The sequence below is a fragment of the Oreochromis niloticus genome, linkage group LG18 (assembly GCF_001858045.2).
Source record: "Oreochromis niloticus isolate F11D_XX linkage group LG18, O_niloticus_UMD_NMBU, whole genome shotgun sequence".
Lineage (NCBI taxonomy): Eukaryota > Metazoa > Chordata > Actinopteri > Cichliformes > Cichlidae > Oreochromis > Oreochromis niloticus.
Window position 1 is genome coordinate 30,176,290 of NC_031982.2, and position 60,948 is coordinate 30,237,237.

The window sequence follows — 60,948 nt, forward strand, 5'->3', positions numbered from 1 at the left end:
GTGTCTTTTGTTTTAGAAGAAATTGCAATTGTGTCTGTTTGTTAGGCACTCCTCTTCACATCCCTCCCGAGTGGTACATTAGGAGCTGCTACAGGTGTGGACCCACCACGGTGTGGCAAATGGGAGTGGTGTTGTATGAAGCGCTTCATGCACGATACTTTAGTACCGCGAGGTTCCTCACAAAGAAACTGAGCATCAAAAAGCGTCTGTCCACAGGTAAGAAAACTTCACACTTCCAGATTCACTGATGCCTTGGATCACTAGAACTATCATCTTCATCTTTTTGATCTTTTCTTTCTTTCAAGAATGCCGGAATTTCTTGGACGCATGTTTAGCTATAGTCCCGGAGAAGCGCCCAACACTGGAGGAGCTCCAGCTTCACCCCTGGCTAAGATAACACACACAAACACACAATTCACACCTTATCATATAAGTATGATACATTGTAGTAACTTCCTTTCTTTTTCTGTTGGACAGGAATAGATAGAATGGGTCAATCTTAAAAAATAAATAAATAAAAATTTAGCTTTTTTGGAGTTCTTGTAACCCCCCCAGCCATCCCAGGAAAGGGGATCTCTCTTTGAATGGGCTTTCCCGAGGTTTCTTCCCATCGATCTGGCCCCTGGGAGTTTTTCCTCGTCTTCATAGAGAGCTTGGGCTGGGTCAGGAGCTCCATCAAAACTGTCTTTATTTGATGACTTTAAAATAAAGATGTGTTTTACTTAAAGTAAAATTTGATCAAAATAAAACTTGTTTAATTCATCTTTGCTGAGGATTCTCCTTCATTACTATTTTGTTTTGTTTTTTGTTTTGTTTTGTTTTACCCATGGTGCATTTTGACAAATAAGAAAACTGAATCAGGTTAAAGTGTGCACAAAGACAGTCACACTGCAAATGATCTGAAGACTTGCATCTGTTGCTCTAACCCCCAACTAGTTTAGACAGATTTCCTGGTTCTACCAGAGGTTTTTTCCTTCAAGAAGGGAGTTTTTCCTTCCCACTGTTGCTGAGTGTTTGCTCATAGTGGGTTGTAAAAGCATAAAAGTTAATAAGAGGCATTCATAGCAGAGTTATCACAGCGGGAACTATATAGCTTAAATGTACAATTTCTACAGGACGAATTATAACTTCATTATGTATAAAAGCTCCTGTGGATAATTACTCCTATTTGTAACTTTACACAAGAGAAAGTTTGCTGTCACACTATTTATAACAGGTTGGATTTGTCCTCTGAGTTGAGCCTTTGGTTGCAGTTTATTGAAGAATTTCCTCTAAAGTAGCTGTTGATAAAGATTTAAAGTCCTGTTTATATACAGAAATATGCTTTAGTTCATGTTTTTTTACATGTCTGCCTCAGTGGATCAGTAGAAGATCTGGCACAGGAAACTAGATGATGAAAAAAGGGTACGAATACACATATATATCTATATAGATACAGATATATATACACACACACACAGGTTGCAATGTAGTATTTTCATTTTTTCTTAGCATTTCTTTACCGTCTTGGTGCAAAAGAATACCTGCATTTGTGTGTAAAGAAATGTTACATATATACTAAAAACAGCTGGAAAAAAGAACTACAAATTTGGAAAGGAATTTATTCATGTTCTTACTCATAGATGGAGTACATGGTTTAAAAAACACTGAGGAAACAGATATGAGGCGGCTGTATCAACATAAAAACATTAATACAGTTAAAAATGAATAAAAAGTTGCACGCTTAAACTTATTTCTCTACAGTTTGTACAATTAATCCATGTAACAATAGGTTCGCTCTTAATATAGTAGTTAATTAAAATATCTTTACATAAAAATACATTTTTAAGTACTCTCCGGTGGAAGTCTGTTGTGGCTTATGTTTCTAAATGACACAACCATAAAGCAGCCCACAGAATATACAAATATGTCCTTGATAAGTGAATGTTGGCTCCCACAATGGCCTGTTAAGTTATTGCAAAAATAATTTACTGCATAATATGTCAGATTAGAACATGTTATAAGCACAAAACTGAAGGGGAAACAATAAAAACAAAAATTAAAAAACAAATACTAAATTAAGTTAAAGGATATTTCTTACTATACTATATAATTGTATAATGTTGCGTTTGATTGCAAATGAAAACCCACCAAGAAAAAAAGAAAGAAAGAAAAAGAGAGAATAGAGTTTAATTTATTCAAAACACATTTTCTTTTATTTAAGCTGTAGCGAGATTCAAATGGACAAAAGAGAAAGAAAAATATTACAGATTTGTTTTATTAATCATGAATAAACTTTATTATACACAACTCTAAATTTCAGTTGGTCTTAGTCAGATGTGTTTTTAATTAAATCCTGCAACACTGTGCTCGCTGCCATCACTTTATATCTTAGTGTGCAATTCAAATATATACTTATTACAATATTTTTCCCCCTTAACTCTCAACTCGCGTTTTTAAAATGTCTGTGATCATATTTGTCCGTTGACTTCTGTCTGGGCCTCGAACGATTCATCAGACAGGTTGGCAGCCTCCAACTGATGCTCCAGACTTTCATCATCGCCTCTATTCTGATCAACTCTTATCTTAAACTTAGTGATGAACTCATTACTGGCCAGCGCGCCCTCCTTTTTAGGGCATGTGGGCTTTGATAACAGCCGGCTTTCCAGTCGCTCTGCAAAGAAAATTCACAAAACATTTCTTATTTGGTAAGCTTGTTAACAAATTTTAGTTCAGTTTTGCTGAAAGTTATAGCATGCATCAGGTAAGAAGCAATTGGTTTTTAAAAAGCATATACATTCCCCAAAACATTTTTATTATGTGCATTTTGGAGAATAAAAGATTGTACACAATTTCCCTTTTTAAAGTAAAAAGATTATTAAGTCTAATTCTTACTTATTCAGTAGATTAAAGTATTGAAACATCATTATTCATAAAATATGCACATTACAAAATTAAAGTTATTCAAAAATTACTCAAGTACTTACTCCAATACTCACATTATTCAAGTAAATTTAATTTTTGCCAATGTAATGTCACATAAAATCTTAATCTGAATAAGGGATTTGAACCCCACTGTCACGGCCAGGGGATCAGCAGGCCGCTGACTAGTAGTGTTGTGTGTCTCTCTCTCTCTCTCTCTCTCTACTCATGGTGGGTTCACGCCCTCGGCCCACGCCCCTCTGAAGAGGAAACACCTGGGCCTCATCAGTGCAGCCAGCATTTAAGCCAGGGAGTGGCTTCTACTCATCGCTGGATCGTTGTGTGTGACTCGCGTCAGTGCTCTGAGCAAGTTCTCTTTTGCTTCCCTGTGCAAAACCTCTAACGTGTGTTTCCTTCTGTACATAGATCCCCTGGACCCGACTCTGCATTCCCCGAGCGGATTCCCTTTTTGTGTGAGTGTTTGGAGAGAGAGTCAGAAGAGGAGCAAGTGTCTTTCCCCTACCTGGATTCCCCGGAGCCTTTTCCCTGTCACCGCTTTGTATATAGCACTATCCCCTGCACTGTTTGTATATACACCTGGTGGAACTGTAATAAATACTGACTGTGCCTCTGAGTCCTGCGTGTGAGTCCTCAAGCGAACCGTGACACCCACACAGATGAGAGCTTAGCAGTGAAGCTCTCTTAAAATTTGAGTTAGAGTTGAAAATATTTGCTGAAATTGACATTAATCCAAGCCCTTAAAAACGCCATTTTGGATTAAGCATTTCCTTTTAGAAAAGTCTTCAATGAGCAGGAAGCTCCAGTACTGAAAAAGAAGCCAACATCAACTGCTAAACGTGCTAAAAGTAAGTAAGTCCCCGTAGACTCCTATGATCAAAACACATACAGTATAAAAGTTATAGGTTACAGATCTGAAAAGTAAAACACATGTCAAAGTGCAAAAAGACTTATGGTCCCATAGAAGTCTATTCCATTTGCCTGGAATTAGGTGAACACCTTTGTGACAAATTTAATGGCTCAGTCATTTGTTTCATGTCATATTTAATAAAAGACTGACATGGTGGCATGTTGAATTGTCCATTTTGCACATATTTGGTCATTCTAAGCGTCAGAAGGGGAAAGATCATTCTGGGAATGCCTACTGGCGAAGGATGTGTGACTGACAAGTCCAGTGTGTGAAGTTTAACTACAGTCTAAGGAGCTTGGAAAGAAAAGCATCTGGACTTCTTTAAGTTTCTTGAAGATGTTTCACCTCTCATCTGAGAAGCTTCTTCAGTTCAGAATTTCTTCAGAGAACTGAAGAAGCTTCTTGAATGAGAGGTGAAACGCTCTTCAAGAAACTTAAAGTCCAGATGCTTTTCTTTCCAAGCTCCTTAGACTACGATGACCTGAACGACTGAGAACCTTAACAGACAGTTCTTCCCTTCATTCATCATGCCTGATTTCAAAACACCAAGATGGCAGTCGTGAAAACACTCAGTCTTCATGGGACTACGGTGAGATCAGTTATGTCTCTTATGATGCTGTCCCAGACTTCAAAGCAGTATAAAACATGTTTGCAGCCTGTAACAACTGTGCATGTGGTTATTTTTCGTTTTAAGATTTCCGTGTTTAAATCATAATAAGATTTAGTTTTAATTTTAATTAACTTGAGGTGAGTCAGATTCTTTCATTCAAGTCACTGAATGAATCTCTTGACATGTTTGGGGGTAGGTGCCTTTTGTAGCATTTTAATGCAATTATCTGACAGATTATATGGTCTACACTGTTATTAACTATACTAACACTCTGTTCCAGAAGTCTGTGCTGCAAAGAGGCAAAGTGAATACGGCACCTGCAGGAGTAATGGGGGTCATCAGTCGGTTCAGCTGGATGTTCCAGTGCCGTACATGTTGACTGGCATTCCTCAGCCTCTCCTGAACCTCCTGGAAACAAAAATCATGCAGGCATCCTCATCAGTGTTGTTTTAGAAGAGCACTAAATAAGATGCTGCTCACAAAGCCAGTCAAAACAAACTTGTTCACCTCCAGACGCTGGTGGCTTCTTTGGCGAGATGCCTGCAGATCCTGGAGCTCCTGAGAGGCAGAGTTGAGGGCTGAGGGGGTGTCCTCATCGGGACTGCCATCTGACAGCTCCTGTATGGGGCTGAGGTTTTGCATTGTACGTTGCTGCTCCTGGAGGAGCTGGAAATGTTTCCTCTTTTCATCTTCAGCCTGCAGCAACCTGAAGGAGGGGAAAAAGGGAAGAAGCAACTGAAAATGTTAATACTTCTCATGGATATATCAGATCTCCATCACAAATAAAATAATAAAGGGCCATAATAAGAGTTAGAAATCCATTTTTACCGCTCAAGCTCCAGTCTGGCCCTCTCCTCCTCCAGCCGAGCCTGGATCTCCATATTAAGGGCAACTTCCAGCTGCTGCTGTGTCACCTCCAGCTCCCTGATCCTCTTCTTTTGTTCAGCCTCCTTTTCCTTCACCTGCATCTCAGCCTGGTGCGAGCGGAGACTATGCAGAAGGCCTCAGAACTGGTTCCCAGAGAGTGACGGAGGAGGACGGTAAGTGACGGAAGTGACGGACAAGGTAAGGGACATGTTGTAACTGACGTCAGACGCCGGAGATTTTGGCGGAAAATTAAAGCGAATGGTAGTTTAGATTTGAACAAATTCCTTTAAGCTTCAATCTTACCAAATACATTTATCAATTGTCTTACAACTAACGTTATTTGTCTAAATAATCTCCAACACCCTGGAGAACAACGGGGAGAGTTTAGAGGCTCTCCAAGATTATATTGATCAGTGCTTTCAGGATCTAGTAATGAAGAAGGCCCAGTGTGCAGCTTCCCCGGCTAAACCTGAGACGCCGTCGTCGAAAAGACTTCGCCCGGCAGATTCCCCCGGCACAACATCGCCAGCCGGCAAAGATATTGCCGACATACTGGAGTCAATCGACAAGCGATTGTCCACTTTCGACGCAAGGCTGTCCTTGGTGGAGCTTCTTCACCGGGAATTTAAATGCTTACGAGAATCACTGGAGTTCAGCCAGCAGCAGGTGGAAACGCTCGCTGCTGAAAATGCCACGCTAAGGGAGTCGGTGAAATGTCTCACAGACAATGTTACTGAGCTAAATAGAGAAAATAAAAAAATAAAAGAAACAGTTATTGATCTACAAGCTCGTAGCATGCGTGATAATCTGGTATTTTCTGGTATTCCAGAAGCCGCTGGAGAGGACGCGGAGACCACGGTAAAAAGCTTTATCAAAACCCACCTAAAGCTGCCGGAGGACACGGTGAAGAACATCGTCTTCGATAGGGTGCATCGCCTCGGCCCTATTCGGGCTGCAGCCGGGAGACCACGTATACCCTATCGTGGCCAAATTCGGCCACTTCAAACAAAAGGAACATGTGAAAAGCCGCGGCAGGGAATTAAAAGGAACGGACTTCAGCGTGAACGATCAGTTCCCCAAAGAGATCCTGGAACGACGCAGGGTCCTCTTCCCAATCCGACGCGGCTTCATCCAGAAGGGCTCCCGCGCTGTCATCGCTGTGGACCGGCTGTACGTGGACGGACAGCTCCACCGCGACCCCGACACCACTCCGTGGCTGTATTAACTTCACACCAGATAAGAATCCGCTACACCCTTTCCCCATCCACTCACACTAACTTGCATTAACATCTGTCTAACTTAGTAGTATTAAATCGCATCTTAAGTGTGATATCATAGCAGAATTAACACCGTCACTCTCCGTCAGTGGTTTAATTGGAATGTTTCCGTTTTTTTTTTCTTTTTTTTTTTTCCCCTCTCGTTTTTTCTTCTCTCCTTTCCCCCTCTTGTTTTTATGCTGCTCACCCTTGTCCTTGGTTTCTTTCTTTCTTTATTTCTTTCACTGCTTCGATCACCTGCTTCCACACTCATCCACAAACAACATCCTTTATTTCGACACATGCACAGCATGATCACGCACAGTCATGCGCGCAACGGCAGCACATTTACATCAGTCAGACAGCGCACACAGTCGTATAGGATACACACACTTAAGCCAAGCGTACTCATATTAGTAAATATGCAAACACATAGTCAGACTCAGGGAGCATCTCGCCACATATTCCTTCTCTCTCTCCGTCTCTTTATTTATGAACAAGTGATGCACTCTCTCCACCTGTCTAAGCGACACACACAGCATACACCCCTAGTTATACACAGACATCTATGGGTGCACTAAGATTCGTCTCATGGAATGTAAATGGAGCTGGCTCCAGAGAAAAGAGGCTAAAAATATTTAACCAACTCAAAAAACTACAGGCAGATGTTGTCCTTTTACAAGAGACCCACAGACCTCTTAGAGGTTCGAATGAACTTAAAACACCTGAATTTCCTAATGTGTTCTCAGCTTGTTATAACTCTAGACAAAGGGGAGTAGCGATTTTAATCCATAAAAAAATTAATTTCACAGTACTCGATACAGTTATAGATCCAGAGGGCAGATTCTTAATCATTAAACTATCTATACTTGATAAAAAGCTATGTATTGTAAGTGTATATGGTCCAAATGTTGATGATCCCTCATTCTTTCACGGTTTTTTCAGTGCACTCTCTGAACACTTAGATGGCACACTTGTTCTTGGAGGCGACCTCAACCTTGGACTAAATGAAGAAATGGATAGGCTCAATACAGCAGGAACTCAGCGTAATTGGCAGTCCACAAATATAATCAAACAGTATATGAGCGACTTTGGTCTTTGCGATGCATGGCGCTCCCTTCACCCCACCAGTAAGGAATATACTTTCTTCTCACATGTTCATCGCTCCTACTCTCGTCTGGATTATTTTTTGGTCAGCAGCTCACTGCTGAGTGACATTTCAGACACTGAGATTCACCCTATAGCTGTCAGCGATCATGCTCCTGTATCTTTAACACTAATGCAGAAGAATAATACCACACTAAGTAAAAACTGGAGATTTAATACATCACTGCTTAAAGATGAAGACTTTATTAAATATTTTAAAAAAGAGTGGACTTCATATTTAGACTTTAATGACATTCCCGGAACATCAGCTTCTGTTTTATGGGAAGCAGGGAAAGCTGTGATGAGAGGTAAAATAATTTCTTTCTCATCACATAAAAAGAAAAAAGAAAACAAAAATATTCAGGAATTAGAAAGAACCATCAAATCACTAGAAGAAGCCTACGCGTCCCACCAAGATCAGGAAACATTGAACAAAATACGCAAAACAAAACTAGAATTAAATGAGATAATTGATAAAAAAACCAAATTCTTAGTACAAAGACTACGCTTACAAAATTATGAACATAGTAATAAATCCGGTCAATTTCTAGCAAACCAGCTAAAAATAAATAAAGAAAAAACAACTATATGTGCTGTTCAAGATTCATCTGGGAACACAGTATATGACCCGAAACAAATAAACAACATCTTCAGGGATTTCTATAAATCGTTGTATTCACCACAAATAAACCCATCTAAAAAGGAAATTGATCAGTTTTTAGACAACATAACTCTCCCAAAATTATCAGACTCTCAAGCAATTGCACTGGATTCGCCACTGACATTAGGTGAACTCCAGGAAGCCCTGATAAGTATGCCCAATAATAAGGCTCCAGGTCCAGACGGCTTTCCTGCAGAATTCTACAAAGAATTCTGGACGATTCTAGCACCAGTTTTTTACAGAACGTTGTTGGAAATCAAAGAAAAGGGCAGACTTCCATCAAATATGAATTCTGCAAACATTAATCTCCTGCTAAAACCAGGCAAAGACCCTGTATATCCCTCAAGCTATCGTCCAATATCCCTTATAAATGTAGACCTCAAAATTATCTGCAAAGCTCTCTCGAAGAGACTAGAGAAAATAACCCCCCTCTTAATTCATCCTGACCAAACTGGTTTCATAAAAGGTAGGCACTCATCAACTAACGCACGTAGATTACTTAATTTGATAGACTACTCATACAGTAAAAACCTTGAAACTACAATATTTTCTTTAGATGCAGAAAAAGCGTTTGACAGAGTTAACTGGAAATTTCTATTTACAACTTTAAACAAATTTGGTGTTGGATCTTCTTTCATCAGCTGGTTAAAAATATTATATAATTCCCCAACAGCTTGTGTCAGAACAAATGACCAGACATCCTCCAGCTTCTGTCTCCTGAGGGGCACCAGGCAGGGATGCCCACTCTCCCCTTCACTGTTTGCAATTTTTATCGAACCACTAGCAGCAGCAATTAGACAGAATTCAGTAATTAAGGGCATAAAATGCAAGAACATGGAACATAAAATCAGCCTTTATGCGGATGATGTGTTACTCTTTCTCCAAAATTCACAAACCAATATCTCTGGGGTGATTGAACTGATAAACTCTTTTGCAAGAATATCAGATTACTCAATTAACTGGTCAAAATCTACAGTCCTTCCGATTAATTGCTCCTTCCATAATTCCTCTTCTACTCCACTGCAATCGGGAAATATAAAATATTTAGGTATTAATGTTTCTCCCAAGCTTGCAGATCTAACTAAATTAAACCATATCCCACTTTTAAAGAAAGTAGAAGGTGATCTGGCTAGGTGGAAATGTCTACCCATATCACTCTTGGGAAGGGTTGCCGCTATAAAAATGATGGTATTACCAAAAATAAATTATTTATTCTCAATGATCCCAACTAAACCGCCGCAAGATTGGTTCAGATCTCTAGATTCATATATGTCCAAATTCCTTTGGAAAAATAAGCCCCACGTATAAGCTTAAAAACATTACAAAAGACCAAGGATAAAGGAGGATTAGAACTACCTAACTTTCAGCACTACTTCTTAGCCAACAGGCTTCAGTTTATCTCAGGATGGCAAAAACATACCCTCTTAGATGAACCTTGGCTAGATGTAGAACAAGCACTTTGCAATAATCTAGAGATTTCAAATCTACCATTTATCAGCTCAAACATCCAACGACATCAATGCTTCAAAAGCATCAACATCAGCTCTTCTCTGACAGCATGGTGGGAGTTTCTGAAGTTGACAGAGTCTTCATTAATCCCATGCAAATGTACACCTATCTGGAACAACCCTGACATATTACAAAACAATAATATGATAAACTTTTCAGATTGGAGTGGTAAAGGAATCAAATATTTAGAACATATACTAGAAGGAACAGAATTTATTTCATTTGACAGACTAGTTACACAATATGGGATCAGCAAGAAAAGATTTTTAGAATATCAGCAAATTAAATCCATAGTAAAAAAGAGATTTAAACCAGGTCAAGATGAACTACAAACACCACCAAGTGTGGTTCAATTTCTTACTCTTAAAACCCCCAAATTACTGTCCAAAATATACAGGATGCTTTCTAAAATAGATGAATCAATATCACTTCCTATTGCAAAATGGGAAGCGGATTTATCAGTTAACTTAGACCAAAACTTCTGGTCTCAGATTTGCTCAAAAACCTTTCATCTAATTAGAAATCCCAGTCTTCAATTAATTCAATACAAAATACTACATAGAGTGCACTATACAGGTCATCGGATGTTCAAGATGGGCTTTACATCTACCAACAACTGCTCACACTGCCAAACCAATTCACCGGACAATTATATCCACGCTCTTTGGTTCTGTCCACCAGTTCAGAAGTTTTGGCGCGAGATATGTGAAGACTTATCAAAGTGTCTGAAATGTAACATTCCAACTTCGCCTTTAGTGTGCTTGTTGGGCAGCTTAGATAATGTCACTACGGAAAAGAATATAGCCCATATGGTTTTCACTGCACTATGCATAGCCAAGAAAACAGTCCTCATGAACTGGAAAAATAAAAATAATCTTAATTTTAACCAATATAGAAATTATCTATTAGATCACATTAGTCTTGATACAGCCTCTGCCACCACATCAGATCAATTGCTCTGGGCTCCTTTGATCAGCTCCATCACCTAGTGGGGGTGGGGGGTCATAGTTTGGTCCCACCTTCACTGTTGTGATAGGTGTGGGGGTAGGGACAGGCTTAGGGCATCGGGGGGTTCCCCAGGAGCATCTTCCTTGGGGGGCTCAACCCGGGGTAGCGGTCATGGCCAATTAAGGGCTCTGTCGGCTCTTGGGTGACGGTTTCCTCGTGGCTGCGTGCAGCGGGGCTAGGGGAGGGTCTGTGCTGACGGACGTGGGTTACTGACCTGGTAGCCTGGCTGCCCCTGGGTGGGTCCGGGATGGGCGTGAGGTTCTGGGGCGTTCCGTCTCTGGGCTGGGGCCCTGGCCGGGCCTCAGGGGCCTGGGTCCTGGTTGGTGTGTCGCCGGGGTTGTGGGCGGGTGGGTGTATGGGGGCCCGGCCCTGGCGCAGGGTGCCGCCGGTGCATCGAGCCACCTGGGGGGCTCTTCAACTGGTGGGGGAGGTTGTCACATCTTGCAGGAGCTTTCCTCTCTTCGGGAACTCTCTCTGCAGGAGGGGGAGATATAGGAGAGGTGGAGGAAGCTCTCAGCCTGGGCTTCTATTGTCTTGTGTAGTCTGGAAGATGAGTGGATGATGGGGTGGGTGTAGTTTTCTCTGTGGTGGGGTCGGGTGGACTGTCCCGGGCTCTGTGGGGCTGGGCGGCGCTGCTGCACTGGGCCCTGGTCCGGATGGGCCTGGGCCCCCCTTTCCCTGGCAGGTTGCAGAGTATGGGGGTGCCTACTGGGGTCAGCGGGGGAGCTGGCCCCAGGGAGGGGTCACTTGCCCCTCCCTTCCTTCCCTCCCCATCTCCAGCTGCCTCCCTCTTCTCGCTCCACCACAGTCACCCACACATGCAGGGCCTTGGGGTAGGGGTGTGTCACCAGGGTGCAGGGGAGGCATCCCCCCCTCTGTCCCCTTCTGGCTGCCTCTGCCTCAATTTTATCCCACAACTTAGACATTCACATTACTCACACTCTCATTACACATACATATAGGATCTTGGGGGTGGGCACGCCACACAGAATCCAAATTACCATCAGGGTGTACACCTCACCCCTGGCGTCGTTGCCCACCTCTCAATTTTAAATACACGTAGACATTGAGGGCTAGCAGGAGGGGCTATGCGCCTACCTGCTGCTCTGGCAGGTAGCTCCATGCCCTCCTGGGTTTTAAATGCACCTTAGAACACACATACATCAACACTACATATGAGCGGGTGGAGGGAGGTTTGGAGTCTTCACACACCCCCGTCCTCTGCGGCCTGCTGGAGCGGGGGGGCTAGGAGGAGGAGTTGGCCGTCCGACTGGGGTCTGGAATGTGGGGCCTCCCTGCTGCTGCGGAGTCGGGGCGGTCTGCTTCTCCCCACCGCAGGGAAAAGGGTAACACCACCTGGGTCTGGGTGCAGTTTCCCCCTCCAGGGGCAAGGGTACCCGGACCCGGTTCTTAGAGTACGCTTGGGGAGAGTGATTGTGTGTACAGCGTCTCTTTATGTCTGTCTCCGCGTTGGTTGAGTGTGGAATAATTGCCTATGAGAGCATGAGGGTGGGAATGGATGTTTGTATCTGTGTGTGCCTGTATGTCTGTGTCTATATGTCAGGTTGGGTATCAGACGCCACCTCTCTGGGGACATCTCAGGCCCTCCAAGGTTTGGAGGCCTATCTCCCCCACCACTTCCCCTGCCGGTGGTGGACGCCCTCAGACATCGGTGCGTTGGTGGTTCTCTGTGTCCGGGGGTGGGCGCCCAGGTACACACCGGCTCACTCCTTGGCGGCTGCTTATCGGGGCCTGGAGCCTGGGGCTCGCTCGGGCCACTTCGGAGGCGGGGTGCCCTCGGCCTCTCGGCCCGGGGCTCGGTCACTCAGGCACAGCTGGCTGCCGGCGGAGCTCACGGGCACGTCACTGCAACCCCCCCTGGCTTCTGCTCCGCGGCTGCTGAGTGACCCCTCATCTGGGACTCTCCTCAGCTCTTTCTGGGATAATGACGCGGCTGCCCCTCTGTTGGTCTTCCTTGGTCTCTTGTGTTCTGGGGGCCTCTGGATGTCTGGAGTTTTGATCTCCTCCATACCTGCTTCATGCCCTGGAGGACGGGGCAGTGGCCCCCCACACCCTCTAGCAGATCATTACATGAAGGAACCTTTTAAAAACAAGCGCGTTCATGCTCACAGGTGTACACACAGGTGATCACACACAAACTACACCCTTTTTGGCTCTTACTTCAAAGCACACTGTGCGCTGTCGATCTTACGTGCTGCACAATAATGTTTAATATTTAGTATTTACTGTCATATTCCCATAGATCATTGTGATATTGTTTATTACTCTCGTTTTCTTCTGCTTGCTTTCTCTTTCTTTCTCAACAGGTGATCCAGATGATCGATATATGTATTTTTTTGTCTTTGTCTGCTTATTCTGTTGGTTTTTTGCCCTTTTTCCCCGTCCCTCTTCCCCGCTGTTTTTCTTTCCCTCTTTCTTTCTCCCCTTTCTTTCCCCCAGTTAAGTCTGTCCCGTATTCAGCAAGTGAAAATAAAATAAACAATAAAAGGTGAATCAAATGGACCATTACGGCAAGGCTGGGATGGTCAATTTGGTAAAGTAAATCCGTTGGGCATCTTTCTTCGCCTTTAGACAATAATTCTGATGGCAAAAGAACCAAACGGGACAGGTTTAAAAAAAAAAAAAAAAAAAAAAAAAAAAAAAAAAAAAAGAACTGGTTCCCAGTGGGATGCTGTCAGTCATTGGTAGACCTCAGGATCAGTATAATTATGCCTGTCTGCAGGCAAAAGAGCACTGCAAGAGTCTGGGGATGGAGAATCCTGTGTGCTCTGTGGCCAACTACCTGTTTCCAGATGGCAGGGTTATTGCAGGGCACCAGCAGGTAATGCATTCATATATTCTTGCTGCTTTAATATACCGTGAATCTATTGTGTTCTCTTTTCTGTTTTCTCTCAACCATCAAAAAAGTTGTTAGAGCTGCTCTTGTCATTTCTGCTGTCTTCTTTGACTTCTCAGGCTCTGGATTTCCTCCAGGAAAACTCTCGGCGCCTAAAGTTCATGCGGACCAAAACTCTCCCAGTCAGTGGTGCGTTCCATACTGAGCTGATGGCATCGGCTACTGAACCCCTCAGAGAGGTGCTCCGGCAGGTGGAGGTCAGTCAGCCACTTTATCCAAAAGGGATTAACATATTTTCTGAAACATGCATTCAATTACTCTGTAAAGCTACACCAGTCCTCATTTTTTTAAGATAACCCATCCTATTCAGTCTGACTCGGAAAGTTAAATGGAAAGTACACCCAAGATTTTACATCTGGTATTCAGCCATTCAAACTGCCCTCCGTCTTCAGAGTGAGGGAAAGTCTTCCCTTCACCATGAACTCAAACTGAAGAGACGGATCCAGCGGGAAAACAGTCAGCGGGAACGCAGCGGGAGCGTCCGCAGCAGCTGCAGCAGCAGGGGCAGCCAATCTGATGACTTGACTATCCATGAGACGGAGAAGACAGAAAAAGAGAAAGACAAACAGGACTTAGAGATTGAAAACATTATCAAGGTAAGTGAGGGCTATAAGAATCTTTTTTTGTAATATTTATTTAATTACATCATGCACCAAACTATCCATGGTAGTGATTATTTAACTAATTCATAGTGGCACTGGGCAGCTGCCAGTGCAGTTCATTTTGTCCATTTAAAAGTACCATGTACACTCACTGGCCACATTTTTGTTAGATACACCTGTTGTGCATCCTCAACCCGAAAAGGCCCCACAAGCTCATCTTTGATGATACCAGCCCAAACCAGTACTCCACCTCCACCTTGCTGGCGTCTGAGTCAGACTGGAGCTCTCTGCCCTTTACCAATCCAGCCACGGGCCCATCCATCTGGCCCATCAAGACTCACTCTCATTTCATCAGTCCATAAAACCTTAGAAAAATCAGTCTTGAGATATTTCTTGGCCCAGTCTTGACGTTTCAGCTTGTGTGTCTTGTTCAGTGGTGGTCGTCTTTCAGCCTTTCTTACCTTGGCCATGTCTCTGAGTATTGCACACCTTGTGCTTTTGGGCACTCCAGTGATGTTGCAGCTCTGAAATATGGCCAAACTGGTGGCAAGTGGCATCTTGGCAGCTGCACGCTTGACTTTTCTCAGTTCATGGGCAGTTATTTTGCGCCTTGGTTTTTCCACACGCTTCTTGCGACCCTGTTGACTATTTTGAATGAAACGCTTGATTGTTCGATGATCACGCTTCAGAAGCTTTGCAATTTTAAGACTGCTGCATCCCTCTGCAAGATATCTCACTATTTTTGACTTTTCTGAGCCTGTCAAGTCCTTCTTTTGACCCATTTTGCCAAAGGAAAGGGAGTTGCCTAATAATTATGCACACCTGATATAGGGTGTTGATGTCATTAGACCACACCCCTTCTCATTACAGAGATGCACATCACCTAATATGCTTAATTGGTAGTAGGCTTTCGAGCCTATACAGCTTGGAGTAAGACAACATGCATGAAGAGGATGATGTGGACAAAATACTCATTTGCCTAATAATTCTGCACTCCCTGTATTAACAGAACATGGTTCATAAAACTGCTCCTACAACTGTTTTTGAATCATTTTTAATGACACTTTATTGTTCTGTTTTTGTCTTTTGGCATTTCTGTGCTAATTTCTTGTTTTAATGGTACTCTAATTTAAACTGATTTTTCCTATTTTAATACCTAAATAAATAATCATTTATTTTTTGTTCATTTGTCTAAATTCTGGGAAAAGAAAGAAGTTTGTATTTGTTTAAGATACAATGAAATCATATTTTTACATATTGGAAGATGCTGAAAAAACACTACAGGTATAAATGGAAACTACAGTTTATTTCTGTTATTTCCTGTGATAGTGTTTGTACACTCGCTCATGATAACTGTTCATTCAGCTGCTGTTTTTGTCTGCTGGACATCTTTAGCTTTCAGTAAGGATGCATTCATAGATCATCACATCTTTTTGAACCACATTTCTTATGAGACTCAGAGTTTACATTTTGGAAATGTGGTGAGACCTGGGGTAGAAAGAGACTGAAGCCAGCTTCAACCTCGGCAGTTTTGTGTGTGTGTGAAGCAGAAAGATAAGAACTGTGTGGCCAACTCATCACACACATAATCCTGAATCAGAAAAACAGCATCAAGTGTTGTAATTGTTAAACACAGAAGTTTGATTTATATCAAAGTCAAAGTCAGCTTTATGGTCAAGGATCATATATGTACAGTCATACACAAGAATTTGAAATTGCAATCCTCCCATGGCCCCCAGTGTACACTAAAACAATATAAAGATAAAAGGATAAAAATAAAATCAAAGTCGTATGTACAACACAATACAATACTATACAATTATTTAAACAGCAGTGTTCAACACAATCATAGTGATTGTGGACAAGTTTGTGTGCAAGTGGCTGTGAGGCGGTCAGTGAAAGGGGAATGGTGGTTGGTCAGGGTTCATATGTTTGGGGGGTGGGGGCTTCAGAGGGAAGACGTTAATGCAGGTCTGGAGTTCGTGTGTGAGAGCAGGGAGTGAATTCAGCATCCTGACAGCCTGATGGACAAAGCTGTCTCTCAGTCTGCTGGTTATGGCCCGAAGGCTCTTCAGTCTCCTTCCTGATGGCAGCAAACTGAAGAAGGTGTTGGACGGATGAGTGGAGTCACCTGTGATGCAGAGGGCTTTCCAGGTTAGGCGGGTGCAGTAGATGTCCTGGAGGGAGGGAAGAGAAGTACCCACAATTCTCTCCGCTGCTCTCGCTACCCGTTGTAATGTTTTCCAGCAGGACCCAGTGCAGGAGCCATACCACACAGTGATGCAGCTGGTGAGGATACTCTCAACAGTGCCTCTGTGCTCATAATGAGGGTTGAGGCTCTTGCTCTCCTCAGTTTGTGGAGGAAGTAGAGTCGCTGTTGGGCTTTAGTGAGCAGTGATGCTGTGTTTTTTGACCAGGAGAGATCTTCTGAGATGTGCACACCCAGGAACATGGTGCTGCTGCTTACCCTGTCCATGGCAGCACCACTGATGGTTAGTGGGGTGTGCAGGGTTTGAGTTCTCCTGAAGTCTATGAAGATCTCCTTAGTCTTCTCCACATTCAGGGACAGGTTGTTGTTGCTGCACCACTCGGCCAGTCAGTAAACTTCACACCTGTAGTAGGGCTCATAGTTGTTGCTGATGTAACCTACCACAGTTGTGTCGTCTGCAAACTTGATGAAAAGGTTGGAGCTGTGTGATGGTGTGCAGTCGTGGTTCAGCAGAGTGAAGAGAAGGGGGCTCAACACACATCCTTGGGGAGCGCCGTACTCAGTGTTCTTGTGCTGGTCTTCTGTGCGGGGTTGAAGGTCTGTGCCTCAAAGCGAGCGAAGAATTTGTTTAGCTCATCTGGTAAAGACGTGGAACCAACAACTGTCTGAGGAGTGGGCTTGTTGTCTGTGATGGTCTGTATTCCTCGTCACAGCCTCAGAGTGACTGAAGCTTTGTGAAATCCTCCTGGAGTACTGCCTTCGGCGAGACCTCTGTCTGCTCGAAAACATGTTAGCCGGTTGAGTTGAATGGCACTGTCAGGAATGTTATTGTTATGCCAAGTTTCCACAAAGATGAAGACACAACACTCTCTCACTGACTTCAAGGTGGACAAAAGTAAGCATACATGATCCAGCTTGTTGTCCAGGGAGTGCACGTTGGACAGTACGATGGTGGGAATAGCAGGTTTGTGTGGATTAACCACTAGCCTGCTCCGGATGCCTCCATGCTTACCCCTCTTTTGTCTCCTCTTGTGCCACCTGAGACGTTTCCAGATCTAATAGCGGGGGTCCCTGATGGTAGATGCCACCGAAGCAGTCCACAGTTCCTCAGTGTGATTCGTAACTCTTCCGTGATCGACAAGTTCATGGATTTGCTTCTCTTGATTTTAAGGAGCTCACGACTGTATGAGCGTTGTAAAAAGAAATCAAGAGAAAGAGCAAAACAAAGACGTGAACACTGTTTTGTTGGGAGAGGAAGCAGTCGTTGCCTGTGTCCGAGCCGCCATCTTGAAAAAAAAAATGTTTAAAACCGTTGCACAAACACCTAAAACTGATCAAAACAACATATTAAACATAAATATGTGCCAGTTACAAGAACTTATATGCGTTTCATTGAGGTTTATTATGCTCAGTTTCTCAATACTGGCATGTTGAAAACAAATTAAATAAATAAAAATAAATATGTTTAAGTTAACCAGTATAATGAATCAGAAAATAGAATTACAGTGATTCTAATAACAGACCTTACCAAGAGTCTGACCATGGTATGTGTTTGGTGCAGGATGGGGGTGTAATGAAGGTTGTCTTTATTACCTATTATTGAGAATAGAAATATTTTACTGCTATTATTTGCTGCTATTTTTATAATCATCATTACCATTTCATGTTAATAGTGATGTTGCATTCAGATGCATTCAGATGTTCAAATATATGGGTATTATATTAGTCTTTATTACAAGTCCAAGAAGAACCATTTTAAATTGTTGAGTTGAATCTATAATTTTAAATGCTTTTCTAATGCTTCGATAATCTTAAAGGTTTCTGTGTAGACTGCAGGGACAGGAAGTTACATGTGTTTGAAGTTGCAGGCTTTTGCAGAAGTGAAACTGAAACCAGAGTTTAACTGCAAGTTAAGAGCAGGGTGTTATTATGCATGTATCGTTGATTAACACACACACTTAGTTAGAGGGATCACTGATAGGGGAAAGTTCAAATTGTTTTGTTTGGGGTTGCTTTTAGACTATATTAGGAGGAGCAAACATATTGGCAGATCTGAGAAGGAAAACCTGTGTTATGAAAATGATTTTAATCTTTTATACATGATTGCATTTGAGCTTATTAAAGAGCTGTGGCTCCTGGTCAAGTGAAGGTCAGAAACTCTTGGCGGGCGTTAATGATCAGCCAATACAAGGTGAGGAGAACAGGAGCTCTGAAAGGAATTGCCACACACCTGCTTACATGACATATGCCTGGAGTTATATCCTTATATCCTTATAAGAGTAAGTTTGTGTCATTTATCACGTATATCCTTTTAAGTAAGTTTAAGGTTCACTTATGTTCAGTTTAGGTAAGTTTCCCTTCATGGTTGGAGTATCATCATTTGAGTGTGACCTTTAGTCTAGGAGTTACTCATAGTATGAGCTCAGGCCTTATGTCTGGCTATGACAGAGGTGTGAGGTGAGCCAGGGTGCAGGAGAGGTCATGACACAGACATAGCCTGCACACCAGGCACACACACACTCACGCACACACGTACACACCATAGTAGATTCACTTTAGTAGGTAAAAAGTTAAGATGTGTTTTTGCTGCAAGTGCAGAATTGGGCTGGCGTACTGTCAGACGCTTACAGGAAGCGTACTGATGTTCTGGGAGATAAGAGGGCATACGTGGTGCGACACCGGGATGGAGATGAGACGTAATGTTCTTTAAACTATGTTAGAAAAGTTAACGGAACATTTTGTGGTTTGGATTGACGTAAGCTGTACTTTGTCTATGTTTTTGCAAAAGAGGGGGCTTTGTTGTCCTACTCCTATAAAACCTTGTCTAATTGTTGTAAGTTCAGTTCGAGTGCTGACTTTGCCCAGCTTGAACTCCACGCGTGTAATCAATAAATCTTCGCTTTGATCACATCCTCTGGACCAGAGTTGTTATTTTGCTTGTGAGCCCTCCGTACTCCTTTCTCCAATTTTTGAATCTTAACACTATCCATATAATGGTTAAGTAATGAAGACATAACATGGATTATTTTAATATTTATTTTAATGGAAAGGGCACTCATACATAGGTTTTTTTATGTTTTATTGATTATTTGGCTTTAAGTTTTCCTTGCGGGCAGTTTTCCAGCTGCTACTGTCTGTCTAAGTAAAGAAATTTCAGTTAGTATGGGAAGCTGGTGGAAAACAATACTTTTACACTTACCTTTTCGATAAGATTGTCATAGCTGTGGTTTATCTTGATGGTTCTGCCAGCCAAAAGAGTCCCCAGGGAGCTGGAGTGCCCTTTTAAAAGTTCCTGGTGGTACCAAGTGATTGAAGAGAGGATTGAATAAACATATTAGTTTATGGTAGATTGTAGTCAGGTGGCTACGGAAGCGTAGAGCTGCCACCCAGGCAAAAGAAAAATAGAACTACATCACATTATAACGTGAAAACATTATACTTCTAACAATATACTTTTCACATTTGAACAACATAACTATCACGTTATAACAAAATCTCCCCTTGCCTCAATCCAAGGATAAAACAGAACTTAACTAATTCCGATAAACGAGCCATTTCCTCGAACTCTGATCTGCACTGTCATCCACTTCACTATGTTTTAAGGCAAACATATATATCATGTTCAAAAAATAAAAGATATGTTATAATGTGAAAACTTTATTGTTCAAACAATATAATTATGACATTCGTACAAAATAATATTATGTTTTTGTTACAATGTGATAGTTATGTATATTGTAATAACGTGATTTTATATTGTACAAACATGAAAAGTATATTGTTAGAACAATAAAGTTCACATTATAACGTGATATGGCTCTATTTTTCTTTTGCCTGGGTGGCAGCTCTGCGCTTCCGTAGTTGGCAAAGTGGGAAATATTTTGTTTACTAATTCTAATTATAGTTTTTATCTCTACAGCATTGATTTGATATTAATAAAGGTTATTAGATAAGAATTGTGTGTGGTAGGGTATTATGTTATGTCTATTTAAATAATAAATCATTGTTTAAACATGGTGTGTTCTCCTGTTGCTTGTGACTTCTTGATGTTTTTTACTAATAAAAAAAATGGAATAGTATGTGTGTATATATATATATATATATATATATATATATATATATATATATATATATATACATATATATATATATATATATATATATATATACATATATATATATATAACAATGTGAAACACAATGTTATAATAGGTTGTGAGTATGTTTGTGCTGTGAGGTCCCTGCTTCCACCTGATTAAGTAATTAACCAGCAGTCAGGTACGTTTATATCCTCCTGAGAGCCAGCCTATTCATTTATTTCCTCTATAATAAACATTTGTTTTTGGTCTCTATTTTGACTTATTTGAGCTATCATAATAAGTCTCGATCTACTAAATAGAGGAAATCCTGTCTTTCTATTGATAGCCCATGTGTTTGGGTGGCCTCTTTTAGCTCCAAAGGGAAAGGAAATTAAAAAAAACATTCGATGGGAAGATGCAGTTATAAGTATGTTTATATCATATTCTTATGTACATATTAGACCCGTAGAATTGCTGATAAACTGGTTTTTATTTAGGAACAGGCAGAGCGTCCTCTCTTCCTGGCTCCATGTCTATAATTATGTCACACACTGATTCGCTCTCACAAAATCACCAAAACACAGCACAAATCCCACCAATGATTCAATTCCTTATAAATAATTGAATCAGATACTGAAGCAGTGACGTGCTGAATGAAGCTTCAGACGTCATTGATCACGTGACTCTGATCAGACAAACCAAGCCTCAGCACAGTGTTTCTGAAGCAGTGTGTTGATTTTTTTTTTTTTGACACACGTGCCGGAGCTTCAGCTTCAAACGGGCCGTCACCATCAGAGTTGCTGGAACCATGTCCCACTACTGGGCTACTCTGTTTTATTCTGTGTTAAGTTTTTGAATGTGAATTTTGAGTGATTTTAAAGTTTAAACTTTGTGTTAAATCTTGTACGTCAGATAAAAAGAGAGAGAGAGAGATGAGGTGTGGGTAAATATCGGATGATTAAATTTCAACAACCTGATTGGCCCAAGTGTGAAGATGTGATGTCCACTGAGGGAAGGGGGGAGAAAGGGTGAGCAGGTATGAAAGTGAGGTGAAGAAGAGATTCGGGGTTCTTCCCTTTTGTCCTCTGTGAGATGAGCAGTTCAGAAGTTTGGATCTAAGAGGTTCACAGTTAAGTTTCCAGCAGAGACACTAAAAGGAGAACCACAGTCCAACCTGTGAATGTTTTTAACCCTTTGTGAAACAACAAAGGCATAAATATGATCATATAAATATGATCTACTGGGTCAGACTCACAGGATCAGGGATTAGAACTCCTTTTATCAGAGAGATGAAATCTACTTCCTGTACAGGGTTTTTTTGTGGGCCCACCGATCGACAGAAACTAGAGTCAATAAAAAAACTGGACATTGGCTCAATGTGTGTGTGGCACAGGGAAACAAGGACTGAGCGCTGTGTAGTCCCACATAAAGTCAGACACCTGGTCACCCGAGGTGGACCATGGCATGGTCTATATGGAGGATACAGACACTGCTGAAAACATGACTCTGTCTGGTTTAGATGATAAAATGTCTTTACTTTAGGAGGCTGTGGCTCAGAGTACATTCACATAATGCCTTTGAATAAATGTAAAAAGCTTGTTTTTCTCCTGCTTTGATTTCTTTGTCCAGGTAGAAATTCTGCTTTTTGCCTCTAAAATCTGAAACAGTTTGAAACAAAGTTTGGCGCTCTAATCCTCTCTGTGTTTGTCCTTTGGTCAGATGGTGATATTGAATGAAATATTCCAGTATTCAGTAGCTCAGCAGCTTTGTAACATGTGGTTTTGCACACTGTTCAAACCTCAGATGTTTGTGTAAACAAGTGTGGAGGACACAAACTCACGGGGGGAGGAAGGACATTTACTGTTGATGTGTCTGACATTTAGTCTCCATGAGTTCTCATAAGACTGAAGAACTCTGTGATCTCTAACATGCAGCTGTATGTTTTGAAATGATGTGTCTCATTCTCTGGACTTTACTAGACAACGAGTGAAGAACATATAACGAATATCATCTTTAAAGTGATGAATAATAACTCTGCCTCTGTGTCTTCATAAAAAGATCGTACTTCTGAAAGGTCAGAGGGCAGCATCCACTCTGGGTTTACACAGTTTTGCAGGTTTAGCTCTTCTGAAGTTCAGCACCTGCTTTTTCAACCAATCAGAAGCCAGTATTGTAGAGAGTTCATATTTAATTTCATGCAATTGAATAATTTTGAATGTTTAGGTGAATATTTCTATTTAGAGTATTTTCTCGATCAGTGTCTTCAGTCCTGACCCTGAGTGCGTACATTTAAAAATAAAGTGATATAACTTCTTTTACATTACTGTGAACTTCTTGTACAGTTTGACAGCTGATTGTTGTCGTGTTTGTCGTCATATGAAGATCGTTTCCTAAAGAGGACTGAACAGTCATTTAACCTCTGGCTCCATCCATGAATCTGATATTTGCTGTATAATCTGTGCTGTTAACAGGGACGATTTTAGCCCATTTTTGAATCAAAGCACCCCCAAAGATTTCTTACTTTTTTTTGACAATATTTGCTGTTTGTGTGACACACTACTAAAAATATAAAAAGCATACAGTACTTGGTTGAGATGGAACATTTTAACAACAAAAGTATAGATAACCCCTCCCCCCTCCCAAAATGGTTTGCTCCAGCTCGCCCCCACTCTGGCTCTAGGGTCGTTGCTGCCAGAGCGATGGTAGCTGAGACGCAGCGGAGCGGAGGTGGAGTGCCTGGATTAAAACAGGACATATTAGCAGCATTTAACCTTCAGTTACTCTTTATATAGTTAGGTAGGAGTCATAACATGTTTCTTTTTAGCTGAAAAACATTACACCCAGGTAACCTGCAGTGTTGAAAACATGTTTTCCGACGATGTTTGCTACCCTACAATCCGTCCTACTCTGTAGTAAATTCAGTGACATTTGACCGTCCTGTTGCTCCCACTGAAATGTATACAGCCTATTTAAAATCTAAAACTTAAAATTGTCCGTAGCCTGCTGTTGTTACCACTGTCCTGTTTGAAATGGATACTAACTAGCTAACTGACTGAATGCCCATTAACCTTATAACTCTTGTTGTGTGTGTGTGTGTGTGTGTGTGTGTGTGTGTGTGTATATATATAGAGAGAGACAGCCAGGTTCATAATGGATATAAGGAAGTTTTTTCAAAAACAGGAGCCACATTCAGGTAAAAGTGTAAGAACAAATGATCCATCAATAAAGGATAATGTTGGATCAGTGTTTCAATATTTATATCTTTTATTAGATGTTCATGTGGTTTGGTTATTTGCCTTTTGGTTGAAAGTACACTGAGAGAGGACTTTTCGTTAGTGATCTTAATAAAAAAAATTTTCATATTAATGTAATTTTTTCATCTAATTGAATACAATCTATTTGTGTATGATTGTCAGTCCAAAGAGGGAGAGAGGAGGAAAGAGGGGAACGTGAGGAGAAAGTACAAGGTCAGGAAGAACCAGGTAAGGAAACAGACAGGGAACAGTGACAGGCAAAACAGAAACTATTAAACTGACGAAGAGAAAAAACCTGATTTTACTCATACAGTCTGGAAGTTGTGTCCTCCCTATATTAAAGCTGCTATACAGAATCTGCAAAACAAACTGGGTTGAAACATTTTTTACCCTCTTTAACAACATTCCAACATAACATTATCATTGATTGGGGAGATTAAAATTAATGATATATTTTTATGTGGTTGAGCCACAACTCTACTAAAACCTCAGCCAGTAATAGGTAGGCCAACTTTTGGACTGTCCAGTTGTCTGTATGACTGCCGCATACAGACTTATGCGGCAACTTTTTACAGTGTGTACCACCTGAGAAAAATGTCAAGCTCTCCCAAATACCACTATGAAAGCATGAAACTCATAAAACTTACAACACAAAATCAGTATTATTAAATTAGTTAAATTAGTATCTGCAGTAAAGGTTTTTTCATACATTGTATACATTCTACCACAGGCAAAGTTGCCTCCATTTTATAGTTTTTTATTAATATTTTGTAATAATTTATTCTGTTTCGGGAGTGTTTTTTATGTATCTGTATTATATTATACATACACATTAAAAGTGAATCTCTGTCCAAAACATGCACTCAGTTTACTTCTTACTCACTATGAGCAGCATTTAAATAACCTTTATCAGATTTGATGGTTTTGTTACAGACTTCCCAAAAAAGTGTTTTGCTTTTCTTTCACAAATGTGGGATTAAATTGTGTTAAAATGTACAAAACAGTGATGTCATGTTTTGAGACGAGGACCCAGGCACAGAGAGACTTGATGAATTTAAGAATCTTATGATTTAATAAAGAAATTTGCAGACTTGCACAGAGATGGTAAAATTATGATGACTGATAGCGGAGATGAAGACAACAGACGATGAGGACAGGGAGGAACAGGGGTTTAAATGCACCAAGGAGACAGTCAGAGGGAACTCGGGACAACTGGAGACATTTAAGGATGCATGGACTCACAGAGACAGGGAAGAAGTCTCATTGTGACGTGTAACGTTTATCTTGCCTGGCTGGGCAGCTCTCTGGGTGCTCAGCACCCCCAAAGCTCTGATCCTAGAATCGCCCCTGGCTGTTAATAGTCTAATGGAACATATAATTTGTACATATAATTTCATATGTAATTATGATTATCTTTACCCATTAAGATTTTAAATGAAACGATAAACAAAGGCCAAGAAAACTGAGTTAAACTCCTGAGTCTACTATATATTTGCATCATGAATAAATGAATTGTTTGCACCAGTAATAAATAATCAAATACATCAAATTATCATCAATTATTTAAATAAAAAGAACCATCGCACCAAACAAAACAACAATTCAACAGACAGTTCTATAAAACTGTGGATGATTCAAAGTGCTGCTATAACTGCACAAAAAAACTGCAGTGAGAAAAGCTTTGGATGTTCAGTTTAGTTATAATGACAGTTAAACAACTAAAATACTCGGTTAAGTAGGTGAGACAAAGTTACATTTACTGGATCAGTTTAAGACCAAAACACATTTGAATGAATTACTGACATGGACACTTTGTGAAAAATTACTAAACAGTTCAGGCAAAATTTTACTAAAACCTTGAATTAATCTTGAAAGTTTTCATTTCAAGCACATCTTGATGTTTTCATTTAAAATCCACTGTGACTGTGTACACAGGAAAAACTACAAAATGATGTTTTGTTTGTTTGTTTTTGTAAACACTGTGGACCGATCTGCATTTGTTATTGCTAAATTTAAATATTTGTTACTATTTAATGATCATAATCTCATTTGAACATGGTTTGATTTAGTGGAGTCAGTTGTTCCCATGCATCATTCTGTAAGTGTGAGAATGAACTAAGATTAGAAAATGTCAAAATATAAAGTGTCATTTATTTTTATTATTTTCTGGGTCAGACCTTTTACTGCATGCTGTAATCAACTGAATGGCTCTTGGTCGCTCTGTAAGAATATTTCTTTAGTGCCTCCCTTCACAGATGTGTCTGTATCAGGATGGGTCTAAACAACATGGTGTAAATGCAGTTGCTGGTGAGCCTCATTTCCTGTAGGAGGTGAACAAGAGCAGAGATCTGTTTCCCTTCAGAGCACAGAGGTTGTTTCTGTTCAGAGGAAGTGAAACTGTCTGACAGTCACTGAGAGACGGTGAAACGGCACAGCACATGAATCAAATGGACCAAACAAAATTCTGCTGTTCAGTCTGTTTGGATCTACTGAAGGATCCGGTGACTATTCCCTGTGGACACAGCTACTGCATGAACTGTATTAAAAGCTTCTGGGATGAAGAGGAAAAGAAGAAAATCTACAGCTGCCCTCAGTGCAGACAGACTTTCACAGCGAGGCCTGTCCTGGTGAAAAACACCATGTTAGCAGATTTAGTGGAGGAGCTGAAGAAGACTGGACTCCAAGCTGCTCCTGCTGATCACTGCTATGCTGGACCTGAAGATGTGGCCTGTGATGTCTGCACTGGAAGAAAAATGAAAGCCTTCAAGTCCTGTTTATTCTGTCTGGCATCTTACTGTGAGAAACACCTTCAGCCTCATTATGATGTAGCTCCATTAAAGAAACACAAGCTGGTGGAGCCCTCCAAGAAGCTCCAGGAGAAGATCTGCTCTCGTCATGATGAGGTGATGAAGATGTTCTGCCGTACTGATCAGCAGAGTATCTGTTATCTCTGCTCTGTGGATGAACATAAAGGCCACGACACAGTCTCAGCTGCAGCAGAAAGGACTGAGAGGCAGAGAGAGCTGGAGGTGAGTCGACAAAACATCCAGCAGAGAATCCAGGACAGAGAGAAAGATGTGAAGCTGCTTCAACAGGAGGTGGAGGCCATCAATCAGTCTGCTGATCAAACAGTGGAGCACAGTGAGAAGATCTTCACTGAGCTGATCCATCTCATCCAGAAAAGAAGCTCTGATGTGAAGCAGCAGATCAGATCCCAGCAGGAAACTGAAGTGAGTCGAGTCAAAGAGCTTGAGGAGAAGCTGGAGCAGGAGATCACTGAGCTGAAGAGGAAAGATGCTGAGCTGAAGCAGCTCTCACACACAGAGGATCACATCCAGTTTCTACACAACTACCCCTCACTGTCAGCACTCAGTGAGTCTACAGACTCATCCAGCATCAATATCCGTCCTCTGAGCTACTTTGAGGATGTGACAGCAGCTGTGTCAGAGGTCAGAGATAAACTACAGGACATTCTGAGAGAGGAATGGACAAACATCTCACTGACAGTCACTGAAGTGGATGTTTTACTGTCAGATCCACCAGAGCCAAAGACCAGAGCTGGATTCTTAAAATATTCATGTGAAATCACACTGGATCCAAACACAGCAAAGACAATATTGTTATTATCAGAGGGGAACAGAAAAGTAACAGTAATGAAACAACAACAGTCTTATTCTGATCACCCAGACAGATTCACTAACAGGTGTCAGGTCCTGAGCAGAGAGAGTCTGACTAGACGTTGTTACTGGGAGGTGGAGCGGAAACGGAGAGGAGTTGATGTAGCAGTCGCATACAAGAATATCAGCAGAGCAGGGAGTGGGAGTGAATGTGTTTTTGGATGTAATGACAAATCTTGGGCATTAGAGTGTAACAATAACAGTTACACATTTTGGTACAACAACATCCAAACTCCTGTCTCAGGTCCTCGTTCCTCCAGAGTAGGAGTGTACCTGGATCACAGAGCAGGTATTTTGTCCTTCTACAGCGTCTCTGAAACCATGACTCTCCTCCACAGAGTCCAGACCACATTCACTCAGCCGCTCTATGCTGGACTTTGGTTTCATAATTATGGAGACACTGCTGAGTTGATTAAACTGAAATAGTCTGAAGTCTTTCATATTGTGGGTTTAAATCTGTATTTTAGTTTCATTTTATTTTCTCTCCATCATTTCTGCACAGAGATCAGCTGTCAGTCAAACATTATGGGTGGTACCTCCACATCTTCTAGTTGTTCTCTTGATGTTTCTGAGTTTTTAAAGGAGATCTTTCCTGTGACTGTTTATGGAGGCTATCACTGCTCATCATCATTTTGATTTACTAAAATATTTCTCCACATGAAAATGTAAACTTCTCTATCCTCTAAATGTTTCTGGAATATTTGTATTGGAAAAATGTTGACATTTCTCTTTATGAGTATGGCAGACCATGTGTGTGTGTTTGTTAGCCAAACTGAGTTTTGTCTATTGGATTATTATCCTGCCTTTTGTAGGTGAGTGCAGAATTCAAGAGGATTACGACACTCCATTTGCAGTCCAAGTTCTTCTCCCAGCTGGATAGTTATTCGGCAAACCTTATGAAGATATATGCCAAGAAGGGTGGAGTACAAGGGAGAAAAATTAAGACCATCATGATCACCCAGGTATGACAAGATATATTTTTACAAGCTCAACTAAAGAAAGTTTGGATAATGTGTAAAGTGTAAATAAAACCAGAATGCAGTGAATTTGCATTTCAAAACCACATTTTACTTACAAATGAACATAGAAATTTAGTGAGTTAGAAAATGTGTAAATGTTTTTGTACTTGATTCTAATTTGCTGCTGAGTCATTTTTACTCTGCTTGAACTGCAGCTTCTAGAACACAGTTTAGAAAACTAATCAGTTAAATTTGTAGTTAACCTAAAATATCTGTTTAGTGAAATTGATTTCACTTTGATCTACAGACAAACTAGCGTGATTTTCATGTCTCCTTTATCAGGCTGTGGGATGGTAAGCTTTAGTGTTTAAGTGAGTCCAGTTTAAATTTTCAGACTCTAATGTGTCGATGTTACCTTACAAATAAACAACAGCACTTTAAGCAACTTCACTGAAAAGCAATTTAGTGGAACTACAATGTTTATTTTACTGCTCTGTTTATTAAAACATCAGATTCCACATTTGCTGCAACATTCATCTGGCTTCATAGGACAGGCCTCTGTTGCTCGACTTTTGGGAGAAGAATGTTGTCTCATTCTTGTCTGATACACGATTCTAGCTGCTCTACAGAGGCCTATACTAGGAAATGGCTTCAACAGCGAGTTTGATCTCCCCCCCCCCCCCCCATAGATTTCCGTCTTTTGTCGTATTTTCCACTTATCACGTGCCAAATGTTATCAGGTGGTGAAATGTCTGGAGAGCTGGCAGGCCAGTTCATCAAATTCAAGATGAGCTAATATTTTTCTTAAAAATGATCACATTCCCATGTTAAAAATTTAATATATTCATTTGTAAGTGACATATAGTTTTGAGACCAAGAAAACATTGCATTCTGATTTTATGTACACATCATCTAAACTTTCTTGAAATGGGGGTATGGCATGATTAAATTAATACACAAAGTAAAAAATAATATTAAAATGACAGATTTGTCTAAAATGCATAAAGACTATTTGAAAAGATTAAGACTGTAAAACAATAGCGATAAGAGGGTGCGGAGCCTGGCGATGACCCTCAGGATGTTATGATTGTTCTAGAGTGGGTGGAAGTAATGGGTGAGTTGGGCAATGTAGCTTTTGCAGTGGCAATGTTGCTTGGTCTGGTCTACTCACTGAACCTGAGCTACCCTCTGGAACTCAGGTACACCTTTGAGGTCCTGCAGAAGATTCTTATGGAATTAGATGCACACGAACTATCAAACAGCACACAAAGTACAGGTTCTCAAAACACTATTTTCTCGTTGAGAAATGTTGCCATTACAACAGCTACACCATGTATCTGGACCATGAACCTAAAATAGAATAGAATAGAAATAGAATAGAAAACTTTATTTGTCAATTTCTTCAAATGTACTTGCCATACAAAGGAATTGAAATTACGTTTCACACTGTCCCATGCGTAGACATTGACAACAATAAAGTGCAGATGCACAACAAAAGCAGCCCTAACAATAAGGTAATATTAAATAGGTAACAGGATAGACAAGACCTAACATGTAATAAAATAAATAAAATAAAGTGTTCCAACAGTGTTCCCTGGAAAGTAGTATACTAGTCTACTTGAGGTAGGTTGTGGTTGGTAGGGGTTTTTGTTTTAATGCAGCATAAGACTATAGCAGCAGTAATAGTAATATAAATAATATAAATAGTGCTAAAAGAAATACTAAAAATATATAGCAGCAGGTGTGTGCAATTGCAATGCAGAGGTAGTTGTTTCCAGTCAGGAATGTTTTCCAGTTCTTGGTTCAGAGAGTGTTTCCTTGTTGGAGAGTGTGCATGGATGGGAGGTGGGGGGTAGAGTCCAGTCTGTCTTCCTATACTTCTGCCAATCTGGTGATTCTGCTGGCTGGGAGCCGGGAGGGAAGAGAGTTCAGCAGTCTCACAGCCTGGTGGATGAAGCTGTTGGTGAGCCTGGTAGTGCGGGAGCGGAGACTTCTGTATCTCTTTCCAGAGGGCAGGAGGCTGAACAGACAGTGCGCGGGGTAGGTTGCATCATTGACAATTGTGATGGCTTTGCGGGTGAGGCGAGTGGTGTAAATGTCTTGCAGGGAGGGGAGTGGTACACCAACTATCCTCTCAGCTGTTCTCACAATGCGTTGTAGAGCTTTCCTGTTATAGTCAGTGCAGCTACCGCCCCACACAGTGATGCAACTGGAGAGGATACTTTCAATAGTTCCTCTGTAGAATGTGGTCAGGATGGGTGGTGGAGCACTAATATACACTAAAATAATTGCAGATAGATGATGCCATGCATTTTTCATTCCTTTTGAGAAAACACAAAAAATGGTGCTCTTTGTTTTTTGAAAGTGCATCTGTTGACCTTCAAAGTAGTTGTATTGGTCATCAGAAAATCACCTGATTCAGGCATTCATTGTTTGTTTTAACAGGTTAACTTTCTGCTTTGTCCACTACTTTTTTTCTGTTATGTAACTTGCACTTGCATTTCATGTATTCTTTATATGTTATGTGAAATTTGCTATAAATCCAATAAATAGGAGAAAACAAAAAGATGTGTATGACAAATTTTTATTTACCTTTTAGATGTAATAGTGAAATGTGTGCTAACTAGACTCTAGACTTTGTTACATGCTCCAAAAAAATTACTCATTAATTGAACCTAAAATAATCATGGAAAGAATTTCCATGTGATTAAATTGCTTTCTATTAGCATTAAAGACTTGTGTTGGAATAACTTAATTTGTATGAGTTGGTTCAACTCAATTAACTTAAGCTGGGACCAAATTTAGTAAATCAGTTGGAGTAAACCTACTGAATTGAGTTTGAACAAAACTCTTTAAGCTGATCAACACTATTAAAATATATTGGATCAAAATGCAGTAAATACGTTGATTCATCAATCATTAATTAAGTTGGTCAAACTTGAGTGCATTAAGTTGGAGTAACAGAATTGCATAATGCTAAAATAAAGCAATTTAATCACGTGGAAATTCTTTCCATGATTTTTTTATGTTCATTTAAAGAGTTATTTTTTTGAGTGCATTCTCTGTAAGATTAACGTCAACTATTGAACGGCGTATATTTTAAAGTAAAGGCTTTAAAACCAAGTTAGTACAAACATCGCTAATGTCATAACTTTGCCGACATGTGGCCAACAGTAATGTTTTAATGTTCTTTGTTATTAAACATTCGCACATAAATAAGTAACATAATATTCAGTACTTACTTTTAAAAGTTTACTCTTCGGCCGCCCCTCTTCCGCTGTTTTTTTTTCCGGCAAAATTGTCCACACCCACCGCCGCGCTATGCATTCTGGGATATGTTGGGCCACGAAGTCTACACCGCCACATCCTTAAAATTCAGTGAAATGAAGGACGCATTTGAGGGCCGCATTTCGAGCAGCCTTTGAATTGGGACAGCCTTCGTCGCGTCGCTGTGACGTAATTGGCCTTAAAATGCGGCCTTTAAGGCTGCAGACCCTGAATTGGGATACAGCCATGGACTGGGAAAAGTTCAGACAGGGTTAATCCCGGAAGTTGTTCAAGTGTATGGAACTTACCCAGGTCTGACAGCAGAGAAGTTGACTTTGTTCATTGCATATGTCATAAATTGTTCAGATCAAGTAAAGCATAAGACAGAGAAAATCACAATAATAGTGAAAGGGGCAGAGAAGTTTTTCGGGATTAAAGATATATCTTGGGAGAACATTAATAAAAGACTTGGGGGGGAAGGGAGAGCGGAAGGATCAGGGGAGAGGACAATTTGATTATTTTACAGTGGAATGCTAGAAGTTTGATTGCAAACGGTCAAGAGTTTAAAGGATTTATTGAAAAATGCAAAGAGAAACCAGATATGATCTGTGTACAGAAGTCATGGCTGAAGCCTAATTTGGATTTTGTTATCAAAGGATATAATGGGGTTTGGAGGGATAGGTCGGAGGGTAGTGTAGGAGGTTGTGTGACATTTGTGAAACGAGAGGTTCAATATAGAGTGGTAGCTATTGGTAAACAGAGTATATAGTATTGGAAATTTGGGGAGGAATTGGGAGCATTAGAGTGGTAAATTTTTACAATCCAGGTGGCAAGCTAATAGAAGTGGAGGAACTGGATCAACACGTTCTCACTCCCAACTCGTCAAATGTGTGACGCATGGTCAGGCTCCCTCTGCTTCACTTATCGACGCGCAGAGTACCCCCCTCGCGTCGAGAATTGACGTGCAGGGTCCTCTCATTGAATACTATAGAGCTCCCTAAACGTTGTTTACTGATGACAAGAGATTGCCGTGGAAGAGCCTGTTGTCCGTATATTTATATATTTCCGAAATCACATTGTAGTGACGTGTACTGAACACAATATATTATATAATGTAAACAACTACCTGAGAAACAGCAGATACAGCAGCTAAATTAATTATAGGCTATTACTTTTGTATCGTTTATTGCATTTATGGAGGGAGAGGTGTATGCTGGGTAATGGCACAGCTAGCGACTGGGTGACTTTATTCACCCGCTTCGGCTGTTATCAGTCCATACAATGGGCGTTAGCAGACATCAGTCCCATAGATATGGGCCATCTCCACCTGCTAGATTGTTCAGAAGGTTGTTATCATCCATCCAGATGGAGGATCACTAACAGGAGCATGGAAGACTCCAGAATCCACTCTGCTGGAATCCGGTGGATACAGCAGTGTTTACAGGTAAGACCATTTAAACGGACAGCATTTATAGAATGACTATTAAAAGTCAGCGAGTGTCAATAATGTTAATGTGGTTATGTTAGTAATACACCGAATGCTAATATAACAGCTTTAAGATGCATTTGTAGATATTATTACGTGTTTTACCGTCTTTATGCTGCTAGCTTAAAGTTACGGTGTAAACGTTAGTTTATATTGTAGTAAAGCTGTTACTGTTTAAACGATGTTAGCACAGAAATATTAGCTTCTGTCATGACTGATGAAGTTACTAGTTAATAAAGTTTCCAGTAAAGTGATTAATCGCAGCCACAGATTAACAGTAAATATCCCGATTAGCTTCAATGCATCTGTAATAAATGTGTGCACGTTTCAGTGCTTCGTTTAAACTGTATGATACTTATACTGACCCAGGGTCAGTGTAAAATACAATCCTATCCTGCATGACAAACCTCAGGATGCAGGATTTTATTACTCTTTCCTGCTGGCACACCTGTCACACCTGAGAGTCAGCTAGAAACTTACAGTGACGTGGACATCATGCAAAGACTGCCAGACTCTGTAATACTGTAAATGATCAGTGACTCAGGTTAACACTAAACTTTAAACAGTACCTCTGTGTCTCTGTGTGTGCTGAACATCTGGAATCAGGATTTCATTCAGGCTGCATTGACTGTGGGACTTTTCTCTGTTAAAAACAGGTTGAAGACGCTCAGAAACATTTGAAGTTTAAAATTTAGCATTATGGCTGCTCGTGGTGTGTAAAGCTTCTACTCAGCTGTATTTCTGTTACTAATTTATGTTTGTTGTTGCTTAACACAGATTTCAGAAGAGCAAATATGAGCACTGTTGCTTAATCCTTAATAGTTTAAAGCAGGACTGGATTGGAAATTTAAAAAAAATCCAGATTCTTCTTCCACAGAAGTTTCATTTGTCAGTGTGGGACTGCTGAGTCACCTGAAGAACTCATTTCATTCTCCATGATGTTCATTTACAGAAATGTTTCACAGGAACTGATTCCTCCCAAAGGGTGAACTAGTGTGTTTCCATAATGATATGTTTTTCATATCTCATTATGAATGTACTTCTTAAATGAAGGCAAGTGTTTGTCCTTTTTTGTTCCTCAGGTACAGTACGTGATATTAAGGGCAGGCGGTCATCAATGGGGGAAGAAAAGAAGCAGACGTACTTCCAAGAGGGAGCTGCAGTGAGGACACAGCCTGTCACTGAGGTCAGAGGTCAGAATCTGAAACAGCCCAGGTTTATATTCTAGGGGTTATAAAAAATTCTAAATGTATTTATAAAGAAACCTTTAAATAATATTTTAAATAATAATCATAATTATGATTATTATTAGAAATATCAAACATTTAAGTGGATTTTCTGTCACATGTATTGTGTTAGCCCTGCGATAAACTGGCAGCCTGTCCTGTCTTTGTCCTGTATCAGCTGGGATAGGCTTCATCCTCCCGTGACCTTGAATTGGATACATTGTATTCCAATTATGTAATCTCATCATTTACAAACTCAAGGTATCCAATCAAAATGTAAGCATTAATGGTAAAAATGGGAAAGCAGAAATAAGTGTGACATGAATGTAAATGTGTTAGCTGACATAGAGGACAGCTACATGTAGTCTGAAAAACCTTTGTTGTCAAATTTGCAGGTCTATCACGAGACATTCTTACATAGAAGAGACTGTTAAAGTCTCTAACTCAGTGAAGCATTATTGGTCCAGTCTGTTTGGATAAATATAGTAAGCTGATGTATGTGCATTTATTGACACATTTTCTTAAGTGCTTATCCAGTTCAGGATCACAGTGGAGCTGCAGCTGGATATGTTCAGTAAAGAAACCTTACAAAAGTTAACATAAACCTGCATCTCTGTACGTTGTTGTCCACAGGATGAGAAAATCGAACTGGAAGACTGTGGAACATGTTAATAAATGTTTGTGTGTTTATGCCTGTGTCTTTCACAGGAGGCGCTGAAAGGTTTCCCTAATAGTTCCTGGTGAATCAAAGCAGAACCATAAAGGTTGCTGGACTGCATGATGGCCTTACCCCTGAGCAGTCATCCTGTTAAAGGAGGAACCAGTTAGAAGCTGTTTTCAAAGTAGCTGAGCAGATTTCATCTCAAGTAAGCGATTAACTGTTTGTTCATTTGTTCTGCCACTTAAAGAACATTTAAGGACGTCTTTTGAGTGTTTAGTTGAATTAATTCTACTGGCTCTCATGGTCATTTGTGATTATGGACATATTTTTCATGTACATCAACCATTTAGTAAATTCTATCTATTTAGTAATATCTGTTAGCTATAAAATATAATATAAATATAAAAATATCTAAATATCTCCTGCCCTTTATATTTTAATGATGTAAGACCAGACGTCTGTTATCGTGTTACATTAGCATTCCTCACATATGAATGAGATGCTGTACAGTACAATCCTACTGACACATGAGAGGGATAACGACGGCTATTCAACATCGTTGCACAACACATTCGAGCTGCATGTTGCAGACAAAGTGACTAAATCATCTTTTTGTGGTTTATTGTCTTCAAACCAGCAGACAAAGCCGATGGCAGAAGATGTTTGGAGAAGAACTTCAGGCCGTGGACTGAAAAGGTATTTTTTTCTTGTTATCAAAAGACATTTGGAGTGACGGCTTCTACAACTGTGCTGATGTAAAGCTTACAGTCTAAGAAATCACAGTGTTGATATTCAGCACAAAGAGAAAAGCTCACTTGTTTGAATTTATTTACAATCATAGTTTGTATACATTCTGACTGTAAACAGCTTTTACAGCTTTGATATTGTTTGACACTCGATATCAGGTGATGGGATTTAATTTAAAGGTTTCTATGTCCCAATGAGCCATTTACACTGACCAGTGTTTCACTTTAACTGTAACACATTCATTATTTAGATCCAACATTTCTAAGAGAAATAACTGAATGTAAAAAATGGCAGCCCTCAGGCCAGGTTTATAGAGATATATGCATGCATTATGAAAGTTATGTATCCCAGATCATTTTTAGTCATCTAGTCCTGGCAGACCCACCCCTTCCTCCCAAGTTAACTGCAACCCAAAAGAACTAGTGGGGCTATTTACACACTCACAACCAGTGTGGGGTAAAAAGAGCCACTAAAAACCTGTCAGCCTGCGCAGCTGTGCTAAAAGCTATAAGAGTTAGAAGCTCTGCTTATGGTGAAACTTTCTAAGCCTAACAGAGGACAGGTACTCCTGCCCAAATAACATGATATAACCCCACATACAGTCCAGCCATAAAATGAACCAAGTCATTTGGTTAAAGACAGCATGGGAGCAAATGCATGTAACCAGCCTGCACCAACCTGACATTTCTTCCTCCTGAATTAAATGAATGAATGGATGAAAGTTAAATGACTACAAACCTAAAGCCACTAGTTCCCACACTGGAGTTCCCTAACACTGTGTTAACTGTACTGAGCTTGTATCAACAGTTGCAGCAGGCTAAGCTACCTGAGAGACTGCATTGAACGATTGTTTCTATCTGAATGGTTTCAGCTCAGATGTTCTGCTTTTTCCTTTCAGTAGATCAAAGCAGCTCGTGCTCCTTCTGCTTCCATTTTGATGGCAAGAAGAAGAAGAAGAATGCTTCAGCGAAGTGGCGTTCATGGTCTCAGTGGACAGTCATGGTCACACACTGCATGTGGTTTTAAAAGCAACATGTCTGTTCACCACAACAATGGAGATGTGTAATATTAGTGCAGCTACAGTTTGTTCTTGAACATCAGTTTTGTTTTCTACTTTGACCACTTAGACCAAAAAAAGTGTTGTTTTCAGATTCTTTCTTATAAATTTGTAAAGCACCTGTTCATTTTTTATTACAATTAGTTTCACATAAATGTTAGTGTTTCCTTTATGATCTTTTAATGCTTACACTAGACTGTACACGTCTACATTAGAGACATTTCTGTTACCTATGTATGAGACTGGGCTGCTTGACTACAATTTGGAAATGGATGCAAAATCACACAGATCATGCTATTGTTTGTTTTTTAATATGATGGACTGAACACAGGAGGTATCTGACTAAGCAAAGATTAGTCCGATCCCATTTCTACCTGTCTCTACTGTTTCAACATTTCACTGAAGTTTGCTCAACTGTAACTGTCAGGATATATATTTATTCCAGCTCTCATAGGGCAAAGAAATGACTCAGACTTGTCAAATGTTCTTTGATTTGATACACAATATGAAGTTCACAATTTTCTTACAAATAAAACTATAATGACAAACATGAACAGCTGTGGTTATTTCTGAGACATGAGTTTTTTTTAATGTGTTCATATTTAGACATTTGTATGCTGAAACTGTAATGGTGAACCTGAGGTGATGGTCAGCAGAAGGCAAATATATATAAATATAAAACAATATTGAAGTAATGTCTTTACCCTGTGCAGCGTGTGGACGCTGTGCACACAATCACCTTATTCACTGTAGTAAACGTGCACCGCTAGCTCACGTGACTGTCTCCATGGTTACATCGTATATTATTAGCTATGTAAACAGCTTCCAAAGATACCGCCATAGCTCTCTGCAGCTGTAACACTTTCACACTTTACAAATCATTTCACGTTTTTGATAGTTATGGATAAAGAATGTGTTTTAAAGACATGCTAGGCTGTTGTTATGGTGGTTGCTGTGGACTAGGGTGGACCGCGTCCGATTCCTGTTATTAGCTGTCCGCCGTAGGAAGGCTGCGTTCCGTTTAGAAGTAGCGCCAGTCTGCCGTAACTCGAACTCAAACCCCGTTTTGTTCTTTAATTAAAGGGCTTTTATAGCCGTTCATGACACGCACACACACACATAAAGCACTTTGCCTCACCATGAGAATGCAACTTTACTAAAACCTTTAAAGTATCTGAGATAGGATAGAAAAATGAAGCAACCACAGATTTAATGATGAAGACTCTGGGTTCTGTAGTTCACGTTTTACAGTCCTGAATGACTCACTGCACATCCATATAATTTATTGAAGAGGAGTTTAGAATGCACTTTAGATTTAGACTGTTGCTGTTTAGTTTTTTACATTGTTACCATGTCATGAATAAGGTTCACCTGCTGGGGGTTTGATGGATCAGCTGGACAATACAGTCAAAGACAGACTTCACCCATCATATGCAAGAATCCTAGTTGGATTTTTGTTTTCACTCATATTTTAGAACCAAATATTGAAAACAATTCTGACAGACTGGATACCTGGTCAGGGTGTACATTACCTTGTACTCAAGCATCCCAGGACAGAGCCCTGCCCCACCATGAGCCTGGGTGGATACGTGGTTATAATATAAAATGACTGATACTGAATATGAATATTTCATGAAAATCAAATTATAATATGAATTCCTAGGTGTTTGTTATATCCAGCAAGAGATTGATTACATATGTCTGAATTGTTAACCCTAACCCTAGCTCAACAGACCACAATGCCCTGGACTGTCAGTATTATTACATGCTGTGAACATAAGTAGCTTTGATCACAGTTTATGTTGTAAAAGGAATATTAAAAAAAGATCAACATTGTGATATTATTTCTTCCAAACTGACCAGAAACATGCTTGTCAGACTCTCACAGCACAGGATCAGACTCACTGTGCATGACGGCTCAGGCCAATAATGTTTGTTAGATTGTCAGTTGTTTAGTGCTTCTGTACAGTTAGGGTCACCATCTCTATTTCAGTATAATTAATATGCAGAAAACACTAAAAGTTGATTGTCTTCCAATATTCTAGCATAATTAAAAAACTTTGACTTTGTAAGTACATATTGTTACAGTCCTAATGCCAGTATGATTCTTCATAACGCCTGCTTTGAAATACTGAACTTTAAAATTTACCTGATGAAAGATAATTTACAGTGGCAGTCTGTCAGGATAATTCTGACTATAAGATCACTGTATTAATCTGAATCCTTCTGAAATGTGCTGTGAATGAATGCTGATGCAACTCACTGGGAAAGCTGTTAATAAAATGAATCTGTGACACATGCAACACATTCACAGAGGAAGAGGACACAAAGGGAGGACACGCAGAGGCTGTGTTAAAGTCAGAAATCCAAATCTTTAGTCAAAAACAGGCAGCGGTTACAAGACAAGCAGTCCATTAAACAGTCTACAGGGTCAAACATACAGAGAATTCAAACAGCAGTAAAAAAATAACTGGACACTGAAAAACTTAAAGCAATGTGTGACGCAATAAAAGGAAGCAGCGCAGTATATTCACTGAATTATCACCAATTACAAAAGAGAAAAACGACGATTTCTAAGGATTATTTGCTTAATTGCGGGTAGAGTGTGGCTGGTAAAGATGGAAACATACAGAATGTAAACTGTGTGAGTTTGGTGAACTTTGTTAGTAACAAATGAGGTAAAAAACAAAACAAAACAAAACAGACAAAACACAGAAAGAGGCTCTCAGTATTCATTAATAATTAGAAAGCATCTAAACATTCTGGTCGTGGATTTTTACAGACTTAGTTCCGCTCGCTGTCATCATTATAATCATCATGATCAATGGCGAGGTCCTGAGGTGGGCGGGGCTGTCTCTGGTGATGTCACCATGAAGGAACAGCGTCTGGCACGTGTTGATGAAACATCCCAGTACACTGGTGTAGTTTCCTCTCCAGCTGTTTGACATTTGACACTTCAACATTAAGGGGAAGAAGAAGAAACAGTGTTAGGTCAGGTGACCACATGGTTTCTAAAATAACTGACAGGAATTAACCAGGCCATTAGAAATGGATGGCATGTGTATAGAGTTACTGTAGTTAGGTAACTCTACTTACCAAAAGCAGAAGCACACAGATGGCAGATCAGATGCTGAATGTTGCAGGAACATGCTCATGTGTGGTGATCATTCAGTGCTGCTCCGGCAGGTTAGACAGTCTAATAGTGATATCCTGCCCATCTGAGAGTTTGAAAACACACATGCAAAGATTTAATTGCATTACAGTCAAAGTGGGATGTTCATTTTTGTCCTTTAAAAATGTTTGTGTATTTGAAAGCACTAACATTTTATGATGACTCGGATCGTCTCTCTCTAAGAGTGTCTCCTTTAAAGGGGAGACAAGTGTATCCACTGATCCACGTCACTTTACCTGGATGATGACTCCTCTCTCCCTCACTCAGAAACTGGAGATTTACCTACATCATTACAAAAACATCAAAAACTTCTCCCTTTGATTCCATTCCTCCATTCCTGCTGAACATCAGGCAACAAATATCTCAATAAATCACAGTAAAATGTAAAGCACATATTTTCTCTGCTTTGTCTAACCTCTGCAGAGCCTCTGTCAAGAAAAACAAATCTGTAAGCATAAAACAAATATACATTTCATAACACTGCACTGGACAAACCTCGGTCAGTTGATTTCCTCTGTGCAGTGCAGACGAGCATCAGTCAGTAAGTCAAGGTGGTGAGATGGACTCGTGTCCTTGGTGACTCTGCTAGTTCTTCTGAGGAAACACCACCGTCTCTCCACACCATCACCATCTGTGAGCATAGATCAGTAGCATAGATCAGAATATATATATATATATATATATATATATTTCATTTAACAATTGCAACTGAAAGAAATTAAATATTGAACAAAAATATATTGTCACATTCTGCATTCTCAAATACAAATTTCACAAAGTAAATTTTTAATTAACAGAAAAAATATGAATTACAAAAAAAAATTGTATATTATTAAAATATTATGCAACTGTGACCAAAGTCAGAATCATCATTACAGTACTGTGGACTTACTGCTTGTGTAATAGTGATAAACTTCAGGGGAGATCATGATGACAGAAAACTGTAAACAACACTCTGAAGTCAAGCTGCTTTTCTTGTTTCTGTGACCTCAGCACGCTGACAGACTTGAAGTTGCTAAAGATTTTAAAAAGTGATAATTACAGGGAAGAAACTTCTCTTTTTCATCGCTTTAATCAAACATTTGATGCCTCAGCTGTCTCAGTCCTATAGCATTCTGCAACTACAACTAACCTGAGGAGGCTTGGATTTGGCTGCAGGTGCCCCTGTACATCCTTCTCAGCAGCACACATGTGGGTACCATTTAATCCCACTTCTTCCTGAGCTTTGCTTCATCATAAGACTAAATGTGGCATCCCGTGTCACAGTCTTATCATCATCCAATTGGAGAAGAAACATTTACAGGCCTCCTGGTTTTGTTTTCTGATCCTGCAAAAAGACTGAGGACAACAAAGCCCAGAGAACATGAGATACACAACATCCAACATTCAGACTCAACAGCCTCCATAAATGAAGAGCACCAGGTTGGTCCAGTTATACTAGATATGAGCATGCTTCACATTACTGTGTATGAATAATAATCAAGAGACACACTTTGAAGATGCAGAGCATGATGTCCCATCATCAGACTGCAAACAAATATCCACCAGGCTTCTTTGTTGGCAGAGGTGATGATTCTCCCATCAGGGATCAGTAGAGTGTATTAACCTGTGGTATAAGCAGCAGTCACTGAAATATTACTGTTTCAGATAAGAAATCTAGCACATAAAAGCCAGGGTGGGAGGGATCTCTGCAAACTGACTTATCTCTGCAAGTGTGAGGCTGTTCCTCCAGCCTCAACAAAAATCTGACTCTCCAGTCACAGACAAACAAAAAACTCCAGCTGGGAGATAGAAAACGCTGTCTTGGTCTTGCTGGATGTTGCTGGTCAGAGTCCACACATTAGCAGAGTGCTTCTTGGTCCCACTGACCCATGTGGACAGCGACTGTGGAGAACTGTTCAGGAAAATGGAAAAGAGAATTAAAATGACAAAAAGCCAAATTTCCACAAAGACTCTCTTAGAATCAGCAATCAGAAAATCATTGGTTCATATTACAATTAAATATGACCAGGCTCCTTAAATGTAAGCAGTTAAGATCTGATTTGATTTACATCCTTCACACAGCACATGTGTCCAGGCTGTCAGGTAAACATAGAATTAATCTCAGGTAGCATGACTCAGAGTAGAGATTCAGTAAGAAAGATTGCCAGCTCTAATATTATTACCACACCAACAGCTCAGATTTCTAGAAGTATTTAAACAAATGTCAGTCTATCCATTCATTTTCTTCTGAATATTCAATTCAGGTTCACAGTGGGAGGGTGGGGGGTATCATGGAATTTTGTAAATAAAGTCTGCAACACAGAAAGAGCTGTGATCAAGCTATTTACTACTGCGCGCAGGAGAGCCAACACACATCAAACATCACAGTTCACAGTCATGTCAGCTCTGCCACAGAAGTCGTGCTCCCACTCCTTTATGCATTCCAAGAAAGAGGGAGGAAGTTACAAACTGATCATACCACACTTCACGCGTCTCGCTATGAAACCTAACGGATCAGTGGTTAAGCTGTTTTGTGCCCTTGGCCTTATCAGCACCTGTAAAGGGAGTTGTTTTCTCAAACTGCTGACGTTGAAGTAAGTTCATCTAGTTTTAGAAACTTTCACTGAACAGTCTATAAGAGTGTCACAACTAAGCATATGCATAAGCACTTAAATACTTTAAATTAGAATAATAGAAAATTTCTATTACAGGAGCAAGAGCCTGTCCCAGTAGTCATAGGTAGAGCACACCTGGACAGGTCACCAGTCTGTCAGAGGACTAACAGAGAGACAGACATCAGAGTAACAAATCGATTTAAAATTAATGTAAGCTTGCTGCAGCTGTATGTATGAACATGTGTTCCTGTGCTCACAGTCCACCTCTCAGGAACCTGCAGTTCATTTTAAGTCTACTTTAAACAGACCTCACAAAAGGCTGATGTGGCTGGATCAGTAGTCTGATTTAAGTACGATGCCTTTGGCCAGGGATTAATCTGGTACATCGCTTCACTGCAGTCTTACATATTATCCCCACACCTGAATAAAAAATATTGATATTTACAAATAACAAATTCAGCTGATGCAGCCTGACTCAATCTGATTCCAGATGTTCAGCACACACAGAGACACAGAGGTACTGTTTAAAGTTTAGTGTTAACCTGAGTCACTGATCATTTACAGTATTACAGAGTCTGCCAGTCTTTGCATGATGTCCACGTCACTGTAAGTTTCTAGCTGACTCTCAGGTGTGACAGGTGTGCCAGCAGGAAAGAGTAATAAAATCCTGCATCCTGAGGTTTGTCATGCAGGATTAAAGGAGCCAGGCTTTGTTCACACAGCTAGGATTGTATTTTACACTGACCCTGGGTCAGTATAAGTATCATACAGTTTAAACGAAGCACTGAAACGTGCACATATTTATTACAGATGCATTGAAGCTAATCGGGATATTTACTGTTAATCTGTGGCTGCGATTAATCACTTTACTGGAAACTTTATTAACTAGTAACTTCATCAGTCATGACAGAAGCTAATATTTCTGTGCTAACATCGTTTAAACAGTAACAGCTTTACTACAATATAAACTAACGTTTACACCGTAACTTTAAGCTAGCAGCATAAAGACGGTAAAACACGTAATAATATCTACAAATGCATCTTAAAGCTGTTATATTAGCATTCGGTGTATTACTAACATAACCACATTAACATTATTGACACTCGCTGACTTTTAATAGTCATTCTATAAATGCTGTCCGTTTAAATGGTCTTACCTGTAACACTGCTGTATCCACCGGATTCCAGCCAGAGTGGATTCTGGAGTCTTCCCACGCTCCTGTTAGTGATCCTCCATCTGGATGGATGATAACAACCTTCTGAACAATCTAGCTGGTGGAGATGGCCCATATCTATGGGACTGATTTCTGCTAATAACGCCCATTGTATGGACTGATAACAGCCGAAGCGGGTGAATAAAGTCACCGTGTCGCTAGCTGTGCCATTACCCAGCATACACCTCTCCCTCCATAAATGCAATAAACGATACAAAAGTAATAGCCTATAATTAATTTAGCTGCTGTATCTGCTGTTTCTCAGGTAGTTGTTTACATTATATAATATATTGTGTTCAGTACACGTCACTACAATGTGATTTCGGAAATGTATAAATATACGGACAACAGGCTCTTCCACGGCAATCTCTTGTCATCAGTAAACAACGTTTAGGGAGCTCTATAGTATTCAATGAGAGGACCCTGCACGTCAATTCTCGACGCGAGGGGGGAACCCTGCGCGTCGATAAGTGAAGCAGAGGGAGCCTGACCATGCGTCACACATTTGACGAGTTGGGAGTGAGAACGTGTTGTTGGTGGTGGTGACGTGTATGGCTGCCAGCGGGAGAGCTGCAGCGGTTGAATGTACTGTTACAGCAACCGTGTGATTATTGTAAGAATAAATGATGCTGCGAAGCATGAAGATCCCATCGGGTCTGCCGTGGTGATCTGTTTTCTTTTCTTTTTTTTAAATCTCAAGTGCACGCAAACCAGTAAACAAATTTAAAAAAATGCTGTTGATAAACTATAATACAAACATTACAATTAAAATTCTCAAAAACCAAAACAATTAGTTAAAATATAATTAATATGTAAACAACTTAACAACCCCCAAGTGTCTAAGTCACGTGACGTGTCAGCGCAACACCGAAACATAAGATTTGGGGAGAGGGAGCAAAGTGTGCCTGCTCTTCGCTGACACAGCAGCGGCGAGTCCAGCGACCTGGCTGTTTCGTTTTTCGTTTTTTCTTGTTTACAAAGCACATCATTGTAAACAAGCAGAACTCAAACTAAAGAATCGATCTCACCAGGCTAGTATCGATCCGATACTGATGCCGATTTGGGATTGATACTGTCGATATTTGGATCGATCCGCCCACCACTACTAGATATCACCATAGATCACATTACTGTGTATGAATAATAACCAAGAAACAAACTCTGAGATGCTGAGCATGTGGTCCCATCATCAGACTGTAACCTCTGGGAGTGTGAGGCTGTTCCTCCAGCCTCAACAAAAATCTGACTCTCCAGTCACAGACAAACAGAAAACTCCAGCAGGGTGATGGAAAACGCTGAGTGGGTGGATGCTGGAGTCCACACATTAGCAGAGTGCTTCTTGTTCCCACTGAACCATGTGGACAGTGACTGTGGAGAGCTGCCCTGGCAAACTGAAAAAGGGAAATAAAATTTAAAAAGCCAAACTGGATTTCCATGAAGGCCATCATTGGTTCAACGTGTCTGTGAAGGTTCTCAGTCATCCAGGTCATCGTAGTCTAAGGAGCTTGGAAAGAAAAGCGTCTGGACTTCTTTAAGTTGCTTGAAGACTGTTCACCTCTCATCCGAGAAGCTTCTTCACTTCTAGGGTCAAATGGTGGATCCTCTACCTAATCACATGAGCCAAGGTGTGAAAACAGGTGTAAGTTTTCACCGCCTCTGTTCAAAGATGGTCGCTCACAGTGGACATGAATGGCCTCTTTTACTCCTCTTTCAAACCTTCTGTCTTCTCTGTCCAAAATTCAGTTCTTTTGAAAACCATACATCTTTCCACAGGTCTCAGCTTCATCAGACATCACCTGAGAGCTGGATGAGGCGAGCACAAACAGCAGCCTATCTGATGAAAATTACTTCTTTGGATCCATGGGGTCAGGAAAGCCAGAAGCAGGGGAGCTGGAGAGGTACCTATCATGGAGTTATGGATCTATTGCATAGTTTTCCTCACATCCAGAAGCTGTCCATCAAAATCAATACAGCTCTTCCTGCATCTGGAGCTTGTGACGCTTTGTCAGGCAGGACTCCTGTTCACTGCTAAACAGTTACAGCTTCACAGCAAGAACCTTGAGAGCAAACTGCTGCTGAAGCTTAACCATCATTATACTGAGTGAAGAAATGGCACATTTTTGCTAAATATGCAGAAATACATGCACACCCATATAGTTTATTGTAAAGTAAAGTGCTTTGTATGTACAGATGTTGAAGCCTCATTCAAATGTTTTCTCTAAAGCTGCGGTGCCATTTGGAGTAAAAGTGAATATAAAGCATACAGCATATCCTGTTACTGGAAATGATCTCAACTGTTTATATATTTATATTATTTACTGTAGTTATTGGTTTAAAAAGCTTTATGTTGTGAAAAACTGAAATCTGGAAAATAGAAATGTTGTGCCTTAATTTGTTAATGTTTTTATATATATTCTACTTGAAAATACTAAAATTTGTATATTTATTTGTTTTTGTTTGTCTGATAGCATTTATTTAAAAAATAAATCGGACATTACAACCAGTTACTCATACTTGACTAATTTGTTGGACAACTACTTTTCACTTTTACTTGAGTAATAATATTTTAAAGTAATGTTACTTTTACTTGAGTACAATTTTTGGATACTCGACCCACCACCTCTCATTACACAGTGAGTTCTATTAAAGTTAAACTATTAAAGTTTATATGGACCAGACTTGTTACTGAATGCTGTAGTGAAACATATAAAAATGAGCATTAGAGCCACATTAAGAAAAAACAAAGTATTGATCATATTGAATATGTCACAAGGCCGAACGTAAAATGAGACCAAGATGCAGACACGATGCAAAGCACTTTCTTGAAATCCAGGAGACTGCAAACTTTGTAGTAGTGACCAGCGTCCAGAGAGAGAGGTGACTGAGGAGTTTCCAGTGAACTGAGAGTTAAACCCTCTACAAAATGCCTTGTTTAGAAGAGTTAGTGAAACAAATTGTTTAGCCATCTTTGTCATGGTCCCAGTGTCTGCTCAGCTGACCTTGTGTGGCTACATGTGTTTCGTTTTTCTCTCTCTTCCTCCTCTCACTCACTATTGCCCTGCCTGGGCGGAGCTCATTGCGAGCTCCTGCCCCTCCCCCTCACACCTGCAGTTCATCACCTTGTCTGCTCTCACTACTTAAGACAGTGGCTGGGAGCACCTCGTCGCTGGACTATTGTGTAACGCTCGTCAGTGTAGCTCTGGCCTTAACAAAAGTTTTGAGTTCTCTTCGTGTTTTTCTTTGTGTTAATTATCCTGTTGTTGTGTATAGATCATTCGCGCCCTGTCTGGAACCCTGGTTACTGGAATCTGTACGTGAGTGCGGCGATCAGGTGTGGTGTGTGTGTGAGGAAGAAGACTCTCATGTGAAGTGAGCTGATTGTGTGAAGCTGTGTGAGAGAAGACTCTGTTTCCCAGATTCTCCCCTGGACCCCTGGAAACCCTGGACCCTTTTGCCCCCTCACCTGTATATAGTGCACTAGGAGTGTGTAAATACTGTGTAATAGGAACTGTTCATTGTGATTTCCGTCTGCGCCTGAGTCCATCCTGCTGTGTCCTGACAGTCTTATCCTGTCTTGTGATACAAAATACATCCTTTTATTCCACAAGGATGTAGCCATGGTAACCCTTGCATCTGTGCACTGTCATTTCATTTTGTACAATCCAGACAACTCTTCACAGTTTGTGTGTGTGTTTTTTTCTTCTAACCAGATGCAGCTCTATACACCATCTTTACATTGTCTTTATAAATATCATGAGTCTGTGTTTATGTGCTAAGAGAAAAATCATTTCCTTACAACTAAAACTGATCAAGAAGTACGGCTCAGTTGACTCATTTACCAAAGGCATTTTGTAGAGGGTACAAAAGCTCTGGTAGTTTGTGTTGAAACAACAACTACAATTTTCATATATTTCAACTATTTCATTTAAAAATATATTTGAACTTTATTATAAACATAATTAATATTTTTCCTTCATCTATTTTCTACTAATTCTTCTAAAGTGCGCTGTAATAAACATACCACTCTGTGGCTCTTTTCACTCTTTCAGGATATTTCTTTCGTGCCTCTCTTCACAGATCTCTCTGTTCCACGCTGGGTCTGGAAGATATCTAAATGCAGTTGCTGGTGAGCCTCATTTCCTGTTTGAGGTTAATGAGAGCAGAGATCTGTTTCCCTTCAGAGCACAGAGGTGGTTTCTGTTCAGAGAAAATCAATCTGTCTGACAGTCACTGAGAGCGGATGAGATGGCACAACACAGAGTGGATGAAGCAGAATTCTCTTGTTCAGTCTGTTTGGATCTACTGAAGGATCCGGTGACTATTCCCTGTGGGCACAGCTACTGCATGAACTGTATTAAAACCCACTGGGATGGAGAGGAAAACAGGAAAATCTACAGCTGCCCTCAGTGCAGACAGACTTTCACAGCGAGGCCTGTCCTGGTGAAAAACACCATGTTAGCAGTTTTAGTGGAGGAGCTGAAGAAGACTGGACTCCAAGCTGCTCCTGCTGATCACTGCTATGCTGGACCTGAAGATGTGGCCTGTGATGTCTGCACTGGAAGACAAATGAAAGCCTTCAAGTCCTGTTTAGTCTGTCTGGCATCTTACTGTGAGAAACACCTTCAGACTCATTTTATATCCTCCGCATTTGAAACCCACAAGCTGGTGGAGCCCTCCAAGAAGCTCCAGGAGAACATCTGCTCTCGTCATGATGAGGTGATGAAGATGTTCTGCCGTACTGATCAGCAGAGTATCTGTTATCTCTGCTCTGTGGATGAACATAAAGGCCACGACACAGTCTCAGCTGCAGCAGAAAGGACTGAGAGGCAGAGAGAGCTGGAGGTGAGTCGACAAAACATCCAGCAGAGAATCCAGGACAGAGAGAAAGATGTGAAGCTGCTTCAACAGGAGGTGGAGGCCATCAATCAGTCTGCTGATCTAACAGTGGAGCACAGTGAGAAGATCTTCACTGAGCTGATCCATCTCATCCAGAAAAGAAGCTCTGATGTGAAGCAGCAGATCAGATCCCAGCAGGAAACTGAAGTGAGTCGAGTCAAAGAGCTTGAGGAGAAGCTGGAGCAGGAGATCACTGAGCTGAAGAGGAAAGATGCTGAGCTGAAGCAGCTCTCACACACAGAGGATCACATCCAGTTTCTACACAACTACCCCTCACTGTCAGCACTCAGTGAGTCTACAGACTCATCCAGCATCAATATCCGTCCTCTGAGCTACTTTGAGGATGTGACAGCAGCTGTGTCAGAGGTCAGAGATAAACTACAGGACATTCTGAGAGAGGAATGGACAAACATCTCACTGACAGTCACTGAAGTGGATGTTTTACTGTCAGATCCACCAGAGCCAAAGACCAGAGCTGGATTCTTAAAATATTCATGTGAAATTACACTGGATCCAAACACAGCAAACACATATCTGTTATTATCAGAGGGGAACAGAAAAGTAAGAGTAAAACCTATACATATGTTTTTTTCTGATCATCCAGACAGATTGTCTGAGATGTGGCAGGTCCTGAGTAGAGAGAGTCTGACTGGACGTTGTTATTGGGAGGTGGAGTGGAGACGGGGAGGAGTTTGTGTAGCAGTCGCATACAAGAATATCAGCAGAGCAGGGAGTGAATGTGGATTTGGACATAATGACAAATCTTGGTCATTAGATTGTAACAACAACAGTTATACATTTTTGTACAACAACATCCAAACTCCTGTCTCAGGTCCTCGTTCCTCCAGAGTAGGAGTGTACCTGGATCACAGAGCAGGTATTTTGTCCTTCTACAGCGTCTCTGAAACCATGACTCTCCTCCACAGAGTCCAGACCACATTCACTCAGCCGCTCTATGCTGGACTGAGGTTTTACTATGCTGGACTGAAGCTTCACTATAAATATGGACAAACTGCTGAGTTTATTAAAGTGAAATAGACTGAAATCTTTCATATTGTGGGTTTAACCTCTTAAGACCCGAACTCTTCCACGGCATGCATTGTTAATTTCTCTTTGATATTTGGGTATATTGGTGCCCAAAGAATGTAAAAAAAAAAGAATTACCAGATTTTTTTTTTGTACCTTATTTTTGTTTTAAAAAAAATGAGAGCCACCTATGAGGATATTTGTTTAAAGTGGCAGTTTAATGTTCTCGTAAGTGGATATCAGGCCCATGTAGAGCAAAATTGAGTATTTTAGTCTAAATAACCCAAAAATGTGATGTCCACATATGTGGACACCAGGTCCTAGGAGGTTAAATCTGTATTTTAGTTTCATGTTACTTTCTCTCCATCATTTCTACACTGCACAGAGATCAGCTGTCAGTCAAACCAGCTGAAGCACCCCCAAAGATTTCTTACTTTCTTTGGACAATATTTGCTGTTTGTGTGACACACTACTAAAAATACAAAAAGCATACAGTACTTGGTTGAGACGTAACATTTTAACAACAGAAGTGTAGATCCCCCCCCCTCCCAAAATGGTTTGTTCCTCCTCGCCTCTCCCCTACTCTGGCTCTAGCGCCCTTGCTGCCAGAGCGATGGTAGCTGAGACGCAGCGGAGCGGAGGTGTAAGTGCCTGGCTTAAAACAGGACATATTAGCTGCATTTAACCTTCAGTTACTCTTTATATAGTTCGGTAGGAGTCAGACCATGTTTCTTTTTAGCTGAAAAACATTACACCAGGTAACCTGCAGTGTGGGAAACGTGTTTTCCAACAATGTTTGCTACCCTACAATCCGTCCTGCTCTGTAGTAAATTCAGCGACATTTGACCGTCCTTTTGCTCCCATTGAAAGTTATACAGCCTATTTAAAATCTAACACTTAAAATTGTCAGTAGCCTACTGTTGTTGCCACTGTCCTGTTTGAAATAGAATGAGAGAAGCTGGTTATTTTGTTATATGTGAATGTGCCGATATTAAACCCAGGAGCCACATTCAGGTAAAAGTGTAAGAACAAATGATCCGTCAATAAAGGATAATGTTGGATCAGTGTTTCAATATTTATATCTTTTATTAGATGTACATGTGGTTTGGTTATTTGCCTTTTGGTTGAAAGTACACTGAGAGAGGACTTTTATTAGTGATCTTAATAGTATTTTTTCATATTAATGTAATTTTTTCATCTAATTGAAAACAATCTATTTGTATGATTGTCAGTCCAAAGAGGGAGAGAGGAAAGAGGGGAACGTGAGGAGAAAGTACAAGGTCAGGAAGAAAACAGACAGGGAACAGTGACAGGCAAAACAGAAACTGTTAAACAGAGAGTAGACCACCAAAAAGTGATTTGCCAACCTCAAGGTGAGGCGATACAGGTTAAAATAAAATAAAAAATCTGCAGAGCCATTGTAGTATCTGCAGTAAAGATCTTTTCATACATAGTATACACTGTACCATAGGCAAAGTTGCCTCCATTTTTATATATTTTTTTTAATTAATATTTTGTACATTTCAAGGACTCTATTTTTGGAGTGTATTTTTATGTATCTGTATTATATTATACATACACATTAAAAGTGAATCTCTGTCCAAAAACATGCACTCAGTTTACTTTTTACTCACTATGAGCATCATTCATTATTCTCCCCCAGTAATTACGGTTAGGATATGTATTTTTTTTTTATTCCAATCCATTCTTTGTGTGCAGCATTTAAATAAACTTTATCTGATTTGATGGTTTTGTTACATACTTTAAAAAAGTGTTTTGCTTTTCTTTCACAAATGTGGGGATTAAATGGTGTTAAAATGTACAAAACAGTGATGTCATGTTTTGTGACGAGGACCCAGGCAGAGAGAGACTTGATGAATTTAAGAATCTTATGATTTAATAAAGAAATTTGCAGACTTGCACAGAGATGGTAAAATTATAACTGATAATGGAGACGAAGACAACAGACGATGAGGACAGGGAGGAACGGGGGTTTAAATGCACCAAGGAAACAGTCAGAGAGAACTCGGGACAACTGGAGACATTTAGGGATGCAGGGACTGACAGAGACAGGAAGAAGTCTCATCGTGACGAGTAAAGTTTATCTTGCCTGGCTGGGCAGCTCTCTGGGTGCTCAGCACCCCCAAAGCTCTGATCCTAGAATCGCCCCTGAGTCAAACATTATGGGTGGTACCTCCACATCTTCTAGTTGTTCTCTTGATGTTTCTGAGTTTTTAAAGGAGATCTTTCCTGTGACTGTTTATGGAGGCTATCACTGCTCATCATCATTTTGATTTACTAAAATATTTCTCCACATGAAAATGTAAACTTCTCTATGTTTACATACTTCTCTCAAATGTTTCTTGAATATTTGTATTGAAAAATGTCAACATTTCTCTTTATGAGTATGGCAGACCATGTGTGTGTGTTTGTGTTTGATTTTGTCAAAATCATCAAACAAATGAGGAAAAACTGTGATTTTAATGAACGAATTCATATATTGTGTTGATGTTTTATTGTGTGAATAAACTGGAAGGTTTAACTGTAAATAAAATGTTGAACAAAGTCTTTTCTAACATCTTCATTCCAGCGTTCCCAGGAAATTATTTTTCGGGCAAGAATTCCCCAGGAACGCGGAGGACCTGACTGAGAACCACCTCAGCTGGGGATGCGTCAATATCCTATTTCACCACTTAGCGCAGCCCCAGCAAAACCCACGGAGGTGTGGTCAACCCAGTTGTCATCTTTTAGGAAAGCAAGGAGCGCAGCCTTAAGCGACCTGTGGAACCGTTCACATACTGTTAGCTTGCAGGTTGTATGCGATGGTGCGGTGGACCCTGGCCCCCAGACCAAAGCTCCATAACAAACCAGGGGCCTCTGTCAGAGGGGACCACCTCTGGCCACCGGGTGGTTTGGTCACCCACAGTCAAAAGGTGCTTGAAGAGGAATCCTCCATCATCTGTTCCTAGCAAGTACAGCATGCTCTCCATGTTTTTTCATTCTAATATATGTTCCAAGCATTTAATTCCTTTACAACTCCAATCTGGGAAGTTAATCATGTTATTGTTTTGTAGTATGTCAGGGTTGCTCCAGATTAGGGGTACATTTGCATGGGACTAATGAAGACATTTAAAAGATTTTTAAAACTACCACGATGCTGCCTGAGAAGATGATGTTGATTCTTTTAAAGAATTCATGTCATTTGATGTCTGAGCCTGAAGAGGGGGACTTGGAGCGAGGTTGATAATGTCAAGTGATCACACTGAGGAGAGAGGGAAAAGGGGTTAGTGAGGCAAACGGTTATCGTGTAGAAGAGACGGTGATAATCAAACTGACTGCTTACTTGCAGGTGGAGAGAGGTGAGTTTTGAGGGGGAGGAGACATGAGTGAGCTGAGGAGTATGAGAAGGCTGACCTGAGTTCCAGTGGTTCAAATGAGTAACGTAAGTATGGGTAAGTAGTAAGTATGGGTGTATGCGTATGTACGCATGTGTATGTATAACTTGTACATATCTTTCTTGTGTAAATGTAAATGCCTGTGTTATTGGGTAGATGCTTATGTTATTGTGTATTACACACATTGTGTGTTACACACATTCCCTGAGTAGATAACCCTGAAGCTTTGATCAACTGGTGTCTTACTGAAATTGACACTTTCTTTTCTATGAAAAGCCTGGGCTCGAGGGAGCCCGATCGTCCTGCAGAGACATTTGCTGCCAGACACACAACGGCTGGGAGAAGTGGAGTGTCGTGTGTCTGGCAAAACTCTTAATGGAGGGCGTTTGAAAGACATCTACCTATTTGGAAACAGAGATGGGCAGTAACGCTTTACTTGTAACTTGTAACGTGCTACTGTAATCCGATTACTTTTTCAAGTAACGAGTAAAGTAAGGGATTACTATTGCAAAAACGGTAATTAGATTACTGTTACTTTCCCGTAGGAACGCTGCGTTACTGTGTTACTAAAACCGTGAGTTTTTTGCGAGAATGTCTCATGACAGTGACGTAAGCGAGTGCAACGTTCGTGACAACAGCTGTCTGCAGATCAACAATGGATATTATACTGAGTGCGGGAGAGAGTATGAGCGTGCAGCGTTTAAAGCGTGGAAGTACTGACCTTACTTTAAATTTGATTCCATAAAAAGTGACAAAAACATTAGTGTCCGTTGTGTGTGGGAAGAAAACTTCTTTTTACAGCGAAAAAAACCCTTAACCTTCCAAGCAAGCAGCGAGTGCGCTACCACGTAATGGGAAATTCACAGAGAAACTCGTGGATTCTTCCACTGACCGCTGCGGCACACCTGCACCAGGGTAAACCTCCGCCTACCCCACTCCCGCTTTACAGGTGAAAATAGAGCAACAGGACCGCTAGTCTTTGACTTTATTTATTTTCTGCTGTGTTTTACTTGCATCTATTTGAAAGAGTGAGTGTAAACACAAAACAATATTTTATTTTATGTGCTGGAATGTGCAGAAAATAGGTTTAAATGTTAAACAAATTTCTTCCAGTCAGAGAATGTTGCATATAATTTAATTTTTGCTTCATGAATAAAGTTAAAAGATTAAAACTAATAAAACAAGTTTTAAAAAGAGACGTTTCCATTTGATTACATTTTGTATGATGGATTATGCAGAAAAAGTAGAATTGGGCTGAAAGATCTATCGCTTTATCACCTATTCAGGTTGTAAATCATGTTTTTAAAAAGTAACTAAGTAACTAAGTAATTAATTACTTTTGAAAATAAGTAATCAGTAAAGTAACGGGATTACTTTTTTGGGGAAGTAATCAGCAATTAGATACGGATTACTTTTTTCAACTAACTTGACCAACACTGTTTGGAACCATGATAACGGGGCTCTGGCTGGTCAGAGTTGGCTCGGCCCTGGCTTATCGAAGAATAAAGAAAGTGGTACAGCTGCTCAAGATCCCAGAAGGCTGTCCGGCATGATTGATGCGATGGGCAGGGCCGTGAGTACTCAGACTGTGCTTATTGAACACAATATGGATAAGATCTTGGAGAAGCTCGCGACTCTGCAACGGGGAATCGATCGATCTGGGGACCAGTGATAGACATTAGATCATCTGTGAAACTGGAATGCAGTTTTATCTTCATGCAGCTGCCCGTGGCCAGCTGGAATGATCCAAGGCTGAATGGCTGGAACAACAAATTCTCCCAGATTAGAAGTCTGTGTTTTGACTCTTTTTTCTTTTATGGTGCAAAGGTGTGAAGGTCCATGAGGTTTTTGTGCTGAGGAGTTTTTTTGTTTTCTGTTCTCAAACTGATCTCCTACCAGGAGCTCAGTCTGGGTAGAGTTCTCTTTTTTTTCTCCCCCTCTCCCCTATTGTGTTGTACATTTCATTGTTTTCTCTAAAAGTTACCTGTTCTGACCTGTCTCCCCAATGTGATGTTTGTGTAATGTATGTATGGTTGGAAGGGGTCCAATTTCACTGCAGGCAACTGCAAGCGACAAATAAAGGCTCATTCATTCATTCATTAATCTTGTTAAACCGCATGATGACACACTGACGGAAAGAGACGACAGTTTGGTGAAAATGAGAATCTGCAGATGCAACATCTGGAACATGAAGATCTGAATATGTAAACAAATCTATCTGGTTAACATTAAAATAAAAAGAAACAGTTAACCTGGAAAACCGGGGCTGTGAGCTCGATACACTCTGTCTGCTGACTGTTAGAGAAGCTAGCGACATCTCCGAAAACATCGGATCACTGTTACAAACATGTTCCATGACATGGAAACAAACATGACAACCTGACCAGATATTTGAAGATTACGCCACTACATTCTCAGCTAAAATAAAATTAAAAGGGTAGTTTGTGACAGAGAAACGGGGTATTTTAAAACTTTACTTACAGTTACATACAGCACCACCATTGCCTTTTGTGTTTTAAAATGCATTGTCTTGGCTTACTTAAATTAAATAAATACATACATTAAATAATTAATTCAATGTGTCAATGGGTTGATGGGTCTGAGCTTACTTACAGGTGGAGGAGAGATGCTCGGGAGGAGGGGGTGGATAGCCGAGTGGGTGTCTGGGTGAGTGATGGAGGAGTGGTGCTGAGCTCCAGAGTTTCCAGAGAAAACAGCGGGCAGAAGGACAGGCAGGTAGGAGCAGAGTGATGACTGAATCCAAAGAGATGGTTGTAGGAGAAGAATGCAAACTTTGTAGTTGTGACCAGCGTCCAGACAGAGAGGTGACTGAGGAGTTTGGAGTGAACTGAGAGTTAAACCCTCTACAAAATGCCTTGTTTAGAAGAGTTGATCAGCCGTCTTATCCTGTCTTGTGATACAAAATACAAAATCCTCTTTAATACACAAGGATGTAGCCATGGTTATCCTTGCATCTGTGCATTGTCATTTCATTTTGTACAATCTGGCAAACTCTTCCAAGTTTGTGTGATTTTGTTTTTTCCTTCTGACCAGTTGCAACATTTTACACCATATTTTCAAGGTCCTTGTATTTATCATCATGCTGTGTCTATGTGCTGAAAGAAAAATTACTTCCTTATAGAAAAAAATGATCATGAAGTACACTTTCATTAACTCATCAATAAAGGGCATTTTGTAGAAACTGAGTTACAAGTTAACAAGGTTAGCTAGGTCAAAGTTTTTACTGCATACTGTAAATCAAACATAACAAACCCTGGAACTAATAAAATAAGCCTTTTATAACTCGTTGGTGCCTCCCTTCACAGATGTGTCTGTATCAGGATGGGTCTAAACAACATGGTGTAAATGCAGTTGCTGGTGAGCCTCATTTCCTGTAGGAGGTGAACAAGAGCAGAGATCTGTTTCCCTTCAGAGCACAGAGGTTGTTTCTGCTCACAGGAAGTGAAACTGTCTGACAGTCACTGAGAGACGGTGAAACGGCACAGCACATGAATCAAATGGACCAAACAAAATTCTGCTGTTCAGTCTGTTTGGATCTACTGAAGGATCCGGTGACTATTCCCTGTGGACACAGCTACTGCATGAACTGTATTAAAAGCTTCTAGGATGAAGAGGAAAAGAAGAAAATCTACAGCTGCCCTCAGTGCAGACAGACTTTCACAGCGAGGCCTGTCCTGGTGAAAAACACCATGTTAGCAGATTTAGTGGAGGAGCTGAAGAAGACTGGACTCCAAGCTGCTCCTGCTGATCACTGCTATGCTGGACCTGAAGATGTGGCCTGTGATTTCTGCACTGGAAGAAAAATGAAAGCCTTCAAGTCCTGTTTATTCTGTCTGGCATCTTACTGTGAGAAACACCTTCAGCCTCATTATGATGTGGCTCCATTAAAGAAACACAAGCTGGTGGATCCCTCCAAGAAGCTCCAGGAGAACATCTGCTCTCGTCATGATGAGGTGATGAAGATGTTCTGCCGTACTGATCAGCAGAGTATCTGTTATCTCTGCCCTGTGGATGAACATAGAGGCCACGACACAGTCTCAGCTGCAGCAGAAAGGACTGAGAGGCAGAGAGAGCTGGAGGTGAGTCGACAAAACATCCAGCAGAGAATCCAGGACAGAGAGAAAGATGTGAAGCTGCTTCAACAGGAGGTGGAGGCCATCAATCAGTCTGCTGATCAAACAGTGGAGCACAGTGAGAAGATCTTCACTGAGCTGATCCATCTCATCCAGAAAAGAAGCTCTGATGTGAAGCAGCAGATCAGATCCCAGCAGGAAACTGAAGTGAGTCGAGTCAAAGAGCTTGAGGAGAAGCTGGAGCAGGAGATCACTGAGCTGAAGAGGAAAGATGCTGAGCTGAAGCAGCTCTCACACACAGAGGATCACATCCAGTTTCTACACAACTACCCCTCACTGTCAGCACTCAGTGAGTCTACAGACTCATCCAGCATCAATATCCGTCCTCTGAGCTACTTTGAGGCTGTGACAGCAGCTGTGTCAGAGGTCAGAGATAAACTACAGGACATTCTGAGAGAGGAATGGACAAACATCTCACTGACAGTCACTGAAGTGGATGTTTTACTGTCAGATCCACCAGAGCCAAAGACCAGAGCTGGATTCTTAAAATATTCATGTGAAATCACACTGGATCCAAACACAGCAAACAAACAGCTGTTATTATCAGAGGGGAACAGAAAAGTAACATTAATGGAACAACAACAGTCTTATTCTGATCATCCAGACAGATTCACTTGGTGGTTTCAGGTCCTGAGTAGAGAGAGTCTGACTAGACGTTGTTACTGGGAGGTGGAGTGGAGAGGGGGAGTTGATGTAGCAGTCGCATACAAGAATATCAGCAGAACAGGGTATCAATGTGTATTTGGACATAATGACAAATCTTGGGCATTACATTATTATAACAACAATTATATATTTCAGTACAACAACATCCAAACTCCTGTCTCAGGTCCTCGTTCCTCCAGAGTAGGAGTGTACCTGGATCACAGAGCAGGTATTTTGTCCTTCTACAGCGTCTCTGAAACCATGACTCTCCTCCACAGAGTCCAGACCACATTCACTCAGCCGCTCTATGCTGGACTTTGGTTTAATTTTTATGGAGACACTGCTGAGTTGATTAAATTGAAATAGACTGAAGTCTTTCATATTGTGGGTTTAAATCTGTATTTTAGTTTCATTTTATTTTCTCTCCATCATTTCTGCACAGAGATCAGCTGTCAGTCAAACATTATGGGTGGTACCTCCACATCTTCTAGTTGTTCTCTTGATGTTTCTGAGTTTTTAAAGGAGATCTTTCCTGTGACTGTTTATGGAGGCTATCACTGCTCAGCATCATTTTGATTTACTAAAATATTTCTCCACATGAAAATGTAAACTTCTCTATCCTCTAAATTTTTCTGGAATATTTGTATTGAAAAATGTCGACATTTCTCTTTATGAGTATGTCAGACCATGTGTGTGTGTTTGTGTTTGTTTTTGTCAAAATCATCAAACAAATGAGGAAAAACTGTGATTTTAATGAATGAATTCATATATTGTGTTGATGTTTTATTGTGTGAATAAACTGGAAGGTTTGACTATAAATCAAACTTTGAACAAAGTCTTTTCGTCTGTCTTCATTCCAGGATCTCACTCAAATCTGATGCAGAAAATATGAAACTAATCTGAGAGAATAACTGAAGCAGTTTTCCTCCTGAAGCATCACAAAGTTCAGAGTTCATGTTTAGAGCAGAAGATTCAGCAGTCGCTCTGTGATTTTTAAGCATATGTGCCACATTTAAACCACAGTGTTAGACTTGTTCATAACAACCAGAGAAAATCATGTCAGTTACATCATGAATTTGGCTGCACTGAAACAGTAACGGTGACGGTGATGACAAGCTGAGACAAAAAGGTAATCACTTATTCCACTTCCTGACCCAAAGTGGAACCTGCTCCCATCTGGTTCCTCCTCTCCACCTGCTCTAAAACAGAATAAATGTAAAGATTCCTGAATCAGCACATGAAATCTAGAGTTGACATAATTATGCTCACAGAAAAATGTGTTTACCTCACAGATGTCTGTGCAGGTTCTCAGTCATCCAGCTCATGGTAGTCTAAGGAGCTGCTTAGGTTTACCTCACATGTGAGATCATGTGCCTTGGAGTGCGTTATGGACAGGAAAGTTTCAGGTCCATGAGGTGAGCATATTCTGGATGTGCAGAGATCACCTTATGCAAGTAGAGCACAAACGTGGATGTGACTGCTGCCTGATGTTACCTCATCCATAAGTATTAAAGGATGGGCATAAACTTCCTGTCAGAAATGACTGAAGGTCCTGTGGGAAGTAGAAAGTTTTCATCAGTAAGTACAGTATATGTATAGCAGTGGAACAGAAGCTGTCATTTTCTCCTTGCTCTCTTGTGCCAAGCTACTGTTTTATCTTTCTCTCCACCTTTTGATCAATTTGTAAAACACTCCAAAGTCTCCTGTAAGAATGCAGTCGTGGGAATGACTGCCACGTAAAAGAAATAAATTCATCTTAAATGCATGCATCATTCATATAAATACAATTTCAGTTTTTGTTTGGTGTATTGAGGCTGTGTAACATGACAATAAAATGGAACCTGATAAAATATATAGTCCATTGCATAACAAAAATGAAATAAATGTAATAATATTGATGAAAGTGTATTTACCTTATTGGGAGAAATCAGATCAAAATGTTCCCACGCGGGGGAACTTTCTCTTTCTGACAGGCTCCATCAAAATAAGCAGCAGTTTAACACAATTCACCTCTTTATCATCCACAAACCAACAAATCGCCCACACTAACCCACAGAGTGTCAGTGGATCCATTGAGCTATTTATACATTCATAAATCGCACCAATACTCGAAACACTTCCTGAACCAACAAGGCTTCAAACATCATTGGTGACATCACACGGCCAAAAAAAACACAAACTAAGGATCTTGGAACTAAGGAGTTTCAAGATTTCTCGACACACGGTCTGAAGCATCGGCACGATACAACCCATCACTAGTAATCACATATCTGTGATGACTCATCCACTACTCAAGGCTAAAGATTTCTCTCAGTTGCTGCCAGATTGTTGCTCCTACTTTGGTCGTGTAGTTTGACCATCATGTTCTGTGTTTTGGGGTTTATGAGAAATTCAGTTTTCTCTTTTAGACTTAAATGTTTCTCTTCTGAGCTTCTTCATAGTTGCTAACCTGTGCAGAGAAACACATGAAGGAAATCTATTTGGATTCACCTGCCTGCCCCACTCGCTCGCCCCACTCAGAAAGAAGACACCAAAATATTCATAATTCAGTCTTTGCTGATTGTTTGTGGCTTTAATACACCTGTTGAACTTTTATTCTGATGTCCTGAACTTGAGTTTACATTTAGTTTGGTTCTTGACAGAATTCTTTTTTGCTTTTTAAATGCACTACTCAAAAAATAAAAACACTTTCATGTAGCATCAAGTCACTACTGATAGCATGAGGTGATATCTGGATAGAGTTTGCACGTGTAGTCCAGTTCCTTCAGGATGGCACAACGATACATGCCATTGTCAGAAGGTTTGCTTTGACTCCCAGCACA

At 40.5% G+C, this 60,948-nt stretch overlaps 3 protein-coding genes and 3 long non-coding RNA genes across 13 annotated transcripts; 4 read left to right on the forward strand and 2 right to left on the reverse strand.

The window, feature by feature from the left end:
- Nucleotides 1-2,263: 2,263 nt before the first annotated feature.
- LOC109195529 (differentially expressed in FDCP 6 homolog) lies at nucleotides 2,264-5,442 on the reverse strand. The gene is made up of 4 exons (XM_025900697.1): nucleotides 5,268-5,442; nucleotides 4,947-5,145; nucleotides 4,757-4,847; nucleotides 2,264-2,653 (listed from the first exon to the last, which is right to left on the reverse strand). Exons 1-4 carry the CDS (start codon nucleotides 5,405-5,407, stop codon nucleotides 2,451-2,453), a joined length of 633 nt encoding a protein of 210 aa, XP_025756482.1. The 5' UTR covers nucleotides 5,408-5,442; the 3' UTR covers nucleotides 2,264-2,450.
- Nucleotides 3,115-3,535, forward strand: LOC109195538 (uncharacterized). Its single transcript, XR_002057127.2, has 2 exons — nucleotides 3,115-3,254; nucleotides 3,328-3,535. It is a non-coding gene; the product is annotated as an uncharacterized LOC109195538 (long non-coding RNA).
- A 20,729-nt stretch (nucleotides 5,443-26,171) lies between the features above and the next one.
- Nucleotides 26,172-28,333, forward strand: LOC106097803 (tripartite motif-containing protein 16). Its single transcript, XM_019347676.2, has one exon. The coding sequence runs from the start codon at nucleotides 26,386-26,388 to the stop codon at nucleotides 28,048-28,050; it is 1,665 nt and encodes a 554-aa protein (XP_019203221.1). The 5' UTR covers nucleotides 26,172-26,385; the 3' UTR covers nucleotides 28,051-28,333.
- Nucleotides 28,334-34,057: 5,724 nt separating this feature from the next.
- On the forward strand, nucleotides 34,058-37,116 carry LOC109195535 (uncharacterized). Of its 5 annotated transcripts, XR_003215065.1 has the most exons (5): nucleotides 34,058-34,321; nucleotides 34,419-34,529; nucleotides 35,271-35,428; nucleotides 35,861-35,919; nucleotides 36,869-37,116. It is a non-coding gene; the product is annotated as an uncharacterized LOC109195535 (long non-coding RNA). The 5 variants fall into 5 exon arrangements; XR_003215067.1 differs by lacking the exon at nucleotides 34,058-34,321 and having other exon boundaries at nucleotides 34,384-34,529; nucleotides 36,872-37,116; XR_003215066.1 differs by lacking the exon at nucleotides 34,058-34,321 and having other exon boundaries at nucleotides 34,385-34,522.
- A 2,258-nt stretch (nucleotides 37,117-39,374) lies between these two features.
- On the reverse strand, nucleotides 39,375-41,811 carry LOC109195533 (uncharacterized). 4 transcript variants are annotated; one of them, XR_003215061.1, is made up of 7 exons: nucleotides 41,692-41,811; nucleotides 41,332-41,537; nucleotides 41,092-41,214; nucleotides 40,695-40,830; nucleotides 40,350-40,469; nucleotides 40,124-40,245; nucleotides 39,375-39,981 (listed from the first exon to the last, which is right to left on the reverse strand). It is a non-coding gene; the product is annotated as an uncharacterized LOC109195533 (long non-coding RNA). The 4 variants fall into 4 exon arrangements; XR_003215060.1 differs by having other exon boundaries at nucleotides 40,350-40,481; XR_002057119.2 differs by lacking the exon at nucleotides 41,092-41,214 and having other exon boundaries at nucleotides 40,350-40,481.
- A 14,979-nt stretch (nucleotides 41,812-56,790) lies between these two features.
- Nucleotides 56,791-58,963, forward strand: LOC106097593 (tripartite motif-containing protein 16-like). Its single transcript, XM_025900690.1, has one exon. It carries the CDS (start codon nucleotides 57,038-57,040, stop codon nucleotides 58,490-58,492), a length of 1,455 nt encoding a protein of 484 aa, XP_025756475.1. The 5' UTR covers nucleotides 56,791-57,037; the 3' UTR covers nucleotides 58,493-58,963.
- The last annotated feature ends 1,985 nt before the right edge of the window (nucleotides 58,964-60,948 follow it).

Bases quoted from the DNA above. Each gene is read 5' to 3' on its own strand.
- LOC106097593 (XM_025900690.1), top strand. From the start codon at position 57,038: ATGTTAGCAGATTTAGTGGAGGAGCTGAAGAAGACTGGACTCCAAGCT.
- LOC106097803 (XM_019347676.2), top strand. From the start codon at position 26,386: ATGAATCAAATGGACCAAACAAAATTCTGCTGTTCAGTCTGTTTGGAT.
- LOC109195529 (XM_025900697.1), bottom strand. From the start codon at position 5,407: ATGCAGGTGAAGGAAAAGGAGGCTGAACAAAAGAAGAGGATCAGGGAG. The intron at 4,848-4,946 runs GTGAACAAGTTT...TTTTGTTTCCAG, and splicing joins GAAGCCACCAGCGTCTGGAG to GAGGTTCAGGAGAGGCTGAG. The intron at 2,654-4,756 runs GTGCCGTATTCA...TTTTCTTTGCAG, and splicing joins GACCCCCATTACTCCTGCAG to AGCGACTGGAAAGCCGGCTG.